The sequence below is a fragment of the Caretta caretta genome, chromosome 6 (assembly GCF_965140235.1).
Source record: "Caretta caretta isolate rCarCar2 chromosome 6, rCarCar1.hap1, whole genome shotgun sequence".
NCBI lineage: Eukaryota > Metazoa > Chordata > Testudines > Cheloniidae > Caretta > Caretta caretta.
The window spans coordinates 49,560,605-49,615,756 of NC_134211.1; the positions used below are offsets into that span (position 1 = coordinate 49,560,605).

Below are 55,152 nucleotides of genomic sequence, written 5' to 3' on the forward strand. Positions count from 1 at the left end.
TCCCCACTGCCTGTTTACACTGAAACCCAGGTAAGACCTGAAGTGGCCACCACCCCTACAGAGGATGCTGCTGCCCCACACACCTCGTCTATAGTGGTAACACCACAAGATGCCATGGTACCCCCACCACCTCCTGCTACTGATGAACTTGCTCACTTTCAAGAGTTGTTTCACAGAGTAGCAGAAGAGCTCAAGATTACCCTGGAGGAGGTACCTGAAACACACCACGAGCTTACAGACATCCTGCAAGCTACGACCGCCTCCAAAATAGCCCTACCAATTAATGGGGCCATTATGGAACCTGCTAAAACTATTTGGCAGACCCCAGCTACAATAAAACCCACTAGCAAAAGATTGGACCAAAAATATAGTGTTCCATTTTAGGGTTCTGAGTTTCTATTTATGCACCCTTGACCTAATTCGCTAGTGGTCAATGCGGCCAATCAGAAAAAGAAATACTAACACTTCTGCTCCACTCCATCAGACAAAAATAATAAGACTGGACTCTGGCCGCAAAGTGTATCTTCTTCCACTTTGCAATTTAGAGTAGTGAACTATGTGGCACTCTTAGCATAATTTTGGGGGTCATATTTTGCTAAGCTAATACAATTTATTGATGATGTGTCGGAGGATAAATGACAACAATTTCAAGTAGTGGTGTCCGAGGGCCAGTTGATCTCCCACACAGCTCTTCAAGCTACCCTCGATGCTACGGATGCAGCGACCAGATCTACAGCCACAGCCGTCGTCATGCGGCAGTCCTCATGGCTTGCTTCTTCCTCCTTTCCGAAGGAGATACAGAATACAGTCAAAGTTGGCGACAAGCTCTTCACCGCTACAATCAAGGAGGTCCTTCACTCCATGAAGGATTCCCATGCCACTCTCTGATCCTTAGGCATCCAAACACCTGCCTCAAAGAAGAGACAATATAGATATCAGCCATACCAACGACTGCGTTTCCATACCTTTGCGCAACATCCACCTTTCAGACAATATGATACACAACAATGACATAGGCCCAGGAACCAATGATGTCGCCTCCGCAAACAACGGCAACCCACCCTCCTAACCTAAATAAATTTGAAGTCTTGGTCGAGAGTATAGAAAACCTCACACCCTCTCCAGCGCCAACTCCAACCAACCATTTTTTTGGATGCTGTTTGCGTCCGTTCCTGGCCAACTGGCAAACCATCACTACGGACAGATTGGTCCTGGAAATTATCAGATTGGGTTATGCCATCCCCTTCCTCTCCTTACCTCCCACCCACCCTAACACCCCATCCCTCTTCAGGGACCCCTCTCACGAACAATTGCTCTGTCAGGAGGTACAACATCTCATACATCTCGGAGCAATAGAGGAGGTACCCCTTCAACACAGAGGGAAAGGGTTTTACTCCCACTACTTCTTGATGGAAAAGAAAAGCGGCGGTTGGCGCCCTATCCTCCATCTTCGATGTTTGAACAAGTTCGTCAAGAAACAGAAATTCCTGATGGTTACTCTCCTAATGATAATTCAGACGCTGGAGCAAGGAGATTGATTTTCAACCCTCGACCTCCAAGACGCATATTTCCATGTCTCTATCCACCCTGGCCATCGACGTTTCCTCAGGTTTGCTGTGGGAGCACAACACTACCAGTACAGGCTCCTCCCATTTGGCCTCTCCACCGCACCATGAGTCTTCTCCAAGGTGCTAGCAGTTGTAATAGCACATCTCTGGAAAAAAGGAATCCTCATATTTCCTTACCTGGACGATTGTCTCCTCAAGTCTCCCACTCAGTTAGAAGCGAACCACAGAATTCTTGCAACCCTTCACTGCTTCCGCACCGTGGGCCTGCAAATAAACAAAAACAAATCTACCTTACAACCTACCCAACAAATCAACTTCATCGGCGCCCACCTCAATTCCACCACTGGTGTTGCAATGGGCATCCTTATTACCCAGATATGTGCCAGCCCACAGACTACAGTCTGAGACTCCCTACAGCTCTTAGGACATATGGCCACTTGCATGTTTGTGGTTGCAAATGCTCGCCTGTACATGTGATGCCTTCAGGGTTGGCTAGCCATAGCATACAAACCAAACAAGCACAGGTTAAACAGGTTACTAACTATGCCCCAGTAAGTCAAGGACTCACTTCTCTGGTGGAACTCTCCCATCAACCTCTGCACTGGGATTCCCTTCTGACAAGATCCCCCTTCAATTACCATCATCACAGATGCATCCCTCACAGGATGGGGAACACACATTGGCCACCTCACCATTCAGGGTCTCTGGGCCACTTCAGAAACCAGGCTTCACCTAAATTTACTAGAGCTCTGGGCTGTATTCAATGCCTGCTTCCATTTCCTTCCCATCATCCAAAACTGCCGAATTCAAATCGTGACAGCCCACATCGCATGCATGTTTTATGTCAACAGGCAGGGGGGAGCCCGATAACACTCCCTTTGCACAGAGGCGGTAAAACTTTGGAACCTGGTGCCTTCAACACAATATCTATGTCTCCATCTCATACCTGCCAGGTTCTCGAATACCACCGCAGACGAGCTCAGCTGATCGTTCCCCTGACAGCATGAGTGGGAACTCAACGTCATTCTTTCCGACATTTTCCAGACCTGGATCTATTCGCCACAGCAACAAACAAAAAATGCCAGACATTCTGCTCCAGAACAGGCCTGGGGAAACACTCACGGGGGGATGCCTTTATACTCCCCTTGGACCGAGACTCTCGTGTATGCGTTCCCACCAATGCCTCTGTTACACAGAGTAATTCAGAAGATATGACCAGACAGAGCCAACATCGTTCTCATAGCCCCAGCATGGCCCAGACAACCATGATACCCCTTTCTCCTGCAAATGTCAGTCAAGCCACCCATTCCCCTTCCACCACTCAGCAACCTCCTATCACAATATAGGGGACAAGTCTTTCACCCCGACGTACAATGTCTCCACCTGAGGGCCTGGCTGATCAATGGTTCTCTAATGTGGAGTTAACATGTTCGGACCAAGTATGTACTGTCTTGCTACACAGCAGAACACACAACACATGCACTACCTACCTGCATAAATGGAAACTGTTCACATCTTGGTGTGCTGGCAAACAGACCTCCCCAGTTTCTGCTTCTCTCCCACTGATATTGGATTACCTGTTACACCTTAAAACATCTGGCCTCTCTACGAGCTCACTGAAGGTCTACCTCGTGGCAATCACCGCCTTCCACCATAAGGGTGACAACGTAACTGTCTTTGCCCATCCAATCAGCAAAAGGTTCCTGAAGGGCATCCAGACATTATACCTGGATGTGAAACCACCTGCTGCACCTTGGGATTTACACCTAGTTCTCAAAGCCCTGATGGATACACTCTTTGAACTGACGGCTACTGCTCCCTTCTCCACCTATCCATGAAAACCGCCTTCCTTATAGCCAGATGAGTAGGAGAAATGGGGGGCGCTTAGGGCGGACCCTCCATATACCGCGTTCTTCCACGATAAGGTCACACTGTGCACATCCAAGGTTCTTACCTAAGATACGTTCTCCCTTTCACCTCAATGAACCTATACACCTTCCAACACTTTTCCCAAACCCTCACGCTAATGCCTTTGAAATGACAATGCACAGTCTTGGTCACAGAGCATTATCCTTTTACCTGGATACAACAAAACCATTTAGGAAAACCCCCAGACTTTTTGTCTCTACTACTCTGCACTCACAAGGAAATGCTATCTCTACACAGAGACTTTCCAAATGGATTGCTGACAGCATACACCTTTGTTACCAACTCGGCAAATACACCCTCCTACATCAATTAGGACTCACTCTATCAGCGCTGTCTCCGCCTCCACGGCCTTTCTCTGTAATGTCCCTCTGTCTGACATATGCAAGGCAGCTACCTGGGCATCGGACCTTCTTCGAGTGCTGTCCCTGTGGGTGCGCCACTCTAGATGTTGGTGCGTTCCGGCACCGTTGATTGGAGATTTTCGGTAGCAGTGCCTGGTCGGGACGCAGGCGCCCAGTTGGCATCTCCCATCTCATTGGAATTTTCCTGAGCGCCTGCGTCCCACACCCCCCTCAGTTCCTTCTCAACCGTCCCCGGCTGAGGACGGGACTCGGGGCAGTGCTACTTCTCTTCCCTGGTCTTTGTTGGAAAAAAGTATCAAAGAATATAGAAATAGTTATTAGTTACATCCCAGTTGTTTCCCTTCCTTTAGTGTTGTTACATAGTTAATTACTTAGTTTCAAACAAACAAACAACTTTTTGCTTCAGGCTTGTCTCCTGCTGAGACATTCTCCCCTGCCATTTCTAGTTCACAATTCCAGTGACTTCAGGATTCAAAAAGTGTGTTTCCTGTCAGGACTCCATGCCACGGTCTGAAGGGCACTCACATTGTGTGAACTGCCTCGGGGAAACCCACATCCCTGCAAAGTGCCTCCACTGTACGAGCCTCAAGTCAAGGGCTCGGCGTGACAGGGACCTGCGACTGAAAATGTGTCTGATGGAAAAATCCCTGCAGCCCCTTTTGGAGACGGAGAAAGTTAAACCCGCTCCTACATGCTCCCCGGCCAGATCCGAACCAGCTGGGAGCGTTGCTTCACCCTCTGTGGAGCAGAGGCAAGAAGGACAGCAGTCTCAAGGGAGAGACTCTGACAAGGGTAAGTGGTCTCCCACGAGATCCTTACCCTCTGTGTTGACAGCACCACAGGCAGGTGCCTCAGCCCTTTCTAAAGCCTCAGCCGTGGCTCCCACAGATCGCAGAGGCTGGAATCCAACCTCCCGTACCGGGAAGGTCTCCGTGGAACCAAGCGCTTCAGCTTTAAAAATAGCTGCGGTGCCGACCGCACGCTCTGCCCCTGTGCCAGGAAGAATGTTGGCACCAAGTCTGCCCCGGCACCAGCAGTGGACCCCTTGCAGGGCACCTCCAACAGACCCGCGGCACCGCTGACACTTTCAGTTTCAATTGCTAATGCGCTAGAGCACAGTCCAGGCTCAGCACAGCCCAGGGAGCAGCAGTAGCAGTTCCTCACTGAATGTGATCTGTCAGTGTCACCTGAGCTTAACTCTCCACTCCGAAGAGTGAGCCCTGTGTATCCAGAAGAGCCGCTTTCACCACCTGAACTGGCTACCTTCACTGACAGCAAACCCAATATACAGCAGCAGACCGAGTTCTCCCCACCTGCCTCTTCTCCTCCACTGGACCCTCTTCCACCTCAAGCTACAGTCCTCAGCCACCATCCTCAGTTTCCCTACACTCTTCCCCCCTCCCCCCTCATGGACGGCACTTGGGTTCTCTTACCCTATGCCTTGGCCCCAGTGGTACCCTTGGCCACATCCTCCTACTCCTCAGACCTCTTCCACGAAACCACTACCTGCTTTTGTGCCTCAATCTCCAGCTCCGTCCACTTCTAGAGTACCTGAACCCCCTCCTGAGAATATGAGCTACAAACCATATCCTGACTCACCGACCCCTAATTCTCCATCTGCTCCAGACAGAGCCCTCTTCCCCTCTCCCCCCCCGCCTCCACAGAACATGGACGACTGTAAACAATTTCAAGAGCTTTTCAAGAGGGTGGCACTCAGTCAAGACATCCCCCTAGAAGAGGTTCAGGAGACACAACAAAAACTCCTTAGAATCCTCAACCCTCTGCATCCTCAAAGATCGTGCTTCCTATAAATGAAGCTCTCCTGGAACCAGCTGACACTCTGGCAAACTCCAGCTTCTTTATTACCTACCTGCAGAAAGGCCGAACGTAAATACTATGTTCCTGCTAAGGATCACCCACAACTGAACTCTCTCATCATGGATGCAGTTGCACAAAGGACGAAACAGCCACAATATTGGCCCACCCCACAAGACAAGGACCTTAAATGCCTTAATGTCTTAATGTCTTGGGACACAAGATTTACACGTTCTCCACTCTACAATTCAGGATTGCAAACTACTCTGCAGTCCTCGCCAGCTATGAGTTTGATAACTTCAATAAACTTTTTGAATTTGTCTCCTACATTCCAGAGGATAGGAGAGTGGACTTTAAATCAATTCTGAGCGAGGGCCAATTGATTTCCAGAATGGCCCTACAAGCCTCTTTAGACACGGCAGACACAGCAGCCCGTAATACTGCAACTGCTGTGGTTATGGGCAGATCTTCATGGCTTTCTGCATCTGGCATCCCTAAAGATCTGCAGACCAAAGTGGAGGACCTCCCCTTTGATAAAGACAAAGTATTTTCCAAAAAAAAGATGAACTTCTTCAAAGTATGAAAGATTCTAGAGCGACACTGTGCACCATGGGTATTCACCCATCTCTTCCCAGGAGACAATGATACCAACCTTACCAAAGACCACGCACACAACAATTTTAATCATCGGCCTCAACCCAAATCATATGACATAAATAGGAATCGCTCTAGACCCCCTAAGCACAGACAAAATCAAGCTCAAGCAACCACCTCCCACTTATCCAGGAATAAACAACAATTTTGAAACGTTAGTCAAGGGTCTGCTCAAACACCACTTGATTCCACAGCCTACTTGCCCATTTGGCCACCGCCTCCAGAGTTTCCAACATGCCTGGCAGCGTATTACACAGGATCGCTGGGTCCTCGAAATAGTTCAATCTGGTTACTCTATCCAATTCATATCCTATCCTCCTACCCTTCCCCTTCCCTCTCACGAGCACCTACTTTGCGTAGAAGTGTCTCACAGTTGGAACCTGTGCCGACGCAACATTGAGGGAAAGGATTCTACTCCCATTACTTCCTGACCCAGAAAAAGAACAGGATGCTTGTTTTCATATATTAATTCATCCAGCTCACAATCTGTCACAACCATTTTCAATATAGAGTTCTTCCTTTTGATCTCTCCACAGCGCCGAGAGTCTTTTCCAAAACTCTAGCCGTGGTCGAGGTTCACCTACACAAACATGGGATCACGCTTTTCCCTTACCTGGACGATTTCCTCATCAAAGGCAACTCCTGTGGTGAGACACTTCAAGCTACCATTTCACCATCTCCCTCTTTCACAACCTAGGCCTCCAAATAAACATCCAAAAATCCACCCTGACACCTACACAACAGATCAAGTTCATCGGAGCTCATCTCAACTCAATCCAGAGCAGGGCCTTGCTCCCATAGCACAGATTCCTCGCTATCACGCAGTTCATACGCACGCTCTCTATTTGTCCCAAGACACAGGCAAGAATCTGTCTACGGCTCCTTGGTCCCATGGCAGCCACCACCTTCATGGTCCAGTATGTCAGGCTACATGTGAGATGTCTTCAGGGCTGGCTCAATTTCAATTTCAAACCCAACAGACACATCTTAGGGATGCTGCTAACTTCTCCTCCCAGTGTTCTAGCTTCCCTACATTGGTGGACAAGACCAGAAAACCTCTGCATGTGGGTTTCCTTCCAGTAACAATCCCCAATGCTCATGCTCGCCACAGACGCTTCCCTAATCAGCTGGGGAGTGCATCTAGGGGGGCACAAGGCTGGTGGTCTGCATCAGAGATGCACCTACACATAAATCTCTTAGAGCTCAGAGCAGTGAGGCAAGCATGCCTTCACTTTCTTCCCCTCATAAAGAACAAATCTATTCGGGTCTTAACAGACAACATAGCATGTATGTACTACATCAACAGATAAGGGGGAGCCCGATCACATTCCTTTTGCATGGAAGCCATCTGACTATGGAATTGGTGCATACAACATCAAATACAAATCATCACTTCCTACCTACTAGGCTGCCCCAACACTACTGCCAATGCACTCGGCAGACACTTCTCAACAGAACATGAATGGGAACTGCATCCCATAATACTTCAACAGTTCTTCTCCCTCTGGGGCACCCCGTCAGTAGACCTCTTAGCCACAACCCAGAATCAAAAACGTCAGCTGTTTCATTCCAGAGCGGGACTCGGGACTGCATCCCTAGGAGCATGGAACAACTCTCTCCTCTATGCCTTCCCACCAATCCCTCTGCTACACAGGGTTCTTCGGAAGATCATAGACGACAAGGCCCGGGTCATCCTTATTGCCCCGGCTTGGCCGAGACAGACGTGGTATCCTTACCTACTCCGCATGTCCTCCCATCATCCACGGGCTCTCCCCAACAGGCCAGATCTCCTTTCACAGGACAATGGACCGGTTCTTCACCCCCAGCTCCAAAAGCTCCACCTGACAGCCTGGTTCCTTCATGGTTCCAAACCCATGAACTAGCCTGTTCCGAGCAAGTCCGATATGTTTTTTCCTGCACAGTAGAAAAGACTCCACTCGTAAAACTTACCTGTAGAAGTGGAAGCGATTCGTCCTCTGGTGCTCAGGTAATCACTTAACGCCCAATACAGTGACCCTCCCTAACATTCTAGACTACCTCCTGAGACTAAAACAGGACGGACTTTCGCTCAGCTCCATCAAAGTACACCTGGCGGTGCTTACCACCTTCCACGACCTGTTAGAAGGTTATTCACTCTTTACCCACCCCACCATAAAATGATTTCTCACAGGCCCGCAAAATCTCTACCCTGAAATTTACCCAACGGCAGCTACATGGAATCTTAACCTCGTTCTTCACGCTGTCGTGAAACCTCCATTCGAGCCTTTGGGTACCTCCTCTCTTCTCCCTGTGTCCATGAAGGTAGCTTTCTTAGTTGCAATAACATCAGCAAGGAGAGTAGGTGAAATAAGTGCCCTGATGGCCCATCCTCCCTACGCAATCTTCTCCAAAGACAAAGTCACTCTGAGACCACATCCTAAATTTCTCCCTAAGGTGGTATCCACCTTCAACCTTAACCAACTGATATACTTGCCTGCTTTTTATCCCTAATCTCACAAGACTCCACACGAGGCATCCCTGCATACTCTCAATGTCAGGCAAGCAATTGCCTTTTACTTAGACAGCACTAAGCCATTTTGTAAATTTCCACAACTTTGTCTCCATCACCAAAAGATCAAAAGGTACGGCTATCTCTAAACAACATCTGTCCAAGTGGATCTCTGACTGCATCAGATCCTCTTACTGTATTCAAAATATTCAACTGCCCAAAGGCATTAGAACTCATTCCACTCGAGCTATGTCAATATCTGTTGCCTTCTTGCATAACGTACCCATTTCTGACATCTGTAGAGCGGCGACATGGTCATTTGAACACACGTTTGCCAAACACTATGCTATCACGCAAGATACCACGGCAGACACCATAGTAGGCCATACAGTACTCTCTACAGTACTCACTGCCGCATCTCCAAAATCCCACCGACCATAGTGGGTCCTGCTACACATTCACCTGGAGTGGAGCACCCACGGGGACAGCACTCGAAGAAGAAGAAGAAGAAGGGGAAGTTACTCACCTTGCAGTAACTGAAGTTCTTCGAAATGTGTGTCCCTGTGGGTGCTCTATTCCCCACCCTCCTCCTGTCTACTTTGGAGTGCTAGTATAATTGCTCCACGGTAGAGAAGGAACTGAGGGGGGTGTGGGACGCAGGTGCTCAGGAAGATTCCAACGAGACGGGAGATACCAATGGAGCGCCTGCGTCCCTACCAGGACCCACTGACACTGAGAGTGGGGCACCCACAGGGACACACATCTCAAAGAACTTCAGTTACTGCAAGGTGTGTAACTTCCCCTTACCTTTGCTAATCACTGTGCTCTCATCCACACTGCAGCGTCTGACACCAGATGGGGTAGAGCTGTCTTGTCAACAGCCTTCTTGCCTCATCCGAAGTCCCAACCACCCTAAGGGGTATTGCTTTTCAGTCACCTGAAGTGGAGCACCCCCAGGGACATCTCTTTCTCGAAGAGGTTACCCACCCTATGCAGTAACTGACGTTCTTCAAGATGAGTGTCCCTATGGGTGCTCCACTGTCTGCTCTCCTCCCCTCTACGTTGGAATTTGTAACACACTCCGTTGTAGAGAAGGAACTGAGGCGCCCAGGCTGTGCACACGCTATTAGAACACTGACAGCTCGAGAGGCAGGCACAGCCCGTAGGATTACTGCTGTAGAAATCTCTGATCGAAGGGGCTGGGACGCACCTTGCCCTGAAGTGGAGCACCCATGGGGACGCTCATGTTGAACATCAGTTACTGGACTGGGTGAGTAACCTCCTCTTCAAGAGTGGATGCCAGATCTCCTGTTGCTGTGCTTCCGGCAGAAAGCTGATTCTTCGAGTGCTGTCCCTGTGGGTGCTACACTTCAGGTGTCAGTGACTCCTGGCACTGTCAGTCGGAGATTTACGGTAGTAGTGTCTGTGCGTGTCACACGTGTGCAGTAGGTGTCTTGCGGTGCCATTGGTGTCGCATCTAGCGCATGCAGGACCCGAGCGCTCCAGTTCCTTCTCAACCACCCTTGGCTGAAGACAGAGCTTAGGGGCAGAGTTCATTATTCTTGCCATTGTTCTCTTTTAAAAAAGAGAGCAGTTTAAACAGTCTTTAAAAAGTTATAGTTCGTGTTGGTGCTAGTTTTAGGGGAAAAAAAGTTTACTTAACCAGTTTACCCTCCCCCCACCGGGGTCAGTTAACATCAGAGCTTTAAAGCTCCCCAGGCTTTAAGTGATGCAACTCTTGCCGTGAAGCAATACTTGTTTCGGACGGACACGCTTTGTGTTTCCGATGTCTTGGGGAGATACATATCCTGCAAAAATGTGCCCACTGCAGTAATCTGAAAGTGAGATCCTGGCGTGACCAAGATCTCCACTTGAAAATGATACTGATGGAGAAATCTCTCCAACCAAAGCCAGACCAACAGACCTTCCTCTGGCACCACCCTGCAGGAACAAGAAACGTGCCTTTCTCTAAAAGACCGAGAAAGAGGGTGCAGACGTCACCGCAGAGAGCACTGCGGAAACATAGGCAGTCTCCTGCTAGGTCACTATCCCCGATGCTGACACAGGCTTGGGTGAGCACCTACGATGCTCCGGGCACTTCCAGCACTGCCAAGTCCCGAGCAAAGAAGACTGAGTTGGCCAGATGGCAAAATGCCTCCTCCACGGCACCGAACTCACCCTTAAGGGACCTGGTACTGATTGTCTCCTCAGGCCCTAAGCCTCCGCCTTGGCACCGACATTGCAGTTGGCACTGACCGCACCAAATACATCAAAACCACATCTGAGGGCACCAACAAGAGCATCCCCATTGGCGCCAATGGCACTGACATCAAAACTGCCACAGAATCTACTGCAACAGAGAGACTTGGCTGTGTCATTGGCACCGCTCTCCCCACTACTCAGTACCGAGGGCTCTCCTGTACATTAGAGGGGATCCCCATACTTCTCATGGCACGGTACACTTGTCTGATGATGATGTGTACGAACCATGCACTTTCTCACTGCACCACTCATCACTGAAAGACTGACAACCAGCCTGGAGCCAGATGGGTCATAAATACCCTTATCAGCTGGCTCAACCGTGGTATGGACTACTGTGGACATATATCCATCAATGGCCTTCCCAATGCAGTGGGCACATTGGGAACTGTGGGCAACTTACTGGGGTCTCCACTCCAGGCTACCCATGGCTCCTAGAGATGAGCTGAGGTCTTACCCCATGTCTCCCACTCCACAGCCAACAGAGGCTCAGGATGTTGGGGATGACACAAACAGCCACTGATGAGGAAGTGACATCTCCTGCTTACAATTCTTCCTCCTCCCCGGATGAGGTAATCATGCTGCTACCACCTACCTTGGCGGATGACATCAGGCAGTTCTAGGAACTCTTTAAGTGGGTCAGCCAAAGCCAGGACATCCTGTTGGAGGAAGTGCATACAAACCAACACAAGCTAGTACAAATCTTGTAACCTACATCTATTTCCAAAATCACTCTGCCCATCGATGATGTGATCTTAGAACCAGCGGAGACAGTCTGGCAGATACTGGCCTCAATTCCACTGACATGCGGAAGGGTGGATAGAAAGTATTATGTTCCCACCAAAGGGGCAGATTTCCTCATCTCACACCCAACTCTTTTTGGTGTTCTATGCTGCTAATCAATGTGGCAAACTACAGTTTTGATCGACCCCACGTGACAAAGAACACAAGAGGCTAGATCTCTTTGGACAAAAAATTTAGTCTTCGGTGACATTACAATTCTGAGTCTCCACCTACTCAGTCTTGCTGGCAAAATACAGTTATGATAATTATGGGAAACTCTGCTCATTCACAGCAGAGCTCCCCAAAGAGAAACAGTCACAATTCCAAGACATTGTAAATGAGGGCCAACTCCTAGCTAAAAGAGTCCTTCAAGCGTCTTTGGACGTCGTGGACATGGCAGCCAGAACCACGGCCACAGCCATAGTCATGCACCAGCCATCCTGCTTACAATCCTCTGGCTCTCTTGTTTGAAAAGAGCTTCTCTTTTCAAAGAGAACTCCAAACCCAGGTTGAGGACTTACCTTTTGACTGAGAGAAGCTCTTTTCAAACAAGACAGACAAGGTGCTCCACTCACTCTTCGCACTTTGGAGGTCTACACTCCACCTGCGAAGAGAAGACTATACCATTCAATCAGTCAAGACTCCAGGGCTGACGCCTAACCGTATTTTCCTCTACGACTCAAATGAACCTGAAGTCCCTCCTGTCTTCTGAGGAACACTGCTCTACAGTCACCTGAAGTGGTGCGTGCATTAGATGCGGACACAATGGCACTGTGAGACGCCGACTGTGCACATGTGACCCGCACAGACACTGCTACCATAAGTCACTGATGGGCGCCAGGATGCACCGACACCTGAAGTGGAGCACTCACAGGAGGACACATCTTGAAGAACCTCTGTTACTGCATAAGATGAGTAACCTTCTGTTATGCTCCTAAGTGCTATAGTTGTGATGCAGGTCATCTGTGTTTTATTTCTGGGAAAGTCACTTGACTTCCCTTCCTTCTACAGCTTCACAACCATAAAATTACTAAAACAAAACTTAAGTAGATGTGTATTGTAAATTGTTTTTAAAACTCTGACATCAAATCTGCAAAGGAGTCAATAAATGACCAAACATCTTTCAAGTGGAAGAGGCAGGACAGCTTGAAAAACACATTTCTGTCTTAAATTTTTGTAAAAGACTATTTTATCAGTTGATTTACTTTGTTTCACCATTCTTTGGGTAGAATTAGTTTCACTGTTCCCTTGCCTGGATTGTTTCACCCTGGCTGGAAAGACTCTTGTGTATCAGGAGGTGTACAAAGAAACACATTTTTAAAAATTGGGACATAGAATCGTAGAAATATAGAGTTCATCCCCCCTGTGCTGAGGCAAGACCAAGTAAACCTAGACGATCCATGACAGGTTGTTGTCAAACCTGTTATAAATATCCACTGATGGGGATTCACAACCTCTCTTGGAAACCTATTCTAGTACTTAGCTCCGTTTATAGTGAGAAATTTTTTTCTAATATCTGGATGCAGACTAGGCCCATTACTTCAGTGGAGATGGAGAACAGTTGATGGCCCTCTTTATAATAGTCCTTAACGTATTTGAGGACTGTTATGTTCCCCCTCAGGCTTCTTTTTTGAAGACTAAACATGCTCAGTTTTTTAAAACTTTCCTCCTAGGTTAGGTGTTTCTAAGCCTTTTATCATTTTTGTTGTTTTCCTCTGGACTCTCCAATTTATCCACATCTTTTCTAAAGTGTGGTGCCCAGAATTTCACACTGAACGCCAGCTGAGGCCCCACCCGTGCCAAGTACAGCAGGACCGTTACCTCCTGTGTCTTATACACCTCTATTAATGCACCTCAGAATATTAGGCTTTTTCACAACTGCATCAATTGTTGACTCATTAGATGAGAGACCCTATAATCTCTCAATCTTTTTCAGCAGTACTACCACATAGCCACTTATTCCCTATTTTGTATTTTTCTTTCCTAAGTGTAGTACTTTACACTTGTTTTCAGTGAATCCTTTAATTTTGTTTTGAATTCAGATACAATATTCAAGTAGTAGAAACTTGGAATATTGTAGGTTTAAAAACGTGTGCAACACACAAACCCCTACCACATTTCATAATTGAAGTTGTGTTCTAGCAAACCCATGTATGGTATATTTGTCTACAGTGAGCAAGGGGCATGCCAGGGCCCAGTGTGTCTCTTTGGTCTAGCTGACCAAGATCACTGTCCCCTTCTGTGTAGGTATTGAGCCCAACTCTGGGATGCGTTTACCCACGAACCAAGACCCTTCTCGGTACAGCAGCTGTCCTCCTGCCTTGTGCTAACAGGGCTTGCATGCACCTGCAGAGGGGCTATGCTTTGTGAGGCAAGTGTCTGCTCAAAACAAAACCCCCTGAGAATTTTCACCTCCTTTGCGGTTTGCTGTGGGGTGAAAGTGAGATAGACATCCCTCCAGGTGTGTTTTCTCTCAGCCAGCCCAAGCAGCCAGAGCTTCCCTTCCCCCTTGCTTGCAGTTGGGGAGCATGGCTCCCTATAGGGTTCCCTGAGGCATATCCTGCTTCTCCTTTCCTATGGTCCAGGATTTGAGGAATTCCTCCCCCAGAGCTCAAACTACTGCTGTTACCCCTAGCTCCTTGACTTTGCTGCCTCCCTCCCCCCCATAGGCTTGGGATTGGAGAAGGAAGGAACCCCTCTCACTAGATCAAGCTGATGGGCTCCTGTAACCTTGACCCTCCCCTACGCTTGGAAAAGGGCAGCATCTCCCTTCTGATCCAGGAACCCAAGTGGCTGCTCTCAGTCCTGGCTCCCTCTCTGCTTCTGGTGGAGCAGTGTGGCCACAGGACGGCACCTGGGTCTGGAAGACACAGACAAAGGGAATGCAGTAGATCTAATTTACCTTGATTTCAGTAAGGCATTTGATACAGTTCCACATGGAGAATTATTAGGTAAATTTGGAAAAGATGGGGGTCAATATGAAAATTGAAAGGTGGATACGGAATTGGTTAAAGGGGAGACTACAGCAGGTTCTACTGAAAGGTGCACTGGCAGGCTGGAAGGAGGTTACTAGTGGAGTTCCTCAGGGATCAGTTTTGGGACCAATCTTATTTAATCTTTTTATTACTGACCTTGGCACAAAAAGCGGGAGTGTGCTAATACAGTTTGCGGATGACACAAAGCTGGGAGGTATTGCCAATACAGAGAAAGACCGGGATATCCTACAGGAAGATCTGGATGACCTTGTAAACTGGTGTAATAGTAATAGGATGAAATTTAATAGTGAAAAGTGCAAGGTCATGTGTTTAGGGATTAAAACAAGAATTTCTGTTATAAACTGGGACTACATTACTTGGAAGTAACAGAGGAGGAGAAGGACCTCGGAGTACTGGTCGATCACAGGATGGCTATGAGCTGCCAGTGTGATATGGCTGTCAAAAAAAGCTAATGCGGTCTTGGGATGCATCAGGCTAGGTTATACAAGGCACTGGTGAGACCTCATCTGGAATACTGTGTGCAGTTCTGGTCTCCCATGTTTAAGAAGGATGATTCAAACTGGAACAGGTACAGAGAAGGGCTACTAGGATGATCCGAGGAATGGAAAACCTGTCTTATGAAAGGAGACTCTTAAGAGCTTGGCTTGTTTAGCCTAACTAAAAGAAGGCTGAGAGGAGATATGATTGCTATCTGTAAATATATCAGAGGGATAAATACTATGGCGGGGGAAGAATTATTTAAGATCAATACTACCGTGAACATGAACAAATGGATATAAACTGGCCATCACGAAGTTTAGACTTGAAATTAGACAAAGGTTTCTCACCATCAGAGGAGTGAAGTTCTGGAACAGCCTTCCCAGGGAAGCAGTGGGGGCAAACGCCATATCTGGCTTCAAGACAAAGCTTGATAAGTTTATGGAGGAGATGATATGATGGGATAGCCTAATTTTGGCAATTAATTGATCTTCGACTACTAGCGGAAGATATGCCTAATGGCCTGTGATGGGATGTTAGATGGAGTGGGATCTGAGTTACTACAGAGAATTCTTTCCTGGGTGTCTGGCTGGTGCATCTTGCTCACATGCTCAGGGTTTAGCTGATCGCCATATTTGGGGGCGGGAAGGAATTTTCCCCCAGGGCAGATTGGCAGAGGCCCTGGGGTTTTTCGCCTTCCCCTGCAGTGTGAGGCACGGGTCACTTGCTGGAGGATTCTCTGCACCTTGAAGTCTTTAAACCACACTTTGAGGACTTCAGTAGCTCAGACATAAGTTAGAGGTTTGTTACAGGAGTTGCTGGGTGAGATTCCATGGCCTGCATTGTGCAGGAGGTCAGACTAGGTGATCATAATGGTCCCTTCTGACCTTAGTCTATGATTCTAGGTCAGGCCCAAGGTAGGCAGTTCCTCCTTACAGTGTCCTCTGAGTTAATGTATAAAACACCTGCATTTTATGGGAACTATAGCATCTACTTTTTAAAGTAATTATCCACTTAAGCCATCTATGTTAGTTATAAATGCAATTTAACATCTGAAAGAGCCTGTATCCCGTGATCTCCCCGTTCTGTGCCGCCAGTGAGCAGCATACAGACCAGTTTGTGGACTTAAAAATGTTTGCTATCTTTTCTGCATTTATTGTTTAATTGGGTGGTATTTCTTATATTCTAGAAAGTGGGTAACAGATTGTACAAATCAAACTTTTGAATAGGGTAGTGATCATTTTATGAGTTGTTGCCTAGTCTTGCACTTGCGAAATAGTGGTGTAACTTATAAAAAATATTTAATGTTCCTTATTTTTTCCCCTGTACTTCTAAACTTCTTCATCTTTATTTTGTGCTAATTCTACATTCAAAGAGCTGCCAGGATTTAAAAAAAAAAAAAAAACAACACCACACAATCTCTCCCATCCACCTTGTATATGTCTTAAGCTGCTCCTTTCTCGCCCCTTCTCCCCTCCCCGCTTGTGTCTGATGTAAATTTTTTAAAACTTCCTGACTTTTTTGTGAATCAGGGTCTAGCTGTGCAAACTGTTACAGCTGGAGGACAAAACTGGGAGTGAGGTAATGCTTAAGCGTGCTCTATACAGAAAGCTGGACACACACACACCTTCCCTTGTGTTTACTTTTTCTCCTCATAATACAATAACAAAGGACATTCAATTAAATTTAAAGGGACTTAAAATGCATCTTTTTAGATTCCCCTTGGGGTAAGGGCGATGAGGCCCTTACCCTCCCTGATCTAGTGCTCCTAAAGTGGGCCGGAGCATTCTGCACTCCCTCTTCTAAATAATAATCCTTTGTGTTGCTCTTGACCACCAAAGAGTATTCATATACACCAAGTACCTAATTTTAAACAGCAGCGCACTATGTAACTAGTACTTGCACCTGTACCCAGAAAAGGCAATATCAGCTCTGGAGGGAATTCAGTATATCTGCCTAACAGGTTCAGCCATGCTACCCTCTCCCTCTTCCCTTCATAGCCGGCGTAGCGCTCCAGCTGCCCCGTGTCCCTTAACGGCTAGGGTGTGTATGTCTATACTGCCCTTAGCGTTAGACAACCACGGCTGGCCTGTGCCAGCTGGCGGGCTAAGGGGCTGTTTAACCGGTGTGGCTGTTCGGGATCCGGCTGCAGCGTGAGCTCTGGGGCCCTCCTACCTCGCAGGCTCCTGGAGCCCGGATCTTTACACGGTAGTTAAACAGCAGCCCCTTAGCCCGAGCTGGGGCCAGGCCTGGGTTTTAAAAGCTGTGTCCACCTCCCCCGAAATAGCCTAGAAACTGCGGCGCGGAGCTGCCTCCCCCCTGCCGCAGCGGGATCCCCAGCGTGGGTCGCGCCCCCTCTCTCTGGTCGCCCTCCCGCTGCTCCCTGGGCTGCGAGCGGTTTGCCCCTCCTGCGCCTTCAGTGCTCCCGCCCCGACACCGCCCGTCCCTCCCGCCCCGCCCCGCGAGCCGCCGCCGGGAGGCGCTGCCCAGTGCGGGCGGACTCCGGGCAGAGCCGTCAGCAGAAGTTACCGCGCATGCTCCGCTCGCCGCGCCGCCTCCCCGCCTCGCCGAGTCCTTCCTCCCCGGGCCGCCTGCCACGTGGGGCCGGAGCCGCGCTGCCGGAGGCCGGCTCGCTGCTGGGGCCGGAGCTGCGGAGCAGTCGCCTCCGCGACCCGGGGTGTCTCCCGCGGCCCCGCCGCCGGGCTCGGTGAGGTGCGTGCGATGGAGGTAGTCGGGAGGGCCCCCGAGCCCTGTTGTCAGCGATGGTTTGTCATGTGGCGGGGCGTGGGTAGGGGGCTGCGGAGTTGGGAGGCGTGGGTGCGTTTGCCCCTGGAGCCGTTTTTTCCTCCTCCTGTCGGCTGGAGTTTTGGAAATGGAAAATATGAGAAGTTTCTGCCATGTGGCTCGCATCAGTTAGCCTGGCGGCCATGATCTGTGCGTGTGATGTACTTCACCGCCCAGCCCTTTACAACCTCCTTCCCCCAACGCTTTCACAAGCCTCTTTATTTTCCTGGCGCCCCCATCCCGTGCTTCTCCGGTCTCTTTCTCCCTTCCTGCTCCGGGGATGCTCCGTTTTCCTGTTTTCCCTAGCAATCTTGGTCTTTTCTTTCTCCCCTTTCCCACACTCATTCTTCCGAACCAGCCCCAGTCCTGTGTTAAACTCGGGATACTCCTAAATTCATTCCCATACAGCTTTCCTTGCTCCTTTTTTCCCCCCTGCTTTACATGCGGATCAGAGGGCCTGTGTCGTTTTGCAGTCACAATAGTTGTTGTGTCGTTGGACACCTGGCATCTTGTTTTTGTTTTGTTTTCTGAAGAACATATTCTGATTTTATGGAGGTGTTTAGTCACCTTGGAATATGAAAATTACAGCAGGGAGCAGCCCAAACAGGCAGAGGATGGACTAGGTTGGGGTTCTCAAACGGGGTCATGACTTTTCAGGGTGTCATGTGGTTATTACATGGGGGGTCGCGAGCTGTCAGCCTCCACCCCAAACCCTGCTTTGTCTCCAGCTTTTATAATAGTGTTAAATATAAAAAACATGTTTTTAATTTATAAGCATGGGGGTCGGGAGTCACACTCAGGCTTGCTATGTGAAAGGGGTCACCAATACAAAAGTTTGAGAACCACTGGACTAGGTGATCAAATAGCCCTTTTCATAGAATCATAGAATATCAGGGTTGGAAGGGACCCCAGAAGGTCATCTAGTCCAACCCCCTGCTCGAAGCAGGACCAATTCCCAGTTAAATCATCCCAGCCAGGGCTTTGTCAAGCCTGACCTTAAAAACCTCTAAGGAAGGAGATTCTACCACCTCCCTAGGTAACGCATTCCAGTGTTTCACCACCCTCATAGTGAAAAAGTTTTTCCTAATATCCAATCTAAACCTGCAAGTTGAGACCATTACTCCTCGTTCTGTCATCTGCTACCATTGAGAACAGTCTAGAGCCATCCTCTTTGGAACCCCCTTTCAGGTAGTTGAAAGCAGCTATCAAATCCCCCCTCATTCTTCTCTTCTGCAGACTAAACAATCCCAGCTCCCTCAGCCTCTCCTCATAAGTCATGTGTTCTAGACCCCTAATCATTTTTGTTGCCCTTCGCTGGACTCTCTCCAATTTATCCTTCTTGTAGTGTGGGGCCCAAAACTGGACACAGTACTCCAGATGAGGCCTCACCAATGTCGAATAGAGGGGAACGATCACGTCCCTCGATCTGCTCGCTATGCCCCTACTTATACATCCCAAAATGCCATTGGCCTTCTTGGCAACAAGGGCACACTGCTGACTCATATCCAGCTTCTCGTCCACTGTCACCCCTAGGTCCTTTTCCGCAGAACTGCTGCCTAGCCATTCGGCCCCTAGTCTGTAGCGGTGCATTGGATTCTTCCGTCCTAAGTGCAGGACCCTGCACTTATCCTTATTGAACCTCATCAGATTTCTTTTGGCCCAATCCTCCATTTTGTCTAGGTCCTTCTGTATCCTATCCCTCCCCTCCAGCGTATCTACCACTCCTCCTAGTTTAGTATCATCCGCAAATTTGCTGAGAGTGCAATCTACACCATCCTCCAGATCATTTATGAAGATATTGAACAAAACCGGCCCCAGGACCTACCCCTGGGGCACTCCACTTGACACCGGCTGCCAACTAGACATGGAGCCATTGATCACTACCCGTTGAGCCCGACAATCTAGCCAGCTTTCTACCCACCTTATAGTGCATTCATCCAGCCCATACTTCCTTAGCTTGCTGACAAGAATACTGTGGGAGACCGTGTCAAAAGCTTTGCTAAAGCTGTCACTTCTGCTTCAGAGAAGCTTTTAAGGATCTGATGTGTGTGTATGCACACGTGTGTACACTTGGAGAACAAAAAGGATACAATCTTTACAATTTCGGGTAGACACAATGGGTCTGGGAACCTTTTTGCAGCCCATCAAAACAATGTATTGCCTATTGGCTGAACTACCTCAGTGCTGCTCTTCATTGGCGTTAATAATCCTTTAGCTCACTGACTAGAGGTCTAAGTTTCGGAAATGAACATGCAAGAACTTTCGTCCATCTGGATATGATCAGCTGACAGTCATGGCCTGTGTGTGTGTATGTGACTACACATAGTTAAAGCATGGAGTAAATATTGAGCCATTGCTTATTACGCTGTCCTGCAATAGTGTTCAAAAAGCACTGCTAAACTAATGGTTGGCGATGGGGCAAGTCCAGCATCTCAAAAAAACATTAGAGCTGTATACCATTGGAAGTGAAATCTCAGTTTTTCCAGCAGCATACTGCATTGATTTTAGTCTTGTCACCCAATTAAGTACCTAAACATAAAATGACGGTTTGATTATGCTCTTCATCCTTCCCTGTACTTCCCAAAATATTACTGAAGTTACTCTTTTGGTAACCTCAGGAGCCAGAAAGTGATTCTGTGACTCTAATACAACTTTAATAGCCATTTCCTCTTTGAGAACTTGGAACCCTGCTTTCCACTGGAGTAAATCCTTAATCTGTAACTAGTGCTTTGTGAAATAACAGTTGCTTAAATCTTGTGATGAGAGTGGAGGAGAAAAAAGCAACATGGTAATCAGAATAAGGTGATTGTAAGATCTAATATTTTATTATCTTAGTGACTTTGCTGGAACAATACAAAAACATCCAGTACTGTGAACTTAAGGGTTGGGCAATTGGAAGGAAGAAGGTGCTGCCTTGCTCGTTAAAGATAACTATTTACAAGTGAAACCCAGTGTTGGAAAAATGCTGTCTGCTTTTTAATTGTATGACAAACCCTTCTGAGTTATTGCACTGTGTTAAATGTTTCTTTAACATCATTCTAATGTAAACAATTTCCACCAGAAATTGTCAAATTGCTTTTTTTAAAATCAGATACTTAAAAAACAAAAACATCAAATCTGTGATTGTGTTGGAAGGTAGTGTCAGAATGAAAAAAGCAAAGAATATCTGATGTAAAAATCTCAACCATCTCATGAAAGCTTTGGGCATCTTATGTTCTTGGCACCACTGTACATCCTAAACTGAAACACGCTGTTGTAGGTCTGAGACTGGCTAACTTTTGAAAAAACTTTTCAGGCATTTTCACTAACCATGCAGCGCAAGAAGGTAGACAATCGCATTCGAGTGCTAATTGAGAATGGAGTGGCTGAGCGACACAGAACACTTTTTGTTCTAGTTGGAGACCATGGGAAGGATCAGGTAACTGTCAGCCTAGGACCAGATATTTTCAGTGGCTCTTTTTAGTTAATGTACAGTCTGAGTCTAGAGCAGTGGTTCTTAACCCACAGCCCAATCAGCACACAGCTCTGGCCCATGTGACATCCTCAGGGCCACACAGGTATATATATAGTGTGTGGATGTGGCCCACATAACACATGGAGAGCTGAATACATGGCCCACAATGGTAAATAAGTAGAGGTATAAATAATTTGCACCTTTCATAAGGAAAGAAACTAATTTCTAGAGTAGCAGAGATGAGAATCTTACCTGACAAGTAGACATTGAGTTAGTATATTTACAGAAAAACTTCTCTAAGAATGAACAGTATACTATGTATTGTACCTAATAAGGCTGTAAATGCTGTAGAGTGTGATATTTATGTTCGGACAAACCATAAAATAATAGAAACAAGGATTATCAATAATGCTTGGAAGGATGTAAATATTAAGCATCATCTGCTATTTTAAAAAAGCTCAGGAAAGAAAATAAAGCAGGTAAAATAAAGAAGAATCTGAACTCTTTCTAAAGGAAAAAGACACTACTCCCTAACAAGGCTGGTGAGAGTTTCCCCTTCATTTAATTTAAATTGGTAAAATTATCCTAATGTTCTCCTACAAATTGTCACTTTTGTGACTCAAGCCAGGTGTTATCTATCCAGTTATCTTGCAAGGCTCACCACAGTAGAAATCCTGCTGGAGTAATTTGTAGAGGCAACATTGTATGGAAAGATTTCGCCCATACATCTTCCCCTTTGGGCTCTCAGTGGATGTTCTAGTGAGAGAGAATGGCGAGCACTGCCCAAATTCAGACACCCCCATCTACTATATAGGGGTGGAATGTGCTGCCTCTGCAATGCTGCTGGTGTGTGCTGATGCAGGTTTCAAGAGACATGGGGAAAAGTTACCTTTGTTTAAAAGTCTGCCTGTGCAATAGATGGTGAAGGCCTTGTCTAAACGCAAAAGTTGTATAGTTTTAAATATGCTGCTACTATACTATACTCTACTAATATAATTCAGGTGGCGCAGACCATCTCCTCAATATAGACTCATTTATAGCTTATTCCTATAGAGAAAGGAGAATAAACCATACCAGTATAAAGCACCTTTATAGTAATACAACCCCTAATGTGGATGCACTTATACTGGTATAACTCAACTGATTAAAAAAAATGGCACCCCTGATTGACAGCTTGTACACACCGTTTGTACACCAGGCCTAAATAAGCGGTTACAAACAAGTTATTTGGAAAGAGACACCAGTTTGTCTAGTAACTAGTTACCCATCCTTTCCTCCTTTATGCAGCGTGTAGCTAGACGTTCAGCATACGTACAAACCTTGTGATGTTTGAGATTCATCTGCTTTGTACGCAGAATGCTTTTTTTCTATGTCAGCTATGTTTTTAAAATATGGCAAAGTGGAACTATATAGGAAGGAATAATTGAAGCAAAAATTGGTAGCCCTCACTTTGCACAGTTCTGCTTTAGTGGCTTGATGGGGTTTGCACTGTCCGTCCAGACTTTAGAAAGGATTCCCTTTCCCAGCAATTCTGCTCCAGGTTATAATCTGTAGCATGTCTTATATGGGGTTCATGTTCTGATGTTTTGGGGGTCAGTACAAGGTGCTGGATGTGAGTTGTGCCATCTCTTACCTCCTGCTAATACTGAGAACTTGTACAATATGAGTCTGTCTCAAAAATCTGATATTTTCCACTTGGGATCTAAAAAAATGTTTCACTTCATGATTATCTCCTCTCAATGCAGCAGTGATTAATGTGCCTTTGTTTTGATAGGTGGTTATACTCCACCACATGCTATCTAAAGCAACTGTGAAGGCCAGACCCTCAGTCTTGTGGTGTTACAAGAAGGAGCTGGGCTTTAGCAGGTAAGAGGTTTTTGTCTTTCACTCTCCGTGGGGAGTCTAATTGCACTCCAAGTTGTGAAGCTGATCTAAGGGAGCTTCTTCTCAGGTCAGCTGTATGTAGGTTGCTTGTTTCAATTGAGTGGAGAAACTAAGCTAAATCCTGTGATGATTGTACAAAAGTTTCAGTGTAATAGAATTGTTTGTTTTCACTTGAATAATGTAGCAGAAGTATGGGGCTGGGAGCCACGAACTGCTGAGTTCTAATCACAGCTCCAGTGCTGAGTCTGTGGCCTGGTGACCCTCTTTACCTTAGTTTCCCCCCCTTACATAACTTTAGTAACATTTAGGCATGATCTATACCTAAGCATAGGTTGACCCAGCTGTGTTTTTCAGGGGTGTGACTTGAGCCCCGGTATAGATACTCGTAGGCTGACAGAAGAACTCTTCCATTGACCTCGCTGCTGCCTCTTGGGATGGATTAACTACAGCATGGGAAAAACCCCTTCCCTCGCTGTAGCGAGTATCTACACTATGGCACTACCATGGCACAGCTACGATGCTGTAGCACCTGTAGTGTAGACAAGCCCTTAGAATTGAATGCAGAGTGTAGGCCCTCATGTCAAAACTTCGACTTTAAGGGGGGATTAATCCCTGGATCTGAATCTGTACCTACAAATATGGGTTCAGAATCAAAAGGGGGCCTGTTTTGGGGATTTCTTTCAGATTTGGCTATAAGACAACTGAAATTTTTCAAGATAAGTTGATCCTATTTGATTTCTGTGATTTTTGGGTTGAAATCTCCTAGGAACAGTTGATGAGTCCAACACTGTGTAACCCAAACATTACCCCTGGTTTACCCTAGAGCCTGAATTCTGGAACCCCCTTTTTAGATCTGAACCAGATCTCAAACAGCCTCCTCAGCCCAGCCCTCTTTCCATGACAACTCCCATATAATTGTTTTTTTTTTTTTCCCAGCCACCGTAAAAAGCGAATGAGACAACTACAAAAGAAGATTAAAAGTGGAACTTTAAACCTAAAGCAGGATGACCCTTTTGAGTTGTTTATAGCAGCCACAAACATTCACTACTGCTATTACAATGAGACCCATAAAATTCTTGGTAACACCTTTGGCATGTGTGTACTCCAGGTAACAAATTTATCATTTAGCTTAAAAAAAAAATTACACTAGAATGAGAGTCTTCTTTCCCCTGGGCCATTTACTGCCTTTCTAGAAATTTAAATGTCTTACAGGAGAAATCTGTGTCTTGCTTGTATTTTTCAGTGGTGATGGCTCAAGGTATTTTGCATGGCTTTTTGTGAGCACAGTGGATTTGTTGGCAGAATTAGAAGCAAGAAAACACTAATGTTATAGAAGCTTGCCTTCCAGAAATATTAGAGAGAGAAGGTGGGTGAGGTAATATCTTTTATTGGACCAACTTCTGTTGGTGAGAGACAAGCTTGGTGCTCTCACCAACAGAAGTTGGTTCAGTAAAAGATATTACCTCACCCACCTTCTCTCTAATTTCCTCCGACTGACACGGCTACAACTACACCGCATACCTCCAGAAATGTGTTTTATGGTAGTTTGATTCCTGCTAGCTGATGCCAGTTGTCTTGGAAGACTCACAACAACTTTGAATTTGTTCGTTACTAGGATTTTGAAGCCTTGACTCCAAACCTGCTGGCTAGAACTGTTGAAACAGTGGAAGGAGGTGGAATTGTGGTGATTCTCCTCAGAACTATGAACTCACTGAAGCAGCTGTATACAGTGACCATGGTATGTTTGATTAACAAGCACCTCTGATCCTTTTCCACACAGTGGTGGTCCAGAGTCTCCAGACATAGTGCGTTTCTCTTCGGCTTTATATTATATGCTGAGTCATCATTTAAGTGGTTCTCTCCCCCCACCCCCGTACTGTTATTTCTCTGCTATTGTGTGTGTGTCTGCCATTAGGCAGTTCTGCTTAACAAGGTGACTTGAATTCCTCCTAGACTGAGGAATCAAATGTGAGGACGCATCATTAACAACTTAATTCTTTAGATATAGAATAAGGATTCAATTCTTCTCTGGGAGCTCAGTGTGACACGGTATTAATGATCTCGGTCTGGGCACTATACAAGCAAATGGAATGTACAATTTTACCTTTCTTTCCAGGGTGGGCACATTTGCTAGAATTTTATTAACTTGGAAAGAGGAGCTCAATTTCCCAAATTCATACCTACTGTTAAGTAGGAGCAACTTCACTACTGATAAAATCTCTGAAGTGCAACCTGTTTATGCTGAATATATTCATTTTTCAGCTAGGGAGTTTCACTAGTCGTAATTGAGTTATCACTTGAATTGGAGAATCAGTTTTTTCTAGCTTCACTTATGAGGCATACATCATCGATATTCAGCCCCTGCATGACTGGGCCATAAATTAGACAGTATGATGCAATCACATAAAGTTCAGGGAGTAGATAGGGCTGGCGTGGAAATTAATGCTGGGAAGAGTAAAAAGGTATTATTTTTAAAGAGGAATTTGGAAGGTGGAGGAGATGACTGATATACAGGAAAAGAAAGTTCTGTGCCGGGGAAAGGAGAAACATAGTCAAGAATGGATGGAGACAAAGGAATGTTTGATAGTCCATATGAATTATATTCCATATAAGCTGTGCTCTAACCCAGAGATTCCTTCATGTTTCAGACTTGTGAGACTCAGTGATCTTTGTCTTGTTGTTTCAGGATGTTCACTCACGCTACAGAACAGAGGCACATCAGGACATAATAGGGAGGTTTAACGAAAGGTGGGTTGTTAGGAGCTTGAAAACCTAAGCTAACAAGTCTGCATGTGCAAGAAAGGTATCCACAGCAGGGTCTTGTTTCAGGATTGGCACAATGTCCTGTTAACTTAGAATAATGTATGTGCCTTCTTATCACAGAAGTGGCTGCACTTCGCTAGTGGGGGAGTTGTGTATGTACGTATAACCTTTGCATGTCTTACAAGGGATATTGTAGAGCCTAATGAGTTAATTTTTGTGACGTGCTTTGAGATTCTTTGATGAAGGGCTCTGCAGAAGCACAAATATCAGAATGACATTCTCCCATTGTTGTGGCTCTTGATGACACTCACAAAGCCCTTCCATGGCTTAAAAATATGAAAACGTTGATGCTTGGCTTCTCTTTATGGCATTTGATCAGTCTCTTGTAAAAGCCAAGAAATCTGCCTTACTATACTGAATAAAAAGTCTTCATTGCTATGAGGATAGATAACTAACACCATCTTTCCCCCTGGGAAGAATATAGAATGTTCTTTAGCATGTAGCTGGTGGATGTGTGGTCTCTTGGGTAAAACGGAATCAACAACCAGTAGGAGGGCCTAGAATTTTACGTTGATGGGTACATGTAACTACTACCTTGGGGTCAAGAGCTGCCTGTTTACACTGATATTTTCAAATTAATCATCATGTCATATTCTGAGGCTTTCTTGAAAGATCACCTTAAGTTGGTGGAATGGAGGTGAATGTCTCTGGTTTATAGAACATTCAGCCGTATAACGGTGGGGCACACCAGGAACGTTAAATAAAAGGGGTTGAGCAACGAACTTGTCTCAGCCAAGCTATAAAACTGTGTAAAAGCAGGACCAGATTGTAAATGCAGCATCTGGAGAGAAAGGGAGCCGGGGTAAACAAGCTACCAAAGGGGTATGGTGCCACCGGTGCTGTATCTGAGCTGGCTTTTCTCTAATCATGCAGGTTCATTCTGTCTCTGGCCTCTTGTAAGAACTGCATAGTGATTGATGATCAGCTCAACATCCTGCCAATTTCTAGTCACATTGCAAACATAACACCAGTTCCTCCACAGTCTCAGGTAAGTGCATATTATGTATTTGAGTCAAATAGCCTCTTCCAAGGCAAAGATGCAAACAGTAGTTTAAAGTTTGATAAGGATGAGGTTCTTCTTCCCCACTAAATACCAAGAATTATTCTAATCTCAGACTAAAAGAGGACAGAGCCAATTCTAAATTCTGGACGTGAAGATTCAGCTGCTTCTGATATCTGGCAAGCAGTAGCCATCTAGGTGCTGTCGGGAACAGTGTCAGTGATTCAGCAGAAGGTGCTCCTTTGAATCATTGCTGAAAAAGTCCATTAGCAGCTTAGGAAGTATTGTGCTGCTGGCAATGTCAGCTGTCAGATGAGAGGTTGATCACTTATGGTGGCTGAATATCTTTTGGCATGTTTTACAAATGTATGGGGGTTTAGCTCTCTGTCCTGAGAATATTACTGTCTGGGTAATTCTGGTCACCAAAATTCTCTGCAGTATGTTGGATGCTTCTCCTTACTTCTTGACCTAAACCGTTGAATAGTATTGCTGTTATGCACTTCCTGCATTTCACTGATGAAAGAAGCGTCTGTGTATAATCTGCAAAGTTTTGGAAGTATGGGGAACAGAAGGTGCTCTAAACTTGTACATCACTATTGACAAGAGAACTTTGAGATATTTGAGTCCTGAGAAGTTCTGATCCATAGCGTTGTGGTATCAGTTGATAGTACTGCAAAACCTACTACTACTGTTCTTCTCCACTGAACTTTGGCGGTGGTGTTACAGTATCAGTGACCGCATGACAGCCCTGCTCTCCATAGATCTGAGTATCTAACGTGACTGGCAATACTGCCATGTCATGCTTTTGTCTCCAGACTCCTTCCTTTCGTTTGATGACGAACTTCTGTGGTAGGCAGTGATTCTGCTGCCTGGATGCCTCCCGCCATTAAGTTGGGTGTGCTCTGATTTACACTGAAACTTATCCTGCTGCAAATAGCAGTCTTGATTTAGCACACCTGAAGTTCCATTATGAGTTAAATAGGAGATGATTGAAGGGAGACAGTGGGCTTTCCGGTACAGCTGAGTGCTTTCTTTTGAGATTTCCAAAGATAACTAGGAAATTTAGACAACTTCCACTTAAAATTAGTGGGACTTGTGTGTCTAAATCCACTGGTTAGCTTTGAAACTCTCAACCTTAAATTTGAAAACTGATCCCCTTGTTTCTAAAGGTTGGGGAAGAGCTATTTCTACTGTCTTGCTATTTCAAGCTATTACAAGGTCTTTTGCCTCTCCTGCACTTGCACTGATGTAATTAGGGGAATTTTCCCTCATAACTTAGACTGTGTAGAGTGGAGGAACAAAGGAACAGAGTATAAAAACTAGAAGAAAGCTAAGGTGGCTATATAGTTGAAAACATAACTCATTTTCTGTGATTCTCCATTACTGACAGCTGGGACATCTCAGAAAAATGGGTGGGTTTTATATAATTTGTGCTGCAGTATCTAATCCTGACAGGTTGACCAGAAGTGGTCTGGGAGTTCTATCACTGAATTTCCTTGCTTATTTCAGTTTAACATAATGGCTTGTGTTTGTTTTTGGAAAGTGGATCCCTGGATCAGTAGCAAGATCTACTGCTTTGTGCAACTGTTCATCTCATTAGCCCAAAGGCATAGCACGTAGCTTTCCTCCCTCAATCAAGGATATGTGCCTTTCTTTAAACATGTGCCACTAAGATAGAGTTCTGTAATTAGACAGCTAGCAAAGAAAAAATAAGATTTAATAATGACTTGCCTGCAGTGCAGAAATTTCATTCTCTTGTCGAAGTGGTGGATATTAGAAGTGTGATGAGAATAGATCTGACTTGGAAGCTCCCTCCTAGAAAATAATGAATAATAAGCAACAGTGAAACAGGGAAGTAACTCGATTGAGGGACTCTACTTAGGTGTTTAATCAGTTCATGAACATCAGTAGACTTATTTCATGTTTGAGTAATAAATAGATCAATATTTAGGGCCAAATCTTTATACCCACCATACCTTATATGTGCATGCAAACCCAGACATGCGTGTACAAGTTGAGGTATCCATGTACCCCAGCTGGCCATGACCATATTCTTTGCACGAGCACTTTTAAAGATTAGTTTGTAAACCTGTTCCTTAATTTAGTTACAGATTGGTTCTGAAACCATCCCTCAGAGTATTCAAATAACAGTAAATGCTTGTTTTAGTGGTTAGAGCCAGGGGCTATAGGTCAGGATTCTTGGTTCTATTCCTGGCTCTGCCATTGACTTGCTGTGTGGCAAGCTACTTCGCCTCTGTGCCTCAGTTTCCCCTCTGTAATGCTTCTCACCTTGTGGGATATTGTGTGGCTTAACCAGTATTTGTGAAGTGTTTGGCAAAACTTGTCTTAACGCTTTGCTGGGAATGCCCTTCTGCAATAGCCCCATTGTGTCTAGGGCAGACAGAGTATATGGTTTTGCATGACCTATGGGCTTCAATAATGCATAGGGACTGGGATTGTCAAGAATCGTGTCAACTTAACTCTTTGCTTTTTTGGGTTTCTCTTACTCCCAGTGTTTCTTTGATGTAATCCACGTGATTTATTTTTCTTTCAATAGACTGAAGATGACTTACCAAAATAGACTTTAGAAAGGTATCTAGCAATAATCTCTTCTTCTGAGTTAATACAGCCTATTGTACCAGTTCTCAATAATCTAGGATTGAGGCTGGGTTGATCATTCTTCTAATCCAAGTCCAGAGAGGACTGGATTCACAGCTCACCGGTCCCTCATTCTGAAGGATGTATCATATGTTGGACCCAAATGTATGCCCCACCTACAAGCCTGATCCCAGTATTAAATTTGCAATAGAACGTCTCTTCCTGCCATACGACAAGTGTGGAGGCAGCAGCTGTGGTGAAAGGTCCCGTATTAATCCTGCTTTGTTAAATTCTTCTCTTGCTTCTAGGAGGATAGTCTCAGACCTCAGGATCTGGAGCTGAAGGAATTGAAGGAGAGCTTGCAGGATACGCAACCTGTAGGCGTGCTGGTGGATAGCTGTAAAACTCTGGATCAGGTTGGCATGGTGTTAAACTGGGAGCGCCGTTCTCTTGACAGATACCCCAGCCATTCATGTTCGTGTCCCATGCTGTGCCTCTGAATGAAAAGTTCACAAACCAGTGCTGCCTCCTACAGGAAAGCAGCTCTCTCTTGGCTTGCTTGGAAGAGTTAACATGACGGGGCAGCTCAAAGGCAGCTCTGAGAGGCCTCTTCAAGCAGCTTGACTTTCCCTAATGAAAGGAAGGGTTAGAATGGAAAGAGGCTGAGGAGTTGTGCTAGAAAGCTCACTTACCGAGAGGAAATGGCGAAGAGCTCTCGAAGCCTCAGATTTGCGATAAGTGGGCAACTGAGCCACACGTTCAAATCGTGGCATGACTTGACTTAGCTCAGCTACCTTAAGAGGTGGTAAAATGGGCTATCGCGTAACTTATTTTGTGTGTCTTACATTTAACAACTTAAACTCCAAGTCCAGTCCATGCATGATAAAGATTCCCAGCTCTTTCAGTTGAGCAAGGGCTTGTCCTGGTGCCCTTGTTCAAAATGTCCCTATCCCTGGTGTGGTGCAGAGTGCTGATTGTGTACAGCTCTCCTTGCGAGAGGTAACTTTGCAAGCATGTGATTTGTGAAGGGTTGTGAGATCCTTCTGCGTGAAAGATGCTTTGTAAAAGGCAAATACTTATTACTCTTGCTGCTGTTCTCTGTGTATCATCACCCTTCCACAGATTAGAGGGTGTGTGTCTCTCTAGAGTTAAAACAGGTCCTACTTTGTCCCATGCTTTCTCATGATGTCTAGCTTTTAGTGTTGGTTTGGTCAGGGCGTACACTTAGTGGTTAGATCTGAGACTGGGATTTAAGATTCTTCCCATTGACCTGCTGTGTGACCTTGGGCAAGTCTCTAAACCTCATTGTTCCTGCCATCTGCACAATAGATCAGATACTTTTCTACCTTACAGAGGGGTTCTGGGACTTCCAAGTGGAGTTAGGCACAAATGACAGTAAGGTGCTTATGACAATCTTCTGGAATAAAGTGATTTAAAGTTCTCAAGTAAAACGTGCTCTTGAGATCCACAATACACGATAGCTATGATTCTGTGTCTTGCCCAGTCCCATTTTGAGAGCTCAGGGTGCAAGTATGCTCAGAGATTGTAGTATTAAGTATCAAGCGGTGAAAAAAATAAGTTATTTGGCCGGTTTTAATGTCTCTCTTTCTCATTGTTTCCCGTCCTGCCCCCCAATACCTGGAAAAGGGATGTGTCAGCTCCCATTAGTGATACCATGTGCACATGGCTTTATTGCTCCATTAAACACCACTCCTGTGTTTTGTTTCCTATTCACTAGGCAAAAGCACTTTTGAAATTTATTGAAGCCATTTCTGAGAAGACTCTGAGGAGCACCGTGGCTTTAACAGCTGCCAGGGGACGTGGTAAATCTGCTGCCTTAGGACTGGCTATAGCTGGAGCCGTGGCTTTTGGGTAAGCTTAACCTCAGCTGTCCAGGCTTTTATTTGCATTTGTAAATAATGAGAAGGCTGAGAAGGATTTGAGGTGCATTTGTGTGTCAGTAATATACATGCATTACGCAATGCTTTTTATGCATTTTGATGGATAGTTGTAATTTCCAAATCTTTCCATTTTTATACTAACAGGAAATTTTAAATCTTTAAAAGTCAGAATAATCACATTTAAAAAAAAATTAATGTAGGCAACTAAAAATCAGTTATCAGTTGTGTAGTGAAACCAATGAACAATAGAAGTTGAGGATACAAGTGTGGTGAATTCTGACAGTGTGCTTGGATCTGTATGTAGCGTGGGACTATTTCTGGGCTCAAAGTTAAGATATTCGTAAGTATTCATAGGATCAGGGCTCTCCTAGGTAAACAACATAATGTTAGATACCATTAACTTGGGTTTGAATAGAGACTGGGAGTGGCTGGGTCATTACACATATTGAATCTATTTCCCCGTGTTAAGTATCCTGTCACCTTCTTGTCAACAGTCTAAATGGACCATCTTGATTATCACTACAAAAGTTTTTTTCTCCTGCTGTTAATAGCTCATCTTAATTAATTAACCTCTTATTCCGCCATTTCATATTCTCTGTATGTATATATATCTTCTTACTCTATGTTCCATTCTATGCATCCGATGAAAGCTTATGCTCAAATAAATTGGTTAGTCTCTAAGGTGCCACAAGTACTCCTGTTCTTTTTGCGAATACAGACTAACACAGCTGCTACTCTGAAACCTAACATAATGCTTGTGTACAGTGGAGCAGGTTTCCCAAGAAATGGAAGGGCTTACAATTTTAGTTTTTTTGAACGTCTTTTTTTTTTTTTTTTGCATGGTGGCTTAACGTGGATAGGGCTGTAGATTCATAACAGAAGCAGAAATGATCATATTTCACAATTATTTCATTTTTCAAGTATCAGTCATCAAGAAGTGATGAATTTTGCTAGAGCTAGTAACACAGGAACATAATTATCAAGTGACTTGTCTGTACATTTTAATTATTGTCTACTTTTTGTGTGGAGAGAGAACTGTTCTATTGCTGTATCTAACTAAAGTCACATCCGTTCATGTAATGAAGTCCACTGTCCTTTGTATACGAGCTCGAGTTTTATTAGATATCTGAGAATATTGATTTGCTTGTTTTACAAATAAAAGCACTTAGTATATGTCCAAAATAGTCATTTTTAAGTAGCCAGTCTTATCCTGATATAGTGATGGGGATATTACAATACATTAAATAATTTGCTTTAGTCCCTGATTTGGGTTCGTTCATGGAAGGGTAGATCGTGTAATTCTTGTTAACAGTAAAAAGAACTTAAGGTTAGATGATGATTTATTATTGATCTGACAAATGCTGTTTGGTACAAAATGAAGATGGCCATTGGACCATACAGCTTATAGTCAAAAAGGTGAGATGGAGCGGACAGGATGCACTGGAGACCCCACTGGGAAAACTAATTTTGAAAATACTTTTAGGATTCCTACTTGTGGGCATTTCAGGAGAAGTAAGTGTTGAATGCAGGAGTAGAGAAGCATGTGCTGCTGAATACTTTGGTGTAGTGGTACACACACAGAAGTATCCTATAGCTGTGGTAGAAAGAATGTTTCTCTTTAATTGTTGCTATCTATTACAGTATAAAGCTGCCTTATATAAACTCTTTATGGTTTAAGATGCTTTGTATATGTTAAATTTCAGTGTTTTATAATGTGTTACATGCTCTGTATAATATAAACTGGATCGTTTGCACTGCTTTGGATAAAAGGATTTAAAACCCTGTTTTGTTTCCTCAACAGTTACTCCAACATCTTTGTGACATCTCCCAGTCCAGATAACCTTCACACACTATTTGAGTTTGTATTTAAAGGCTTTGATGCACTGCAGTACCAGGTAAGGAGAGCAGGCTTTTACAGTGGTTTCATAGAATCATGTTTAGTTAGGGATTTAAAACTGCATTTCTCATTTTGGCTTTTACGTGATTATTTTAAAGATGATACCTTTTTAGCCAGAGGCTGTTTGCTCCTAAAAGCCTTGATAATGCTTTTCAGAAGTACGTAGTGAATCAGAGTGCGCTGATAGTTTACATTCAGTATTTGTAAATCAGAAATATTGTGAAACTAGATTTCTTTGCATAAGGAAAAGGATATTGCTTTTAATACAAGATTTTCATTTAGGGCCCTCAATTTAAAGTAAATGCTAGGAATACAAGTGAAATAGATTAAATAGATGACTGCTTCTTTGCTAAGAAATGGAATTTATTTGTGGATCTGCTACTCCATGAACTTTGCAAGTGTTGGAGAAACCAGCTGTCTGATGGATCTCATTGAATGGACGAAAGGGAACAAAGTGCTATTATATTTTTAATACTGTTTTCACTTTAGGAATACAGGTAGGTTTATCCAGGTTGAGGCTTTCTTGACAGAATTTCTGTGCAAATAAACTGATCCTCAGGAGTGCAAGTGAGAATCTGAATGAAAGATTTGAAAAACACTTTGTTTTTCTCACAACCTGCTGTTCTGTTAGCTCTTGCATCTTCATTTTATTTAATCTCTTCCTTCAGGAACATCTGGACTATGAGATTATTCAGTCTCTGAACCCTGAGTTTAATAAAGCAGTCGTCAGAGTGAATGTGTTCAAGGAGCACAGACAGACTATCCAGGTAATTAACCTGCATGTCTCTTCTCCAGCCTCACTATTTCCTATTCATGGCCACTGGAAGTATAGCATATCACTTACGTTTTTAATCTTAAGTGTGTTCATTTTACATAATGTGTAATAATGTTACACACCCTCGTGTATTCAAACAGGTTAGAGGAGGCAAATTGCTTCCGGATCCCTGGGTTCCACAAGGGAAGCTATTCATCTAGCTCTGTGGAGATCTAGTAAGTCAAGGATCTTCACTTGGATTTGCACATGCTTGTCTTTTGGTATGTGTTATTATAATGCCCAGAAAAGTGTGGGGAAGGAGCACAAATGTATAGCAGACTGGAAAAATGAAGGAGACCTAATCTGATACAAATAAAGTGCTTTTACATAGACATAACAAAGCATATGACCTGCTGTTCCTCCTCCCTGGATTGTCACTAAAGTTCACCCAACTAGTTTACCACAGTGCCTGCACTCCATTTCTCTCTAATCAGAGACTGGGACCTTGGAAGGAAACTGCTTCTATAGGGCTGCAGCTTTTGCCTCCTTTGAAGTCTCCCCAACTCCCAGACAGCTGCTCTGGATAGGGTTTACCTTAGTAAAATGGGACTTCGCTCCTTGCAGTACATACATCCCGCCGATGCTGTGAAACTGGGCCAGGCTGAACTTGTGGTGATTGATGAAGCTGCTGCTATCCCCCTACCTCTGGTGAAGAACCTGCTGGGGCCTTACCTTGTCTTTATGGCTTCTACGATCAATGGGTAAGAGACTCATGCAGGCCTGCTTGTCTGGAAAACAAACAGCAAGGGCAGTTTCTTGTAGGACCCTGCAGATTTACTGCTCTCATTCAGGTCAGCCTTTACACTCTTTCTGTTAGTACTGACCCTTTTGTATAACCGCTCTGTCTAATGGCTGCCTTTGAATTGACTGTTGTCTTCATTCTCTTCTATGGGTCACTTAGTAGTCCAGCCTCCTATTAATTGCCTGTCCCTGGCATGAAGACATGCTCTGTTCCGTGCCTGTACAAGGAGCAAATGTTTAAGCATGATGCTGAAGTCTGTTAGGAGGAGTGACTGTGTAAGGTTTGTGGAGAGCAGCCACCTTCTGAACAAAAGGGGATTAAGAAAATTCCAGCATTCTGGCTATAGTCCAGTATAGGTTATTGTACCTGCCTGTTTAAATTCCCCTTATGTTTCTGCCAGAAATTTAGTCACTTCTTGTCACATCACTGTAGTGCCCTGAAAGAGCTGCCATCTTTCACCCTGCAAACAGCTGCATTTCAGTGTCAGGTGAAGCAGTTTGTGTGGGAGTAAAGTCCTTTGATCAGTCAGTGTCACATGCGCAGCATCTTTGCGAGGCATTTGTCCCCTTGCCACTGCGTTTTGGCTTCTTCCTGCAGCTTGTACCAACAGTGAGGCCATAAGGGACCTAGTAATGGCACATGGCACCAGAACACATCTAAAGCCTGTAGATAAAATCCGATTTTAGATCGGAGCTTCCCCACACTACTTCTGGGGTTTTGTTTCAGCCTCATTTTACTTGCTTCTCTTTGATCTCTAATCTTGTAGTTATGAGGGCACTGGTCGGTCGTTGTCCCTGAAGCTGATTCAGCAGCTCCGGCAGCAGAGTGTACAGGCACAAGCCAGCATGACCGCAGAGAACAAATCTACAGCTACGGCTAAACTCGCCTCAGGTACCTCCCCATGCTGACATCTCTGAATAGGAGTATCTAACCAGCAATATGACTGCTGTTGACTTGCACCCTATACAATCCTTGGTGCTTGCGTACTTGGATTTCTGCAGCTTCAAGTGGAGAGTGGGGGTGGAGGAACATGCAGGAAGCTTTAAAGAAGCTTGACTTGTAACTTGGCCTCTAGGCTTAATATTTTCAATATTTCTTAATATTTCTTAATATTTCTCACCTTCTGAAATGTAACACACTTGTAGGGGCATGGACTTCACCTGATCAATCTAACTACCTTGATTCTATGTGGAAATAGGCTTAAGTGTCCAATTTTGGGTGGTTTGGTGGGGAAGTAGGTGGTTTACTACTTTCAGTCTTTTGTACCAAAGCTGTTGAAGGGCCTGATCCTGTTGGCATCTTCAGTATTTGTCACTTCAGACATGTTGTGGTTTTTCTTTTGAATCTCTCCTTCCAGCTCGTACATTGCATGAAGTCTCCCTTCAAGAGTCAATCCGATATGCCCCTGGAGACCCTGTTGAAAAATGGCTCAATGACCTGCTATGTTTGGATTGTCTCAACATCACCAGGATCATCTCTGGCTGCCCGCTGCCTGAAACCTGTGACCTGTATCCTGGCTGAAATTAACGCATGTTCTAAATAATTTACGTCCAGCTGTGGCAGGGTAAAGTGAGCTCTTCCAGAAGAGACTAACAGCAATTTATATGCTATTACTGAGAGGTTGGAGGTGATACTCTCCTCCTCGATTTCTGTTTTCTTTAGCACAGCTTATAATTCTGCTTATTTATATTAGTCTGCACATTTCAGTCTAGCTCTCCTCTTCAGTAATGGATGAAGCACCCTGTATGACAGGAATATGCTCCAGAGCCCACTGAAGCTGAAGGGTGTGTTCCTTGGTGGGGATGAGCAGACTCGCTAGGCACTTTGAGAAATAGATACGTAAATGTTCTAAAAATGTTAAAATAATGAACAAATCTGACGTTCTTGTGCAGTGCTGAGAAAGCTGAGTGGACTTAACAAGCATGGGAAAGGCGCTGTTCCTAGGAAGAAGCTACAGTCTAAGGCCCCAATTCTGCACTGGCCCATTGACCAGCCTGTTGATATCAGTAGGGCTCTGTGCAGATACCGGGTCCACCCAGGCGCTTCTCAGTGCAGGATCTAATCAAGTGCACTCAGGCCAGTCTTCTGGGCTCAAACTCCTAGCATGGGATCTTTTTTTTTTTTTTAAGGGGTGGGCTGTCAGTGTTTTATTACCATTGATGAGCTTCAAAGAAGAGTGGTGCATTGTAACGAAGGTTTTGAGCGAGGGAGATGGTCAAAATTATGTGATTTCTTTCCTAATTGATGTGCTTAAAAGGGGGTATGCGGTCAGACGTGAAGACTGTCCAAAGCCCTGATGCTGAAGTCTTTTGACAGCAATAACTTAAAGAATGAGGAATCTGTGTTCCTTGTCCGGCTGATGCAGGCGGAGTATAAAGGCACTGAGCCAGCTCATACGGTGATACTATATGGAAAATCACCTCAGGCTGGGATAAATCAACAGGGGATGTGTCTTTTGGCTTTGGTTGTTTCCTTGATCACCGTACTTAGATATTATGTGAACAGAGACACCCTCTTTTGTTATCACAAAGCGTCGGAAATTTTTCTCCAGAGGCTGATGGCTCTCTACGTGGCTTCACACTACAAGGTAGTGACACTGCCCTGTCAGCTGGGATGTAGGGGAGAAATCTCTGCCGTTTTAAAGAGGTCAAATTGAGAAAGCTTTAGTGGACTGATAACTCAATAGCCTTTTTGTGTCCTGACAGCTGAACTCCATACCCAGCTTCTAGCTTGGTACATCACTGTCTTCCCAGTTCCCTCCTCACCCAACAGGCACTATCCCATCATGGGTTAATACTGATTCCTGGCTGTGAAATCCAGGAGACCAAGTCTTAGATATGCCCGTTGCAGTTGCTGAATTATATAGGGGAGAGAAGTGTAGGTGATGAACAGTCTTCAGTAGCGTTTATTGCATTAAATAAGAACTGGTTTTTTGAATGGCCTTAAATTTAATTTAAAAATAGTAATAAAATGTACCTGTAGATTGATAGATAATCTAATCCAAATAATGTAGTCTAGGATTGATAGCCTTGAATTGTTTTGAGAGTTTCTTTAGCTATCAGTATTACGCCAAGGTTTTTGCCATATCCAAATTCACAGGAGGGAGACGCAGAATTTATAGTCGCGTTAAACTCTAAGTAATTGCTATCTTTGTGGTAGAACTTTGAAACTCTCCCCTCGTAACTGCAGAGAGTCTCTAGGATTGTTGGTCTGCAGATACACAGGCACCCGTCTCGCTAACACTTAACTATAGCTGACAGAGAATTAGTGCTGTAACTTGTTTGTTTTATGGCCCTCTAGAATTCTCCCAATGACCTCCAGATGCTTTCAGATGCTCCTGCTCATCATCTCTTCTGCCTTCTGCCACCAGTCCCACCTACCCAGAATTCCTTGCCAGAAGTACTTGCTGTTGTTCAGGTAAGAAACAGAAAGTGTGTGTGAATACAGAACCACTCAATAAGGATGCAGTGGCAGGATGTGACAGTGGCTCATATCTGTAGAACTATATAGTAATTTGTTTTGTGTGTGTTATACTAGTGCCCAGAAGCTTTAATCAGGGCCCTGTTGTGCTAGCTTCTGTACAAATATACAAGGACATTGTCCCTTTCACCCAGCGCTTACAACCTAAGGAATACATTCGTGCTGCAGGGCCTGCTGAGAAGCCGAAATACTGGTCACAGCAACCTCTTCCCCTGGGGAGAGTTGATTGTATTACTTCTCCAATGTCCCCTGTATTCCTGTTACTTCATAGCACTTGTATAGTCCTGCACAAATACGAACTGATTAGGAGATGACTGAATTGTGGTGCATTGATATTGGACCTTCTTACATCTTATTTGCAGTTCTCAACTAACATGAGCATTTCTATATAAGTATGCAACTCTTCTGCCTCCCTGACTCATTAAGTGCCAGTAATCAAGGTAATGATCACCAGGGCAATACATGCTAGTAAATTCACAATCTACAGTAGGGAACAGGCCCATCCTAAGAGGAGAAATGAGGGAAAATCTCAGAGTGAAACTGGCTAGGCAGGTGGTAAGTACTGGTTAGCTACTGCTGATGAGCTATAGATTGTGCATATAGGTAGTCTTTGCTAAAGCATGTTGTAATTAAAGTTGACAGGCTATTATCAATGTTTATTTTTAAACATTTTATATTTTTTTCAATTTAAATTTTCACAGTTGTGTGAAAATGGTGGGGGGGGGTAAAAAATTGGGGAGTCAGACAATAATTATTTACTAATAGTAGATACTGGGATTAAAAAGTTTAAAGCTTTATAACTGTTAAAACCCAAACTGTTGTCAACACACACTGAAATATGCAAAGTAAATATCCTTAAATCAAACTCTGATGTTCTCAAGCAACATATTTCTTTGCCAGCTTCAATTACTATTGATGGAAATATTTTTGTCGGTTTGTGAAATCAATGTTTACAGATAAAAACCTAATCCTTCCAAGCCTACCTACAGTCTTTGTTACACTGTCCTTCTCCCATCCCTGCCTGCTTATACCTTATCTTTTTAGACTGAATGTTTTTAGGTCCGGGCCGGTCGCTTGTTGTACTATGTGTTTGTACAACCTCCAGCAGAAGAGGGTCCTGGTAAGCTTCAGGTTCTCCCACAGTATAGATGGTAGGTTAGATGACTGACCAAATGTTTTCTATATGTGTGCTTCTGCAATGGGCAGCGCTAGTAAGGGACTAAACCTCTTTCTCTGTTCACAACCTTTCCTTCTTTCTCTTGGCAGGTGTGTCTGGAGGGAGAGATCTCTCGCCAGTCTATCATGAACAGTCTGTCTAGGGGGAGGAAGGCTTCAGGAGATCTTATTCCATGGACTGTCTCAGAGCAGGTAAGTCATTTGGCTATTTGGTTATGTTCGGGTGGTGGTGGGGGGTGTGTGTGTGTAAGTGCTGATTTGATATTCTGAACATTCCTACTATTTTTTTCTTTAATATGACTTGTATTTCGCATGCAGTTCCAAGATCCAGACTTTGGGAGCCTCTCGGGTGGACGTGTTGTTCGCATTGCAGTCCACCCTGATTATCAAGGGGTAATGTATTCCAGCATTCTGTGATTATAGGTAGCCAGCAGTGGGACCACCTCATCTGCTCTCACAAGATGATCCGAATGAGGCCTGACCATTATTTGGGTGGGAGACTTCCAATGAAAGCTCAACTTCTGCAGCAAGTGTAGGGGAATTGTCCTCCTTCGGGGTAGTACCAAACCAGTGTCCCCAGCATCTTGCTGGGCAGCGCTTTGCTGCTGGAGATGTGATACGAAGCATCAGAGCCCGTGAATTTTTTGTGAGACTAGGGCTGTTAACCCTGGTGTCCTGGATGCTGCCTTCTGGGGGTCATTCCTTCTGCCTACCTTTGGGTCCCATCTTCCAGACTGTACCTCAGCAAGTACCATGATTTTGGTGGGTTACTAATCTGACAGCTGCAGGATTGTGCCCTAAACGTCTGGCGGTAGCTTCAGTTGAACAATGCATCCTCCACTTCCCCTTCTATAAGCTGTTAAGTATGTAAGCAGCAGATACATTTTCATAGTGGCTGAGTGATACTAGTGTAGGTCATCTGTAAACTGAATGCGCCCTCTTCAGGGTGAAAGGGGTTTTATAAATGTGATACTTTTGTGATGCATTAGTGATGGGATAATGAATCTTCTTTAAAAAAAAAAAAAAAAACCACACACACACACACAGTTTTAAGAACTTTTTAATGTATTTTCCTTTGTTTTAAATTTCCCTCCTCTTTCGCAGATGGGTTATGGCAGCAGGGCTCTGACCTTACTGCAAATGTACTATGAAGGCAAATTCCCTTGCCTGGAAGAAAAAATGACTCCGAAGCCAAAAGGAATTACTACCATAAGCAGTGAGGTATAAAGTGCTATGTACTGCTGTTTTAGGCTATTCAGTTTGTATTGGACTATATGGTGGAACCCTCAGTAGCTGAGTGTCCCATATGTCCTTCCACATTTGTAGCTTTTGAGAGATTTAATCTGTAGTCACTGTGAAGACTGTTGTTCACCTGCTCACTTGGCTGCACTTTTTCCCTCTCTTCTCTCCAGGCTGTCAGTTTGTTAGAAGAGGCTGTGACACCTCGGAAGGACTTGCCTCCTTTACTTCTCAAACTGAGTGAGCGACAAGCGGAGAATCTAGACTATCTGGGGGTATCTTATGGTTTGACACCAAGGCTGCTCAAGTAAGAGTGTAACCATATTTGTCATCTATACCAGCGTTTCTCAAACTGTGGTCCGTGGACCCCCAGAGTTCTCCAGGGGGTCCGTGGGTCCCACTGATCAACTCCTCCCCCTCCCTCCAAGCTCATCCTGAAGGCCGGAGAACAGCTGTTCAGTGGTGTGCAGAAGGCGTTGGGAGGGAGGGGGAGGAGCGGGGATGGGATGTGCTCGGGGGAGGGAGGTGGAAAGAGGCAGGGAAGAGGAGGGGTGGGGCCTTGGGAAGAGGGGTGGAGTGGGGGCGAGGCCTGGGGCTGAGTAGAGAGGATTGGGGGGGTCTGTGAAAAATTTTAAATCAGAATGGGGGTCTTGGGGTTGCTAAAGTTGGAGGACTGCTGATCTATACTAAATGTGGTTGGGGGGAGCCCCTACAGATGAATGTATCATAGCACTTGGGTCCTGATACCTGTTCAGGTTTCCCTTGCTCGTAATTCCATTTCCTGTTTCAAATCTGGCACAGCTCCATGCCCCCCTGTGGTGGGATCTGTACTTACAGTTCAGGATGGCTGTATGCAACTACTTCGGGAGCCCTTCAGAGTAATGCAGAGCTCTCCCTTCTTTGCTAGACCATTTACCATCTCAAGCTCTGGTTCTTGTATGGCCAGACTGCCCCAGTTCCACTGCAAAGCAGATCTGTGGTGCTGTGCAAGTCCAAGGATGCTGTTGCATGAAATAAGTGGGTCCAGGAAGTTAAAGGTGTTAATATGACACTGGCAAAGTGCAGTATTAAACAGCTATTTGTAGTTTGGGGTTCTGAGTATAGACTCTCCACCCTGCTTAATTCCATGGAGCAAGTACTGTGAAATTCATGCCATAATCTGGAAGTTTATTGATTGGCTATGCAGAAGAATCCAAAATATAAAGTATATAAAGTTGTTCATGCATTACCATTCTATCTTAGCCAAAACTTAGCAAAATGCCGTTTTCAGAGAGGATGTTGGTTAAACTCCTTTGTTTTGTCAAACAGCCCTTCTCATGGGGAAAAATCTAGTCTTTTAAACTCAGCTGTTGGTGCTTGTCATTATTGCTGCTTTTGACAAAACAGACAGATGTGAGGGGAGCGAAAAAGGATAGTGAAAGGTGGGAAAAGTACAGGTTCCGGCTAAAATTTACAAGATCCAGTGCAGCTGATGAGTCATGAATGACACAAGAACAAATGGATATAAAATGGCCATCAGGAAATTTAGACTTGCAATTAGACGAAGGTTTCTAACCATCAGAGGAGTGAAATTTTGGAATAGCCTTCCAAGGGAGGCAGTGGGGGCAAAAGATCTATCTGGCTTTAAGATTAAACTCGATAAGTTTATGGAGGAGATGGTATGATGGGATAACATGATTTTGGTAATTAAGTGATTTTTAAATATTCATGGTAAATAGGCCTGTGATGGGATGTTAGATGGGGTGGGATCTGAGTTACCCAGGAAAGAATTTTCTGTAGTATCTGGCTGGTGAATCTTGCTGATATGCTCAGGGTTTAGCTGATCGCCATATTTGGGGTCGGGAAGGAATTTTCCTCCAGGGCAGATTGGAAGAGGCCCTGGAGGCTTTTCACCTTCCTCTGTAGCATGGGGCACGGGCCACTTGCTGGAGGATTCTCTGCTCCTTGAAGTCTTTAAACCACCATTTGAGGACTTCAGTAGCTCAGACATAGGTGAGAGGGTTTTCGCAGGAGTGGGTGGGTGAGATTCTGTGGCCTGCGTTGTGCAGGAGGTCAGACTAGATGATCATAATAGTCCCTTCTGACCTTAGTATCTATGAATGTGTGCTCTGGGTGGGCAGGTTGGCCATGACAGGTGCTGCTCTCGACCCTGACTTGCTTCCCTCATCTGGAATGCTATCTGGTCCAGCAGGTTCCTTTTTCACTGGTCCTTCTAAGGCTAGGCAGGGCTATCACAGATCAGGTCAGGAGCCACGGGTGTAGGGGGAAAGGATAGGAAGAAGATAGTAGTTTTGGGCTGGGAGGAAGAGAATGGCAAGACAGCAGGATCTTGCATGTATCAGTCTGGGATAATCTCGGGTCCAGCAATGATAATCTGGTGCCCTCACTGATGTGTTGAGGTCTGGAAATCTCTGAGGAGTCTCCAGGTTCACAGATGAAGGGCAGAGTGTCTGGTGCGAAGCAGAGGCCCTTTGGCCTTCCTTGAGGAAATCTCCCAGGAGTCCATGTTTTTGTTCACTGAAGTCTGTTGGTTTTTTTTGTTTGTTGTTTTTAATTTGGTGGAAAGGCCATCCCCTTATTATTGTGTCCACCAATTAACCCTTATTTCTGACACATGAATCTTATCCACTTTCTGATGTCATAATCTTTTTGTTCACAAGTTAGTATCTAAGTCTGGTCTATATTAGTAGCCCCTTTTCATGCCCTTTTGATCAACATTATTTGTTACAAGTTTACTGTGATGCCATATGAACTTTGCTCCACAATCAGGATAGGACTGCTGTCACAACTACTACTGCAGCGTTAACATCTCAATAATTTCCAGCGTGTACTTTTTCCTCTTCCCTTCCTCCCCAACCAGATTTTGGAAACGTGCTGGATTTGTACCAGTTTACCTAAGGCAGACTCCAGTAAGTATCCTACTGTTTCAAGAACCTGATCGAGCTCCCACTGACGTTACTGAAAGCCTTTCCACAGACTCTGATTGGATTTGCATTGTGGGATTTTTCAGAAGCACCTCAGCAAATCATTGGGAGTTAGGCACCTAGGTGCTTTTGAAACTTTCATTATAAGTGTTAGTTTGTTGTATCGTCTTTTTTGTCTTGTGGGTTTATGGATCACTAATAACTGACCTAACATATTTTAGTGTTGGGAAGAAGAGTAGTGACCATCTGTAATATCTTTTAGCTGTTTACTCTGCTTAACAACTTAAGGCTAATGCCCATGTAGGTACCCCAGGCCAGTGTGTGCAAATGGCTAGGTAGACAGCTGGCTGGTTATTTGCCTATGCATTTGCCACACTTGTGATGCAGCTGCAGTAGTTTTGAATGGAAATGATGTGCACATGCTTCTGTGTACGTAATTCACACAATCTAGACCTTAATAGAAAAGAAGTTTTTAGAATGAAGTCAAACCCCATCACCATATCACAATTCTGCTACTGTCATATCAAAATCCCCTCTCATGAGCTAGTTAGATGCCAGAACTGCAAATCAAAGCCAGTCACTTAGAGTAAGTCTTGTCTGACAGCAGGTGTTAAGTTTCCTATGTCATTGCGCCATCTTGCATTTGTTTTTCTGACTCTTGAGTGGTAGCTGAGATTTTTGGCTCACTAAGTAATAGCCAGAAAAAAAGGCCCTTCTGTGGAATTTATCAAATCCCCAAGGCTGGTGGGATATAAATTCAATAATGATGGTCAGTGACTTTTAATACAACTCGTGTCCATGCAAGAAATTGGGTAAGAGGGACTCCAGTGTTTTTAATTATATTACAACACCTGTCTTTACTTTTGTCACTTCAGTACATAATGCAAACAGTGAGTACCAGGGATCATGGGAATCTGTCTTCCTTCCTAGAATGACCTGACTGGTGAGCACTCCTGTATCATGCTGAAGATGCTGAATGAGGAAGAGAGTGAACAGGAGCACTGGCTCGCTGCCTTCTGGAAAGGTAACAGCTGGTTGTCTGTCCTAGTGTGAGAGGAAGCCTCCATGTATCCTTTGCACAACCTGGCTGGTAACCATTATCTTCTCTTCTTGTCCTGAAGATTTCAGGAGGCGGTTCCTGTCTCTGCTGTCATATCAGTTCAGCACTTTCCCACCTTCATTAGCATTGAACATTCTACAGAACAAGAATATCAAGCAGGAGTTGCAACCCCGTGAGTTTCTAGGCTTTTAAAATCCTTTCAGTGGCTTAAGATCTTAATGTGGTTTATCAAAAAGGTTATTAAATGAAACCTGTGAATGTTCTACAGCCTTTAGTAGAATGCTACAATTCCCTGTTGGTCAGTTCTGTTTGCTCCCTTCATCTTAAAAATATGCTTATTGTTGAGTGAAAGCTTCCAGTACTGTCTCCCTGATAGCTGAGATCAGAGAGCTCTACTTGATCAAAGTTTTGCAAATGCTCTGAAACTAGAGGGCTCTTTCATTTAGCAGACAAATGCATAGCAAGATCCAATGACTGGAAGCTGAAACCAGGCAAAGTCAAACTGTGGACTTAAGGCACCCACTTTTCACAGTGAGGGCAACTAACTGCTGGAACAGTTTAAGTTTGGGCTGTGGTGGAGATCTCATCACTTTGAGTCTTTATACCTGAATTGGATGTCTTTCTGAGAGAGACATTCTAATTCAACTACAAGTTATTGATGCAGGAATTGTGACCTGTGGAATATGGGAGGTCAGACTAGATGATCACAATGGTCCCTTCTGACTTAAAAATCTATGAAAGCAAACTGTGGTTTCTTGAACGTAACAAGCTCGAGATCTCTCAAGGGAACACAGGAATTAGTCTGGTTCGATGTTTTGTTTTTATTTAATATTTTGTTCCTAGTGAAAGCTGCCAACCCCCTCTGTCAGAGGACAGCGACAGTGTGGGCAGAGGAGGTGCAAGCTTCCCTACCTATGTGCCTCAGCCCTTGTGTAGAGTAAGAGGAGGAGCCCAGTCTCCATGGCCAACTGTTTGCCTAGGAGTGGGAATCATGAAAGGTAGTTGTGAGGAGTCTGTCCCCTACACAGGCTTTTATTTAATATTAAAATTCATTCAGAGAGTTTGCATGACTAGTCCAGTTGAGGATTCAGTTAGATCCACTATTGTTTAGTTCATGTATACATTTCAAAGCAAATATGTTAGCACACAGGCAATTGATATGAAAAGTGAACTTGATTATCCAGATCCTGAAGAAACATGGAGTGCAATTCTAATACTGCTATTTTTGATTTGCTCAGCAATCAGCCGTCCTGAACTGGAAGCTGTGTTCATCCCCTATGACCTGAAGCGGTTAGAGATGTACTCTCGAAACATGGTGGACTATCACCTGATCATGGACACAATTCCCGCTGTCTCCAGGATGTACTTTTTAAGCCAGCTAGGAGACACATCCCTCTCTGCTGCGCAGTCTGTATGTACCGTTTGCATTCATTACCACCTCCTTCCTTCCCTGTTGAGACCAAGTCGCGTCAATATTTCTGGAGCGAGTAACTCGCTCCTATGTAATTCTATCCCTGCCTACATCTTGGCTCTTATTTCGTGCTGTTGTTTAGTCTAACTTCTCCCTTTGGGAGTAAGAGAGTCTTGCCTTCTGTCTGCTTTTGTACCACCTCCTGTTCTCGGAACACACTCCCGCTTCACATGCCACATTCCTATTCCTCACCTCTTTCATATCTCCAAAACTTCAGCTGACTGCCTCTTCTGCATTCCTCGCTGTGCTGTCTCCTGCCTGTACTGGTCTCCCATGTTTTGTGTTTGCTTTGAATCTGATTGTAGGGACCCTGTTCTCTTACACATGGTGCAAAGGACTAGGTACGCTTAAAGTGCTGTGTAAATGCTAGCTAAAAGCCCCAAACCAGAGCAAGAGGCACTGCTGGACTAAACATGTAGTGATGCCCATCAAGAATGGAGCAATTTGGGGAAGTTCCAATGCGTCATACAAAACTCTGAACCCCTTCACCTGTTGTGCTTTGTATTATTTTGCTGGACCAGTAACTTTAATGGTAACATCTACGGAGGTGGGGAAGAACCTAACTTTTGTGGGTTTAAAAAAGAAATAAAAATCTTATTCTCCAGGCCCTTCTTCTGGGGATTGGTCTGCAACACAAATCCATGGATGTGCTGGAAAAAGAGATAGAACTGCCCAGCAGTCAGCTGATGGGCCTCTTCAATAGGATCATCCGCAAGTTCGTTCAGGTAATTGCATCATGGTCCAGCTTTGCTCTCTCAAGTTGGGCCCAGTGCCGTCCCAGGCCTGAGCCTTGTAGTATGAGAAATCTGGATCAGAATCCTGTATCCTCAACCTGTCTCTAAGAAATCATTAGAAGCTCATTGTAAAGAAATGTCTTGTACTTGGTGGCAAACATTGGTGGTGATTTCTGTTGTACGCTCCCCCATGCAATATGTATATTTTGTTTAATTTCAAATGGTGAAAGGTGCTGAAGGCAGGAGGCTTCGGGCTCTAATGTCCGCTAAGCAAGGTGGTGAGGAAGCTGATACAACAGTCCAGGCTCAGTGTCTCAATCTACCTTAGAATGCTCATCTCTAGGGTCACCGTAGGACAGAGCTGAAGCCTGTAGATATCCAGGAAAGGCTCTAGGTCAGGCCTCCAGTCTCCTCGATCTCCCTGATGAGGCTGACAGCAAGGGTGTCCGCTGTGGTGGTGGATGGCTGTCCGTGAGGAATTTGACTTGGGCCACCAACTCCTTTCACTTAGATCATTATCAAGTGGGTAATACTTTCATCCAGTAATAACATGGGCTAGATTCAAACTGGTGCCATAAGAATAAAAGGCTCCTATCCATTTTCCAGTCCCCTGAGCAAGTTAATGGAACGATTGAATAGGCAGAGCTTCTGCATCCTAAAATGCAAGTCCGTTGCTTTACAGATGGCTTGCTCAGCATAGAATTCTTTTAGTTGATGAGAAGGAATGACTATAAAAAAGGAAATCTGTAGTGCTGTCCTCCACAGATTAATGGTTTAGTTGGGTTTGCCTAAGTGGGGGGTGTTTTTAAATCACCAGCTCTCACATTCGTGCAAGTGACATTGGATGACTGATTTATTTTCTTATTAAGCTGTCTTTGCTTCTGCTTTCAAGAAGTGGCCGTTGAGTTTCATTTTTTCACACAAAATGACCAGTTAAACAGCCCCCCCCCCAAAAAAAAAACACCCAAACAAACAAAAAACCTAATTCCTTGTTCATATTTCAAAGACTACAGAAGTTCCCTAGTGGGCAGCCAAACTCCGTTCATTTTTAAAGCACCTCTGTGGGAAAACACCAGTAGCACCATCACATATTAATTTATTCCCTCGTCAGCTGTTCAGCAGGATCCAGGAGAAGGCTGTGGAGGCGCAGATGGCAGTAACAAAGGAAGTTGTAATGGAGCCAACCCTGAAATCTTTAAATGAGGACTTGGTAATAATAATCTTGCTACTAAAACTTCCAGTATGCACATCAGACCTCTTTGAGGGTTTTCTCTAACTTAGGAGTCTCGTAAGCTGGATTTCTTCCAGTATAGGGAGTGCGTGACATACGTGTCCTGTTATGGTAGTTATGGAACTTTGAAAGCTTTAACTGTGCCTTTTAATGCTTCATTATTTTTGTGCTTATGTTTCTCCTTATACTGTGGTGCTCCAATCCTCCTAGCCTCACCTTTGCATTTTATGTTACAATGCAGCTACAAAAAACAATTAAAACGGGAAGAGTTGTTGGGAAACATACAATTCAGAGCTTGCGGGGGTTTTTTTGTTGGGCGTATTGCCTTTTGGAAGGGAGGAGAGTTGTAATTTCTGACCTAGGAGACTACCTTGTAATACATGAGTTACTGCTGTACATAAAACTTAGTGTGTCTCTGGGATGTTTCAATGCAGGAAGAAGCAGCAAAGGAATTCCAGGAAAAACACCAGCAAGAAATGGGGAAGCTGAAAGACATGGACTTTTCACAGTAAGAATTTATCCACATAAGTCTCACCACAAATATTCCTAGGCATCTAGTTTGAATACCCAGGCTCCAGAAAAGGTACACCTTCGCATGTGGGGGGTAGGGCAGGAATACTCAAAGACCTTGTACTTACTTTCAAAGCAGACATCTGTGTTGTATTGTCAGCCAGTAACTTGAGCTTTTTGTTAGATCAGAAATTTGAAGTCATGGTGTTTGTCAAGACTCACAGGCTGAACTTCTTATTCTGCAATATCTAATCAATGCTGTTTTGTCATGTTTTTGGCACCTGGTGATTACAGTTTCCTGACACTTTCTGTTAATCACAGGTAATCAGTGATGGTCTCTGCTGATAAACACCTCTTGCTCTCAAGCTAATTTTCATCTTTTAAAATGAGTTTTGGTAATAGAAATCAGTTCTCATTGGCACTGGCCATCCAGCTGCACTCAGGTCAACACATGAGCTAAGATTTGTGCCTGAGCAGCACAGTGTGGACAGGAACTTGTGTGACTGTGGCAAGCCATTTTGGCTTCGATTATGTCTGCCTACTCAGCTGTGCAACTGGATGGCCACTAGAGCAGCAGTTCTCAATCGGGGGTCCGTGAGCCCTTTCAGGGGCAGCCATAGGCCCTGCGGCTGAAGCCTTAAGCCCTGGTGCCCCCTGTGGGGCTGAAGTGGGGTGTGGCACAGGGCTGAAGCTGGGAGCCTTGGCGAACCCCCCGATCTGAAGCTAGGAGTAGCGTGGGGCTGAAGCTGGGAGCCTCAGCACTTCCCGTGGGCAGAAGCCCGTGGGTTGGGTGGCCACAAGGGTTTTGCCCCCTCAAACTGCAGTGTCTTACCCAGAGTTGGGGCAGTCCTGGGGGCAGCTCCCCCCCCACCTCCTCCTCTCTGCCAAGAGATACCTCCTCCTGCTCCTGGTGCAGGAGCTGCCCCTGAGCCAGGCACACCGGCCGCTGTAGAAGTCATGAAGATCACGGAAAGTCATGGAAGCCATGACAAACTCGCAGTCTTAATCATTAGCTTCCCCCAAATCATGGAGGTGGTCCTACTGTCTCTTACACCAATTTAGGACTCCTGACTTATCCTTGTCCTTCTCAGCTATTCTTGGTTTCAGTGAAAGCACTGGTAGAGAAGTATCCTTGTCAGTGCTGACTTAATCATTCCGTTTTTATTTTTTTTTCATTTATTAACTGGCAGATTAAACCTAATGTTGCCTGAAATGTCTTGTAGTAGGTCTCCCTTTGCACAGCTGCTTGTTAATTATTGTGGAGCTAGTCAGCTTGAAGGCTACTGAGCTGCTGAAGCTGTGAGTCTCGCAAAACTCCAGAAAATGTTTCTTCCTTCTGAGCTAACAAGAACCAGTCTTTTCCCATATCCTGCAAAAAACTGTTTATTTGTTCAAAGAAGATTGTTGTAGCAATGTCTTCTATTGTCGCCCTAAATCAAAAAAGCAAACACTAACAAAGCTGAGAAGAGAAATAAAAGCTTCTTCATCTCTGATTAGGTTGTCTGCCTGATGTGACAGATGTGGATATGCGTGATTATTTCAAACTACTTTCATTTCTCCTCTTAGCCCAGTGTGATTTGCTGCTTTTCCTTTAGATTATTTCCCCCAGACTTCACCCTGGAAAAATCACCCTTATTCGATTTTTTTTTTGTTTTGAAGACCGATTACAGAGAAGTACAGTAGTACAGCTGAGACAGCTGTAAAGGCTTTATCCAGCATTAACATAAGGTTGAACAGAGGCTAACTTCTGTATTGAGACCCCAGAGGCTTGGGGTAGGAGGGAATGAGCACTCCAGTTCTCTTGTGTGGTCCCTTAGTTAAAGCTGCATGCTGTGTCTCAAACACTTGGATACCATGGGGAGGGGCACAGGACAAGAGCCTGAACTGACCAGAATTTTGTCTTTCTGGCCTTCCTGCTCAAAGGAAACGTTCAAGTTATAACGTCCCGGGCCCCTTTCTTTTCGGTTTCCCTATGCTAGTGCTCGGACTTGCGCCTAGTCATTAGCAACGGAATTGCTACAATACCCTAGACCATCTCTAGAACGGAACCTCTCCTGTGTGTGCCATTGGTCCAGGGGTTCTCTTAGTTAACTAACTTCCCCTGGTGAATACTTGCTGTATGCATCCTTGGTCTTCATCTTTCGTGCAGCACTAGCTTCTGCCTCTTTACTTTAAAATCAAAACCCCACAATCCTGTAAATGGAAACTATAGATTGGATGGATGTCTTCAATAGTGTATGTAGGTCTGGTGACGGCTGCCAGATTAATAAAAGCCATGGAGACTGAAGACCTCTCTCCTTGGAAGAGTTTACTACTTGGGCAGGTGCAATGCATGTCTCCTATATGCAAAGGAAAACCACTGTGGCCTTGGCCCTCCATCAGAAGGCAGGGTGTGAGCATGTGTGTCTGATGCCATTCAGTTCTCTGCCTGTGTGATGGGACTGCCATAAAAGAGCAATTTGGTAACATTCATAATATGGGCAGCTGAAGGAAACCACTTGCTTCACATCTGTTACTGAACAGCTTTTGGATGATAAGTTCTTGGTCAGCACTGACCTAGTTTGGATTCAGACCAGTGATGTAGTCTTGAATCGCTGTGTACTGCATTACAGATCCCCCTGAGCCATCTGGTTCTGCTTTGAACCAGCTCTTTATTTCTGAAAGTTTCTCTTTTGTTTGGATGCTGACACAAGCACTGGCTGGGTAGCAGTTTGTGGACAGAAGCATAATTAACCTTAATTGTTCTCCTTTAAACAGACTTGGTTTGGTTTTGTTTTCTCCACCTCTCACTTAGATATATAATCCGGGGCGATGATGAAGAATGGAACGAAGTGCTGACCAAAGCAGGACAGAATGCTTCGATTGTCAGCCTGAAAAGGTTGGGAAAGTGTTCATAACAAACAAAAAAAAATCCATGCACCTCTCTTCAATGGATCTGTCTTTCCCAGTTTGCTTTATTGTAATGCTTAAACGTAGAGTGAAGATGAGGAGTTAAAGGCGCAGGAATTGTATACCTTGCCGCTCTATGTATACGCCTAGTGGGGATCCAGAGAGGGTAAATAGCAAGCAGGCTGGGTCTTCCCTTGAGTAGAGAAGATGAGACAGTAGTGTGGCTCTGAAAAAGTCCTCCCTTTTCATAACTTGATCCCATCTTGACTTTTACTATCCAGTATGGTACTTCTCTCAATCCTAACTAACCCCGCTTTTTCACCCTGGCCATACACCTAATTTGTCCTGATTCTCCTTTGGTGGGGGTAATTCTTTTAAGAACTACTCCTGTTCCATTTGATTTTCTTCTGCACTGACACCAGTGGAAGCTTGTAGAAATTCATCCTCTTAATTTAGGGCCTAATCCTCTGAGATGCTGAGTGCCCTCATCTTCCTGTGACTTCCTCAGGAGCGGATGGTTCAGCAGCTCATAGGGTCAGGTTCTTAGCTGAAAATGTTAGACTCCCTAACGTGGTTTTCATCCATCTTCCTTCATTCAGCTCTCACACAGGTCAGCATCGAATCTTTACTGATCTGTGCACCTGGGGATTTATGGGGTGGCACTTTCATACACGTTGTTTTTCTTGAGGCCTAAGGACAGGAGTAATTATCTTGCCCATCTTGCATCTTTATTCTGCTTTGTATGCATGTGCATTGCTTTTGTGAATGCTGGAAGCAGGAAATGAGCCCTAAGACATCTTAAAAAAACATACAGGGAATTTTAAAATGTCATTGAAATTGGAGAGTCCACAGATTTGTTCATTTGATCCATCCACCCCTAGCCTAAGCCCAGTGCAGGACTGTTTTTGTATGCCTATGTTTTCAAGTATCTAATGATTTTAGGGTGCCCCAATTTCTGTGCCTAACTTGAGATGCCTTCAGGGGGCTTGACTTTAAGAAGGTTCTGAGCACCAACCGTCTGAAAATCAGGCTACTTTAAGGGGATTCAAGTTGGGCACCCAAAAAACAAGACACCAGAACATCTAGGCCATATTCCTTAGTGCTTTCGCTTAGTGCTTTAAATGAGCCAAGGAACGGGATCATTTCTTTTCCCCCACACCCTCTCCTTTGGAGGCCTGGTAGCTAAGGTTTCTGTGGAGGCCTCTCCCCCATGTAGCAGATGTTCCCCTGTTGAATTGAAATTCTCTTTAACAAATGTTTTGTTCCTGTTTCTCAGTGAAAAGAAGAGAAAACTAGACATGGAAAAAGGACCAAAACAACAAAAGAAATTCAAGAAGAACAAAGATCCAAAGCAGAAGTGGAAGAAATGACTTTGAAAATGATAATGGACTCGAATAACCAGGAGCAAGCTCCTGTCTAAGGAGCCCCATCCCCTTTTTAAAGCAAGGACTTCTCTTGAAGAAGCAGTGTCTGGAGGGGAAGGGCTTAGAGGCCCTTTTAAAGAATATATATTAAGGAAAATGTAGTGACCTCGCCAAGAGAGGCTGCCCATAGGGATTTTTATACTGTGTGCCTGGAGAGCCTGGTTTGATGAGAGGCACTACACAACAAACTAGACTATTACAAGGGTGCCTAAATGGCTAGGAAATGTCAATTCCCAGGGCTAATCAATCCATAAACAACTTTCCCCCATCTTAGTGGTTGGTAGTTAATTTTTTATTTTATTTTGGGAGGCCTATTGGAGCACTTGCTTTTATTGTGCCTTACTATGTGGTGTGGCGTGGCGTGCGAGCATTTTAATACACCTTAGTATGTTTAATTACCAGCCCTTCTCTGCATCAGCTTTCCATTAGGAATGACATCAGATTTAGCAGCATAAAAATGTCTGCTTTCAAATTGCGCCATGAGCTCCATTCTCCATGTGGGGCCTTGCTATTCACTGAGCACCAGCGGGGCATGCTCAGTGCCATGTAAAAGTGGCCATGGTCCCTGTGCTAAGGAGCTTGTGGTGTACATTGATATATATTTCTGTTTGGAAAACAAAGCCTACAGCTTCTGCTTCTCGTTCTCCAGAGGAAGACCCTAATCAAGGATGCCTCTGTTTCATTCTTAGTGGCTTATAGGCCCCTTATCTCTCAGGTGGCTAAGGAGTTTGCCCTGTGATAGACCTGGTAGCGGGTCCTAATATTTCCTTACTTCCTAAGCTTGCTGTAACAAATGGAGAAGGCCCTGCTGGCTCCATGTCGCCTGGTGTGTCTGCTTGGCTGTTTGTAGTTTGGAAATTGTGCAGAGGTTGCCATAAAATCAGCATAGGCTCCAGTGCCAGGAAACCAGCCTCCTCGCCTACACTGGCTCCTCCTCAAGCGGCGGGGCTGGCCAAGCAACTCAACAGTCCGCTTATGAGGCAGTAGGTCTCCGCTTACCTGTGGTTCCTTTTTGCGTTTGGGAACCAGGTCTGTATTGCCCAGGCTCGTGCCCTCTTCTGCTGTGGGAGGGGCGGGGGTTCTGTGGTGGAGCTGCTCTCTTCTGTGTCTGTATCTATCGCAGACTCCAGTGAGTGGGGCAGATCTTAGCTCTTGGGGAACTGCAGACAAATATAGCAGCTGAAGTTCCACTTTTCCTCTTCCTCCTCCCTTCCTTCCACAGAATAAGTGTTCCTATTTCACTGACTCCCGTCCCACAGCCTGCTCCCCACTTTGCATCTCATGCTCATTCCCTCCTCTGCATGTATTTTTCTGTCACCCATCTTCCTTACTCCTGCTCCCCAGCCTAAGGGCCTGGGAGCTGCTAATGGTAGGCTGTATTGAGAGCACTGTGCTACAGAAGGGTCAGAGTTACGAATGGCTGTTGATCCTGACCTGCCCCTCCCCCTGCTGCTGGAAAACCTCACTGACCCTCAAGTTCCTCCTCCTGCCCCCTGAAACTCTTAAAAACCCATTTTCTCCAGCTATGTCCACCTGGGCATGCTCCAGTTTCCTCCCCAATAAGCTCTTTGGATTTGTGAGGCCCGTTAACCAGAAGGAAGGGCTACTACACCAGTGCTTGTGCCTCCCTTTCATTAACAAATCAATTTGAAAGACTGCTCTGCTGCTCTACCTTTCCTTTCCAATATACTGGGGAGTTGGGTGCCCTGAAAATTTCATTTATACCGCACCCCAAATACATAGAAACCTTGTGCCATCAACTGGCAGAACAAGGTGCTACCGTCCA

At 44.8% G+C, this 55,152-nt stretch overlaps 2 protein-coding genes across 3 annotated transcripts; one reads left to right on the top strand and one right to left on the bottom strand.

The window, feature by feature from the left end:
- Nucleotides 1-261: 261 nt before the first annotated feature.
- On the bottom strand, nt 262-18,266 carry LOC142072522 (uncharacterized). Of its 2 annotated transcripts, none has more exons than XM_075129502.1 (5): nt 17,861-18,266; nt 8,065-8,242; nt 3,818-4,136; nt 1,746-1,832; nt 262-907 (listed from the first exon to the last, which is right to left on the bottom strand). In XM_075129502.1, exons 1-3 carry the CDS (start codon nt 18,239-18,241, stop codon nt 4,081-4,083), a joined length of 615 nt encoding a protein of 204 aa, XP_074985603.1. In that variant the 5' UTR covers nt 18,242-18,266; the 3' UTR covers nt 262-907; nt 1,746-1,832; nt 3,818-4,080. The 2 variants fall into 2 exon arrangements, with proteins under 2 accessions (XP_074985603.1, XP_074985602.1); XM_075129501.1 differs by having other exon boundaries at nt 262-911.
- Nucleotides 17,923-53,634, top strand: NAT10 (N-acetyltransferase 10). The gene is made up of 29 exons (XM_048852836.2): nt 17,923-18,043; nt 21,411-21,533; nt 23,344-23,435; nt 24,390-24,561; nt 25,069-25,191; nt 26,140-26,201; nt 27,150-27,264; nt 30,183-30,290; nt 31,613-31,746; nt 33,577-33,670; nt 34,341-34,439; nt 35,051-35,187; nt 35,995-36,119; nt 36,586-36,736; nt 37,719-37,815; nt 38,529-38,645; nt 39,975-40,076; nt 40,203-40,277; nt 40,989-41,105; nt 41,297-41,430; nt 43,984-44,032; nt 44,978-45,071; nt 45,169-45,279; nt 46,346-46,518; nt 47,184-47,303; nt 48,424-48,522; nt 48,978-49,051; nt 51,848-51,931; nt 53,219-53,634. The coding sequence occupies exons 2-29, from the start codon at nt 21,426-21,428 to the stop codon at nt 53,310-53,312; spliced, it is 3,060 nt and encodes a 1,019-aa protein (XP_048708793.2). The 5' UTR covers nt 17,923-18,043; nt 21,411-21,425; the 3' UTR covers nt 53,313-53,634.
- The last annotated feature ends 1,518 nt before the right edge of the window (nt 53,635-55,152 follow it).

Bases quoted from the DNA above. Each gene is read 5' to 3' on its own strand.
- LOC142072522 (XM_075129502.1), bottom strand. From the start codon at position 18,241: ATGCGAGCCACATGGCAGAAACTTCTCATATTTTCCATTTCCAAAACT. The intron at 8,243-17,860 runs GTAACTTCTGCT...TCTACTGTGCAG, and splicing joins CGGCGAGCGGAGCATGCGCG to GAAAAAACATATCGGACTTG. The intron at 4,137-8,064 runs GTAAGGATACCA...TTTCCAACAAAG, and splicing joins TGGGAGGACATGCGGAGTAG to ACCAGGGAAGAGAAGTAGCA.
- NAT10 (XM_048852836.2), top strand. From the start codon at position 21,426: ATGCAGCGCAAGAAGGTAGACAATCGCATTCGAGTGCTAATTGAGAAT. The intron at 25,192-26,139 runs GTATGTTTGATT...TTGTTGTTTCAG, and splicing joins AGCTGTATACAGTGACCATG to GATGTTCACTCACGCTACAG. The intron at 27,265-30,182 runs GTAAGTGCATAT...TCTTGCTTCTAG, and splicing joins CAGTTCCTCCACAGTCTCAG to GAGGATAGTCTCAGACCTCA.